At 42.2% G+C, this 60,948-nt stretch overlaps 1 pseudogene; it reads right to left on the reverse strand.

The window, feature by feature from the left end:
* Positions 1-10,252: 10,252 nt before the first annotated feature.
* Positions 10,253-46,883, reverse strand: LOC118617669 (annotated as a pseudogene).
* Positions 46,884-60,948: the final 14,065 nt, after the last annotated feature.

The following is a 60,948-nucleotide window of genomic DNA, read 5'->3' on the forward strand; positions in this document are numbered from 1 at the left end:
GTTTACTGATGGACACTTGGGCTGTTTCCAGATCTTAGCAATTGTAAATAGTACTGCTATAAACATGGGAGTGCATATATTCTTTCTGATTGGTGTTTCAGGCTACTTAGGGTATATTCCTAGAAGTGGGGTCACTGGGTCAAATTTTTAATTTTTTGAGGTAACACCATATTGTTTTCCATACTGGCTGCACCAGTCTGCATTCCCACCAGCAGTGCACTAGAGTCCCCTTTTCTCCACACCCTCGCCAACACTTGTTTGATGATTTGTTGATGGCGGCCATTCTGACAGGTGTGAGGTGATACCTCATTGTTGTTTTAATTTGCATTTCTCTGATGATTAGTGATGTTGAGCATTTCTTCATATGTCTCTTGACCATTTGTATGTCTTGTTTGGAGAGGTGTCTATTCAGCTCCTCTGCCCATTTTTTAATTGGGTTCTTTGTCTTTCTTTTGTGGAGTTGTATGAGCACTCTATATATTTTGGAAATTAACCCCTTATCTGATGTATCACTGGCAATGATGTTCTCCCATACAGTGGGTTGCCTTTCCATTTTGATGGTTGTTTCTTTTGCTGTGCAGAAGCTTTTGAGTTTGATGTAGTCCCTTGTGTTCATTTTTTTCTTTGTTTCTGTTGCCTTAGGTGATGTATCAGTGAAAATTCTGCTGCGTATGAAGTCCGAAATTTTGTTGCCTATATTTTCTTCTAGAATTTTTATGGATTCATGGGTCACATTTAAGTCTTTTATCCATTTTGAGTTTATTTTTGTGTATGGTGTAAGTTGATGGTCTAGTTTCATTTTTTTTGTATGTAGCTGTCCAATTTTCCCAACACCATTTATTAAAGAGGCTGTCTTTACTCCACTGTATGCTCTTGCCACCTTTGTCAAATATTAATTGAGCATATTGCCTTGGGTCCATTTCTGGGTTTTCTAGTCTGTTCCACTAGTCCATGTCTGTAAATGTGCCAGTACCAGGCTGTTTTGATTACAGTTCCTTTGTTGTATAACCTGATATCTGGTATTGTGATCCCACCTACTTTGTCCTTCTTTTTCAAAATTGCTGTGGCTATTCGAGGTCTTTTTTGGTTCCATATGAACTTTTGAAGTATTTGTTCTAGTTCTGTGAAATATGTCATTGATATTTTGATGGGGATTGCATTGAATCTATAGATTTCTTTGGGTAGTATGGACATTTTAATGATGTTAATTCTTCCAATCCATGAACGAGGTATGTGCTTCCACTTTTTTATATCTTCCTCTATTTTTTTTTTCAATGTCCTGTAGTTTCCTGCAAATAGGTCCTTTATTTCTTTGGTTAAGTTTATTCCTAGGTATCTTAATTTTTTTTTTTGCTGCAATTGTAAATGGGATTGTATTTTTAGTTTCCCTTCTGTGAGTTCATCATTGGTGTATACAAATGCCGTCGATTTCTTGACATTAATTTTGTATCCTGCTTCTTTGCCAAATGCATTTATTAAGTCTAGATTTTTTTTGGAATCTTTAGGGTTTTCTATGTATAACATCATGTCGTCTGCGAATAATGACAGTTTCACTTCCTCCTTTCCCATTTGGATCCCTTTTATTTTTTCTTCCTGTCTGATTGCTATGGTAAGACTTCCAGTACTATGTTAAATAAGAATGGCAAAAGTGGACATTCCTGTCCTGTTCCTGTTCTTAAGGGAAATGTTTTTAGTTTCTGCCCATTGAGTATGATGTTGGCTGTACGTCTTTCATATATGGCCTTTATTATGTCGAGATATGATCCCTCTATTCCCACATTGCTGAACGTTTTTATCAGAAATGGATGCTGGATTTTGTCAAATGCTTTTTCGGCATATCTATTGATATTATCATGTGGTTTTTATTCTTCATTGTGTTTATGTGGTGTATCACATTTATTGATTTGCGAATATTGTACCAGCCTTGCATCCCTGGGATGAATCCCATTTGCTCATGGTGAATAATTTTTTTGATGTACTGCTGGATTCGATTTGCTAGTATTTTGTTCAGAATTTTGGCGTTTATGTTCATCAGGGATATTGGCCTGTAGTTTTTTTTCTTTGTAGTGTCTTTTTCTGGTTTTGGAATTAGAATTATGCTGGCCTGTCTGACTCTGATTCTAAGACAAATTATGAAATAATAAATTGATACCTTGGGCCATTAATACTAAAGACCTTGACCCTAGAGACAGAGTATGCTTCATAAAGAAAGTCAACCAATTCTAGGCTGACTCCAAAGAGGCTTCTCAAAAATAGAAGGGGGGGCCCTGGCCAGTTTGGCTCAGCGGTTAGAGAGTCAGCCCATGGACCAGAGAGTCCCAGGTTCGGTTCCCGCTAAGGGCATGTACCTTGGTAGCGGTTTGTCCCCGGCCCGGTTGGGGTCCTGTGGGTGGCAACCACTCGATGTGTCTCTCTCACATCGATGTTTCTCTTTCTCTCTTACCTCCTCTCTCCCTCCCACTCTATCTGAAGATAAAAGTGAAAAAAAAAAGTGTGTCCTCGGGTGGGGATTAAAAGAAAAAAAAAATAGAAGGGGAAAATACAATTGAACTCCAGGATTATTTACACTTGCCACATGGATCTCCGTCCACCGGACTCTCGACATATTTGCTCCTTGTACTAGAGCAGCCCCTTCCTGGGACAGAGCCGCCTTCGGTTGTGATTTCCAGAGTCTGTCTGAATTGTTCAGTCTCGCTCGGGTTCCTCTCGCTCCACCTCCACTAACCAGTGCCCACACCACAACCCTTTCCCTCCCTTCACCAGATGGTGTGTCCTCAGGGGCCACAGAAGCCTTCCCTGAAACCTGATTTTGAGCACAAGGGACCCTGACCTGGAGTGAGCCCAGCCCTCTTAAGTGAGCCACTTTTTAATAACTTCTTCCCCTGCGATCAGGTTCTGTGAGCACAGATGACAGGCCTGCCGCCCGCTAAGGCTCCTGGGATACTGACTCGGGCTTTCTCCCCTGGGCTCAGGCTACAGTGCAAGACGAACAGCCTGCTAGCAGTGTTCTAGGACACCTTTCACCTGAACCCGCTTCGTAGAGGGGGTAGACCGCCAAGAACGGATGGCACTCACTTCTCAGACGGAGCATTCAAAGCTGTTGTCCACGTGCCCACGGAGAGCAGTTTCTGTCCTCTACGCACCGCCTTGGTCAGGTTGTGCTCAGTAACTCGGCTTCACAGCAGCTGTTCTCTGGGGCGTTGTTACCAGGGCTGATTCCTAATGAGCCACTTCTCCTTCCTGCAGCCACTGGCACTCAGACCGGGCCCCTTCCCCAGGCACTGCCCCGTGCGATCTCACATCCACCACGATGCTAATGGAAATTGTGCCTACAAGCAAATTAATTCCTCACGACTCTACTCCATACATATTTAATGCAGTTTTAAAATAGATACTGAATGTCATTTCCATGGCTATTTCGGATTATTGACAGCAAATTTTCTCTTAAATAAAACTTTTATATGCACAAATGATTTATTTAACATGGGGCCCATTTTATTCCCAGGAGGAGGAGTAAGTATTGTTTTGCTGTCTTTTCCTGGCACAGCATTATAGGAAAACACAGAGCTTGGGCTTGGAATAACAGACATCTGAAAAACATTTGATTGCCCTCGCATTTCTTAACATTTTCCTGGTAGCTGAAGACCGTTATCAGTCCATAATCATAAATGGACCGGAACATGGAATAGCTGTGAGAGTTTAGAGAAACACTCTTGCTGGAGCCAGTTTGTTCTTAGAAACCAAGGCCTGTTGTAACTTTGGAGAAAATTGTAATATCGTATATGCAATGGAAAGCATTTTTCATGAAAAGTCACCTTTTTTTCAATTCTCTATCTGAACACTGATCAGGTTAGTTGTTCAAATCTTTATATGGTTTAGAAATGAGTGCATTGTTTTCCAAAAGTGATGTCCAGCCTAAAAGAAAATGCCTTTTCTGGTATATTTTTTAAGCTCATACCCAAGCCCTGGCTGAGAAATGCCCGTATGTTGTGCTGGCCAAGGAGGTGACTGATTCTAGGAGCTTTTCAGCTTTTAACATTTAAATTCATCCCAGCTGGAACTGTGATGTGTAAGTACATATGAAAAGAACTTTGTATAAAAATTACATATTTAGCCTGACCGGTGTGGCTCAGTGGTTGAGCGTCAACCCATGCACCAAGAGGTCAACAGTTCGATTCCCGGTCAGGGCACATGTCCAGGTTGTGGGCCCGATCCCCAGTGGGGGGCATGCAGGAGGCGGCCAATGGATATTCTCTCTCATCAGTGTTTCTCTCTCTCTCCCTCTCCCTCTCTCTAAAATCAATAAAGAAAAAAGTATTTTTTAAATTACATTTCATTATTTATACTGCAATGCTTTATTTTTCAAAATATGTTCATTAATAACAAAGACATGCAAAAGGTAAAAAGTGAAAACATTACCAAAAAACATAGAGTTTCCCTAATTCTCCCCCCAATCCCTGCTGTGGCAAAAACTATTATCAGTTTCTTATATACCCTCCTGAAAATAATATGTATGTGTATATATGTGTTTTCAAAGATGATAGCATATTGAACACAGTTCCTGCACCTTGCTTTTTCTCACTTAATTCATCTTGGAGCTCAACCTCATTCTTTCTAATGATTGTCAAGTTCTCTCATAGGAATGTTCCATAATTTCTTAGCCAATCCCCTAGTGATGAACTTATGTGTTGTTCACAGTCTTTTGCTACTACAAGCTATGCTGTGGCAAATAACCTTATACATACATCTTCAGGCATAAGTGCCATTATTTCTGTAGATTAAATTACTAGAAGCGGGGTTGTTGTGTCTAAGGATAGCACATTTTTATTTATTTTTTATCTTTTAAAAATCCTACCCAAGGATATTTTTTCATTTATTTTCAAACAGAGTAGAAGAGGGAGAGAGAGCGAGAGAAAGAAACATTGACATGAGAGGGACACATCGATTGGTTGCCTCCTGCACCACCACGACCAGGGCTGGGGACCAAACCACAACAGTGGCATGTGCCCTTGACCTACGACTCTTTGGTCTGGGAGCTGTCGCTCTAACCACTGAGCAACAGATATAAGGATAGCACATTTTTATTTTGATAGATATTGCAATGCTAACCTCCTTAGAGATGGAACCAGTTTACCAGCTATCCCTGCATATCTCCTCCTACTCAGAAAAAAAATGGGAGAGGACAGTGCTCTCCTAATCGATCTCTCTGCTCTATTTGAGTTTCTGCCTTTGCGGAATTGCTTTAAAAAGAGAGAAGTATATCTAACTGAACATGACACAATTTGCATAATGTCATCATTCAGGTCTCAACTCAAATGTTACTCCCTCCGCAAAGTTTCTCCGACCACCCAGCACACATCCCCAGTCACTCTGTAAGCCATTATCCTTTGTGTTGTCTTACTAGAACTTGTCACTATTAGAAATTACTTTGCACCCTGGCCGGGGCTCAGTGGTTAGAGCATCGGCCTGTGGACCAATGAGTCTCAGGTTTGTTTGATTCTGGCCAAGGGCATGTACCTCAGTTGTGGTTCGTCCCGGCTCTGGTCGGGGTTATGTAGGAGGCAACCTGTCAATGTGTCCCTCTCACGCTGATGTTTCTTTCTCTTTCTCTCCCTCCCTCCCTCCCTCCCTCCCTCCCACTCTATCTGAAGATAGAAAGAAAAATATCCTGCGGTGAGGATTTAAAAAAAAAGGAATTACCTTGCTTCTTTGTTTATTGTCTGCCTCTTCCCTGCCGCCCCCACTAGAAGGCAAACCATGGGAGAGCAGGGAGCGGGAAGCCTGTGTTCCTGGCCGAGGACCGGGAACAGTATCCACCGTGGAATCAGCACTCAGTACATGTGTGGGTCCAGAGGTACCCTTAGTCTCCATGGATGTGAGTTTGCTCTGGAATAACTTTCCAAGCCCTCCAAGAAAGGCAGAAGGGTGCAGGCTCAGAGAAGTTTCTAACCCATTCTGAGAACGTTTTACAGGCTTTGGAGAGAAAACAAGGCTCATACCAATTTCAAGGAATATCAGTGGGGCTGGCAGAAGCTATCCAGTCCTTTGATCTGGGCCTGCGGAAAACATAAATCGTACAATCCTTGGGCTGGGCGAACTGTGGAATAGAAATGAATATTTGTAGAGTGGTTTGACGAGTGTCAAGCACCGTGGCTATGCTTATGAAGAGAATAGAGAGATATTCTTTAATGAAAAGTAAAGCACAGGTCTTTGACTTTTAGTTTATAAAGCACCCTGTTTTGAGGATGTTCTATCAGACAGTGTCTGCTGTAGATGTGACTCGGTGCATACAGGTAGTAATAAATGAGTGTTTGTCCATGGGGTGTTTCTAAATCCTCTGAGGGTTATTCAGCTGGGTCCCAGTGTGGCTGGCAAGTTCGGCTAAGCCTAATTAATTAGGTTCAGGTGTGTGGGAAACGAACAATGACTGTTGGCATAAACATTTCTTGCCACCCAGTTACTGGCTTGGCACCAGGAAGACATGAAAATGTCATCTGAGCTTTCTAGATGTTATACAAGGTAAGCAGAAGTAGGTTTACAATAGCGAGTATGTGAAACACAGAGTGTATTCTTGTATTATTATTTATTTATTATTGCATCATTTTTCATATGAACAAGTATCAACCTCCTTTCGCTGCGCCCTGTGTGTCCTGGGAGATACAGGGGATAATTTGAATTTCCCCCTGGAAACGATTTCCCGGTCTTGATGTGCACGTTCTCGGTGCTTAGAGAAGTCTGCTACTCCGTTTCTTACAGAGAAATGGCATCTAGTCTCTCCTGCATCAGTGCCATGCCAAGGAGCGGCCTTTGGAATTTAGACCCCTCTTCATCCGTGGTAGTCATCTTCCCTAGTTCTTTAAATGGACAATTAATGTTTTCTCGAGCTTCTAGAGCTATGAAAATGCAGCTTCAAAGACAAATCTTCTAGCTTGCCCCCACTTCCAGAGGGTTGGTTGTCCCTGAGCAACCCCGTAAGGTAATTCTCAAGTCACCCCTCAGTGTGGTCGTCCAGATCGGAAGACACCGGAGGAAACAGCCAGTGCAGGCTCTCTGTCCACAGACAGCCTCACCCGTCTGCTCTCTACTTCCCTGTCGGACACACCACCTGCGGGGAAGTCATTGGCAGGCGTCTTTCATGGGGTTCCCTGCTCTGATCTCAACAAACCCAGGTACGCACGGAACTTCTGACTGTGGAAGAATACGGGGGACTGGGTTATTGTGTGCAGGGCGGAACCAGCAGCACCAGGGGCAAGAGGACTTTTCTGAGTCTGCCAAGTGGTTTCTTCTCAGGCCTGGGATCTACAAGTAGAAGCCTCCACACATAACACTTAGCAAAAGGACCCTCACTCCAAGGGCTGTACAAAGCCCTTACCCCTCTGAGACTAGGCATTTGAGTGGGTGCCCTCTCCACAGCTGGGAAGAAAGTACAATGCTGCATTCGGGGTGACCAGAACATTCAAAGTTTGTTTGAATCATATGATTTCTAAGATTAAAACCCAAAACTGATCTGAAGGGTTCCAGATGTTCCTCCTTTTCCCAGCACGTGTTTTCTAGACCTTTTGTAAAAATACCCTCGAAGAAAAATGAACTACATATTTGTATTAAAGAAATGTACAAGATTTTGAAAAGAAGTAATGCTAGAATTTTGTCCCATGTAAGATTCTCCAATATCTAATTTTCCTTATAGGTTATGAAACATCCATTTACCCGCCTTAGATTTTGTCCAGGAAATAAGAATTTTCCCACAGGTAACTTAAGTTGCCTAAGGGGGAAAGGTACAGAGAAGCACATACTTCCTAGTATGTGGAATGCAGAGTGATGTTATAATTCCCTTTCAGATGATCCACTGAGATTCTTTCTGAAACAAAATGCCCTTTTGCTAAGAGAGCCCTTGGGAAGGCCCACCTTGCCAAGCCTGGCTCAGAGTCTCAACAATGTGTGTCCTTCAGTTGAATACCTAACAAAAACCTGTGTATCAACTCCATTTTCCAGAGCTGAGGGAACAATACTGAGGACATGCCTTTCTCTGTAGTTACTAAATTCTCTACATCCCTGTTCTGTCCAGGACCTGTGGACAGCAATCAAGTATTGCTAAGGCTGTAGCCTAACCCTGAGACCCAGTTGTACTGGAAAAGCCAGTGTCGGGCATTGTATTAGCTTGGGCTGTCAGGACAATACACCGTCGACTGGGCGGCCTAAACAAAAGAAATGTTTTCTCACTGTTCTGGAGGCTGGAAGCCCAAGGTCAGAGCGCCACCATGGCCCTCTTCCTGGTTTGCAGATGGTCATCTTCTCTCATTGTGTCAGAGTGAGAGAGAGTGAGCGAGAGAGAAAACACGAGGGCCCCACCCAAAGTAGCATCGCCCTGGGAATGAGGGCTTAACATATGGAGTGGGGGACACAAGTCAGCTCCCAGCAGGTATCACATCAGGAAAATTGAGGTTTTGCCCCAGCTGAAGGAGCTTGAACCAATCATTTTACCTCAAAATATGTGTGCTTCCTCATCCAGAGCACAGAGGACATTCTAGATATGATCTGTGATTTCTTCAGAGAAGCTCAACCAAAAGCCTATTTAAATGGCCTTTGTCAGTGCGCTGGGTAAAGAGTGCCGGGCTCACAAGGGCACCTGCCAGGCAAGGTCCAGCTGTTAGCACTGACGGCTAACAGTGCAGTCGAGACTCATTCCCCTGGTGTTTATCGAGCCCCTACGATGAGCCAGGCGTAGGTCTAGGCACTGGGGTTACAACGGCCAACAAAAGATCAACCTTCCCTGCCCTTACGAAGCTTCCACTTACATTTTGCACCAATAGGCCGGCCAGAGCCAGCAGCTTTGAAAAGCTAAGGTGTGAGCGCTCAATCTGTCCTGCATTTTAAAAAGTGCATTGTTGAATGTTTTATCCCTTGAGATACCCCAAGAGTACATGCTGTTCAGAGGAAGTGGAGCTGCCCGAGGGGGTGGGGAGGGGGCGAGGAACAGGAGCCTTGCCCACAGGTACTGCCTGGCGGTGCGGCCACCCTGCTCGCTGTGTGGCCCCGGACTGCCTGCCAGCTTCCACCTGGGGCTCATTTCTTCCCTGACGAAGCAGGGCCCGTCTCCCGGGGATGAATGTGAATCACCCACCAGCCAGTATTTGGAAAGTCCACTTAGACATAGGACTGTTAAATGAAGTGAGTTTTGTAACTTGCCTCCACGTGGCTAACTCGCCTTTCGGGAGCTTCGCCCCTGATCGGCTGCTGTCAACCGCAGCTGTGCAAAGGCAGGAGGCTGGGGCCCAGGGGCCCAGGAGACAGACTCTTGGGCAGGATTTGGGCTAGAAGGAGCCCTTTTCTCTGGTTCCTTATTCATATCCCTTCAAAAGAGGAATGACTTACCCAGTGTGGTCAAACAGTTTCCAGGACTGATGAGTTTCATTTACACAGAAGAGAACAAAAAGTTACCCCTGGGAGGCATTTATTTTCTGAGAAGCCATGGGCCGCCAGCGCCTGTGGGCACTTGGCCAGACACTTCAGGTGGAACCTGCCATTACCTGAATTACCCCCAGCAAATGACTTGATGTGGTGCTGTCCGCCGTGCTAAGTGCGGTATGGAAGAGGACTGTGGCCCTGGGGCTGCTGACAGAGTTGGGGGGAGGGTGGAAGTTCATGATTCGACGTCTATCCCCCCCATTTGGTCCCATGTTTTTCTCCACTTTGGGAAATAATAGAGATGGCCATGAGATGATTTATAATGAATAAAGCAACTTTAAAGTGGAAGGCATGAGAGAAAGCTCTGTTGTCATTTTGGGACCAAAAAATGCAAAGGTAAACTCAGTATGTAGTTAAGACACGCAGACCTTTGAAGACTGTCTGAGTGAGAGGTGGCATTGCTGGGGATTCTCTCCGCAAGACTTGCCCACAGGATAAAGGAAAACTCTTTCTTAGCCAGCTTGTTACCTCGGACTGAATGGAAAACTTACCCCAAGGAAAGTACGCTGTACTAGCGAAGGAAATGGTTTTGCTTTAACTGATACAAATTGAGAACTGGACGTCTCGCGAATTGGTGAGTGGTGGCCAAGGGCCCCCTCTTCTTTCCATCCCTCCCCATCTCCTTTCTTTTCTCCCTCTTCCCCTCCCTTCTCTTAACCATGCTGAGCAGGTTTTAGTCCTTTAAGTAAAAAGCGATACCTTTCTGACCTCTCCTCCGAGTGCTCCAATGCGTCAGAAGCCCAGTGTGACTGAAAAGCCAGCAGTGCCGTGGGCATGGGGATGTGGCTCACGCCGCTGTCCCGGGCACTGTCCGGGCTATCAGCATCCCGAGGAGGCCGGCGGGCAGCCAGGGACCCGCAGGAATGCTAGGATGTGCCGGGCAGCCCTCGGGGGTAAGTTCACAGTCAGCCGCGCTTCCTGGGGGAGAGCCAGGGACACCTGCGGAATCAGGGGTGGACGGGTGCTCGGCTGCATTCTTAGGACACGGTGTCCTCGGAGGTTGCCTGGTGAATTCCTGAGGGGAGCAGAGCAAGAACCAAACCAAACCAAACACGGGACCATTACGTGGAGACCTGTGCTCTCTTCCTGAGTCCCAGACTTTGCGACTTCAGTGGGTGCCTCAGAGACACATCTTTTTTTAATATGTTTTCATTGATTTGAGAGAGAGAAAGGGAGAGGGAGAGAGAGAAACATTGATGATTGATCGGCTGCCTCCTGCAGGCCCCCTACTGGGGTTTGAGCCACCAACCCGGGCATGTACCCTGGCCAGAAATCGAACTGGTGACCTCTGAGTGCATGGGACAACCACACTGGCCAGGGCTAGACCCAAGCCCCAAGAGCTGCCTTCTGTCTGGTTTCACAGAAGAGCTAGCGGATGCTGAATTCTGATTTCTACTCTGAACAGTCAGCAGAGCTGAGTGCTAAACTATGTTGTCTTTTTTTTCCCCTCCCTATTTATATTTTGTTTGTTTGGACTAGGGGCAGGCTTTAACAGGCTAATCTGCTTTCCATTCAATGATCAACTTATGAATGAAAAACATTGGGAGCTATGAGTTCTCACTGGGGTTCTGTACATCAGACTGACGATTCAAGAACAGTGAGCCTTAGATGCAGATGACAAGGACCACAGGGCTGTAGGAAGGAAGAAGTCATCCATGTCCTTTGCACTGTTGAGTAGCAGACCTGTCACCTACCCTACCAGGCCCAGGGTTTCAGCCTCATCAGGGCTTACTTTCTTCTTCTTCTTCCTCCCCCTCCCCCTCCCCCCTCCCCTCCCCCTCCCCCTCCCCCCTCCCCTCTCCCCCCCTCCCCCCCTCCCCCTCCTCCCCTCCCCTCCCCCTCCTCCTCTTCTTCTTCTTCTTGTTAATTGTCACCCAAGGATATTTTTTCCCACTGATTTTTAGAGAGAGTGGAAAGGAGGGAGAGAGAGAGAGAGAGAGAGAGGGAGGGAGATATAAGAGAGACAGGTCAATTGGTTGCCTCCTGCACGCACCCCAACTGGGGCTGGTGAGTGAACCTGCAACCCAGGTGCATGCCCTTGACCAAGAATTGAACCTGAGACCCTTGTGTGTGTGGGCCGACACTAACTGCTGAGCCACACTGGCCAGCGCTCATCAGGGCTCTCTTCACCCTGAGGAGCTGCTCTGACAGTTTTCTGCACAAAACCTTCATACAGTCCAGCTGGAGGGATGGGCTGGACATGAATCCACCTTATGGTTCTCCAGTGTCACCCTCTTCCTGTGCTCAGACCAGCAAGTCCCTCCGTGCGCTTTGAAACCACTTCTGTCTTAGCTGGAGTTAACTCTACAGGGCCACCAACAGCACTGCCTGTGGGTTGGGCGGGCAGCTGCCTCGAGGGCCTGGGGCCAGAGTCACGATGATGAAGTTGTAAGGGCAGCATGTCCTCTGTAAGGGGTGCCATAGGGGTGCCGACTGGGTTTTTCAGGGTACTTTTCCCCCTTTCCCAAAAAAGTTAGCATCGGCTTTCAGAAGATTTAAAAAATTTCAAGCGTAGGGATCATCACATGTCTTATCAGTTAAAAAATTGAACAGAATTATAAGGAGGCAGAGCGATAAGTTGATCCTTGTAAAAGGTAATAGGTATAGGAAGCATCATTATACTATTTTCTATACTTTTATATATTGTGAAAGTATATACATGATTTTTTTTTTTTTTTTTGAAAAAAGACTTACTATCCATTTGAAATGACACAGAGACATTTCACATGTGCAAATTCTTACTTAACTATGATTAAGAACTATCAATAGCTTAACCTTGGATCCGAGTATCTAGGTGCCAGGCCTTCACATGCATGATTTCTAAGCCTCATAACAACCCTGCAAAAACAGGACAATTAATCCAATTTACTCATGGAGCCTAAATGATTAGCTCAAGCCACCTGTCAAGTAACAGAGTAAAGAACCAAACACAAATCTTTCCTTAAGAAGCACAACTGTCTGCAACTCCACCCGACCTTCAGCTTTGTGTGGGTGCAGAGTGCATCCCTAGACCAGGGGTTCCCAAGCTCATTGGTCAGCAAAGTGACTTGTGACACATCCAGGCCCCTCTGCTAGAGTGCCAACATCAGGGTTAAGGTGGTGGTGTGTGTGTGTGTGGGGGGGGGGGGGTTGGGGGGTTGGGTTTTACTCCCAGGGTGTTTTACTCTCAGGTGATTTTCATGGGGAGGAGGATTTAGGAAATTCAGTTCTTGATTTGATGGCTCTTGGATTCTCCTCTCAAAACAAACTTGTTCCTCCAAAGTGCTCCTCTCTTTAGAAGTTGTCTTTTAAAACATTGTTTCTGGGCTGGCATAAAATGTTGCAACACATTCCTAGTTCTTTCCATTTTAATTTATTAGTCTATTACATGGCTTTGTTTCTTCCCTGCTGGGAGAGGATGTGCTAACAGCAGGGAAATCTAGGGCCAGGGAATCAGGAAGAGGTGGCGAAATATTGCAAACAGGAAGGCGGGGACATCAGTGTCCTCTCCTTCACAGTTTGTCCAGCACCAGCCGACGCCACACCCTCAAGGGTGTGTGTTTGATCTTCATACATTGCAAAGTCTGAAAATACCTTTGAAAGAGAACATTATGCCCTCAGTTCCTGCAGAGGACTTTAATTTAGTAATCAGTGCTATTTTGATATCTTGATTTTCTTCCTTGATGCCTCCTCCTTGCCCAGTACAGTGTTTGCTGAATGGATGCACAGGCCAGTCCCAGGCCAGAAAGAACAATGGGCGTATGAGAGTTGCTGAGGGTCAGAAACTGAATCATCACATCATAGGTCTGAGTTCCAGGAAACCATGTAATTCCTGAGCCCTTTGGAGACACTGGCATTCAAAGAAGCATGGATGATTGCAGCTCCATGTCAGGCCTCGGGGGATTGCATCGGGTTGTGAAAATTTGCCAGAACAAACACACACATATACACCCTACCTATGAAAACCGCATCATCTCAGTGACTCCCGACAGTGCTGACAGCTGTTTATCCTTCCCAATAGCATGTCCACTCCCAGAGAGAAGGATCCAGAGGGCCTCCTAATATGCCTTGTGAGAGAAGAAAACACACAGGGTCCCCCTGCCCTTTGTTTGCGTGTCAAGGCTAAGAACACATTTAAGCCCATGGCTTCTTTTCTCAACCAGCTGCGCCAAGGGCAGGAGACAGAATGGGAGCAGGAGCCTCAGTGATTCCTGCATCTGACCTCGAGTCCAGAAATGACGACCTTCTGCAAGGAACTCTTTGAATGTGTCTGTACTGTATAATCTTGAGACAGGGGAAGAAGGCAGCTGAGGCCTGTGGGCACCCAAACTAGGGGTGGACCTGTGTACCTCCAGCCAGGATGCCAGGTGGGCCAGGGAAGTACAGCTGTAGGAATCAGACGCCCACGGAAAAGCCGGGGTCCATTATTAGCAGTTGTTCTGAAGGGAGGCTGGCCAACCGCTGGACCCTGCCAGGGGACTCTGAAAGCATGCGATAGGGACCCTGGCAGTTCTGAAAGACAGCCTCCTCAGGACCATTTATAAAGTTCTATGATCATAGAAGCCCAGGCCTCCAAGAATCTCAGGCCTAGAAAGCACGCCAGAGCCGCCTCATTGTGCCTGGTCATGGGATAAGAGACATCTTGTAAGGGAACTTTCCACTGCTCCCTTGCAGCCCTAAGCAGTCTCTGGTAAGCCACTTTTGAAGGAAGCATTTCTAAAAGATGTTATTTGCCCACCTGTTATATTGAACAGGTGTTAATGAACATACAACCCTTTCTTTTTTTATCCTCACCCGAGGACATTTTTTCATTTTTTGTTCAGATAGAGTGGGAGGGAGAGAGAGGAAGAGAGAGAGAAACATCGACGTGAAAGGGACACATCGAGTGGCTGCCACACGCATGACCCAACCAGGGCCGGGGACAAACTGCAACCGAGATACGTGCCCTTAGCGGGAACCGAACCCGGGTCTCTCTGGACCGCAGGCCAACGCTCTAACCGCTGAGCCAAACCGGCCAGGGCCCACCCTTTCTTAATAACTTGACATCACCCTCAAGCTTTAGTTTTCCCATCTACAAAATGGGGAAAAACAGCCCTGACTATATAGGGTTGTCAGGAGTGAATGAGGCATGACGTGTAAAGTGCTTAGCACAGCGCCTGTCAGTGTTAAATAAATAACAGTGAGAACACAGTCTTAGCAACTCAAACCATCAAGTACCTTCTTTGCTGACAACATAGTGACTGTCTCCAACAGGTCCTGCCACACCTCACTCAGTTTGATGTTTATTATCCACTGTGGGCTGGGGAACTAGAAAAATCAAACATGTCCAGAATTATATGCTCAATTGGAATCAATAAATCTCCACATGAATGTTTAAATGTACAACTGTGTGAATGCTTTATCTCATCTGCAGAAACTCCTCCACCCAGGAGTAGAGTCTGTGTTTTGAAAGGTTGACTATATTATAAATCAGCTCTCCAGTGTCTAGGTGAGTGAGCTGTTACTGTATTTATTATTCCCTACATATACTACATCATATTTCTCTTTAATAAAGAAGTTTTAATCACACATCTTTAAGGTCTTGCTGGAAGTTACTCCTCCCACGTCCTGGGAGAGACACAGTGGAGAACACTGGAAGTGATGTATTGTGATCAGTACAAACCAAAACCCCAGTTCCTTAGAGGACCATCCAGATTTAGAAGTTGAGATGCTTGCCAACCTAGGAGAAATCTCTGGTCTTGGCTGTGCAAGACAAATCTCATGAGGAGTGTCCATCTCTGGCTCTGTAAGAAAGGTCATGGAAAAAAAAAACAATGATGTGTTTCTGGGATGGCCGTTTGGCATTGTCAGTCTTCATCCTACGGCGGGGGGAGTGTACTATGATGTAATTTTCTGTTGTGAAAACAGACAGATACAGATGTGCTTTTGTAGTGAACTGTGGTTGATTTTGCCAGCCCAGCACCATTTGTTCTTTTGATAACATCAGTCCAGGGATGGGCCTGTGACTTAAGCTTGGCCAATCAGAGCCCATATCTGAAAGGAGGCAGTAATTCAGATAAATGTTCTAGCCAATAGAAGCCCCTCTGGGATTTTTGTCTCTTCTTTTAAACTAGAGATGTTAGCTTAGCCAGTGTGGCTCAGTGATTGACCATCGACCTAAGAGGTCAATGGTTCAGTTCCCACTCGGGGCACATGCCCAGGTTATGGGTCAAATCCCCTGTGGGGGCATGCAGGAGGTGGCCAATTGATGCTCTCTCTCATCGATGTTTCTCTCTCTCTCTCCCGCTCCCTTCGTCTCTCTCTAAAAAATCAATAAAATAAATAAATAAATAAATAAATAAATAAATAAATAAATAAATAAATAAAAAAAATTAAACTGGAAATGTTAGCCTGGAGCTATTGGTAGCCATCTTGCTACCATAAGAAGAAAGCTGATCTGAGAATGAGACAGAATCCCCCAGGGATATCATTTAAGCACCATATCAAGACTTTTCTGTTGCATGTGTAAGTTGATGCATTTTCTTTTATATGATTTATTTTTTCTTGAGATGATCTGAGTTGTAATTTTGTTACTTGCAACTGTCCGATTTCTGGTAACATGCAGTTGAGGTTCTGTGTGACCTTGTGGTAGCCAGCCTCTAAGGTCACCCCCAATGAACCTTGCCTCCTAGCACTACATCCGTGAGTAGAACTCACTCCTACCCTGAGTTAGGGCAGGTCTGTGTGACTATAGAATACAGCAGACGTACGCCCTGGCCTGTGTGGCTCGGTTGCTTGGATGTCATTCTGTGCACTGAAAGACTGCAGGTCTGATCCCCAGTCAAGGTGTATGCCCAGGATGTGAGCTTGATCCCTGGTAGGGGTCATGCAGGAGGGAGCTGATGGATGTTGCGCTTTTACATCGATGTTTCTCTCTTGCTCTCTCCCTCTCCCTTATTCTCTCTCTAAAAAAATCAATTTCAATACACTTTTTTAAAAATAAAAGAATACCGCAGAAGTAATTGTGTGAGACTTGAAAGGCTAGGTAATAAAAAAAAAAAATGCATTACAGCTTCTGCCTTGGCCCCTTGATTCTCTCTTTCTGGGGGAAGCCAGCCATAGTGTTGTAAGAACACTCAGGGAGCCCATGTGGAGAAGTCCAGGCTGAGAGTACTAAGACCTCCGACTAAGAGCTACCACCAAAGAGCTAAGCCTGTGAGTGAGCCACCTTGAGAGCGGGTGCTTCAGCCCCAGTCAAGCCTTCAGATGACTGCAGCCTCATGGGAGATGCCATACTAGAACCACCCTACCGACTAGATCCCACATTTCTCACCCATGGTGGGGAACTGTGAGAGATAATAAATCACTATTGTGCCGGGCCACTATGTTTTGGAGTAGTTAGTTACATAGCATTAGAAACAAATAAACTTCCTCTGTTACTTCTTTCCTCCTGACCCCGGTGAGAAAAACAGGATGCTGTCATGTGTACATCTCAGGCTCTTGTCCCTCAAAGTCTCACTCAGTTTCTGAGAGTTCCCAGAAGGGAAGTGACTGTCCTAGTGAAATTCCTCCCGGCATGCACTCTCATCTTTCCTGGGTACCACCACCATCTCTGCTGGGCACCTCTGCCGCTTCCCTGGGGGTCGGTGCCCCCGCCAAGTGACTGGGCTGTTCTGGTCCTGAGGTCTTCTTCATAGCAGCCCTTAAGTTCCCAAAGCAGAAGTCAGGTCATATGAACTTTTGTGAACACAGGGCTCACTATCTCTCCTCTATTATGTCACTTTAACCTGTGACTTGCCCATGACGTTTGGAAAGCATAATTTTTTTACATACCACATGATAGCCAGAAGTCCAGTTTGGCCGTTTTCTCTTCCATGATGGGAACAAATTGTTTTTTCTTTAAAGGAAAGCAGCCTAATAGTTGTGTGTGTGTGTGTGTGTTTTGCAAATATGGAGATGTTCTGTATCTTCACTATTAAATACAGTAGTCACAAGCCACATGTGATTACTGAGTAGTTGACATGTGATTAGTGTGACATAAAAATTGAAATTTTTAAAAAATGTTTTTTCTTTATTGATTAAAGACAGAGAGGGAAGGAAAGCCCGTGAGAGAGCTGGAAACATCGATGAGAGAGAACACTGATTGGCCGCCCCTGCATGCCCCCCACTGGGGATCGGGCCCACAACCTGGGCATGTGCCTTGACCGGGAATCGAACTGGCGACCTCTTGGTGCATGGGTCAACTCTCAACCACTGAGCCACACCAACAAGGCCAAGAACTGAATTTTTAATTACATTTAAGTAGTCATATATGACTAGTGGTGTTTGTATCAGACAGCATACCTTCAGTTATAGTGGTTGCCAAGCCAAAAGAAAACCTTTTAATCTTGAGCAGAGTTCGCACTAGCATAAATGTGACTTTGGAGCGATGCCTTGACTCCAGTGTCTTAACAGATTTTAATGGAAGTGGCTTTCATGGTTTACTCCCAGCACCTCCCCCTCCTTCCCTCAGGACTCGGTCTGAATCCCAGTGATGGGCGAGGCCTCTTTCAAATGGATCCCCTGCTGCAATCCAATTGGCTTCTTGGTCTGGGAAAGGATCTAGAGGTTCATCTAGTCCAAGCTGCCATCGACCCCTCACTGCTTATGGTTACACAACTGCTCACTGGGCCGCCCCAACTCAGAGGGGTATTGCCATGAAATGGTTTTCATTTTTCTCATCACTACCTTCAAATATGATTGCTCCTAACCAAACAAATCAAACTAACAAATACACACCGAAAAGCTTTCCCTTCACACATCTTGGGCAGATTCCAGTTCTCCCTTGTCACTTCAGTCCAATTAAAAACCCTATTCTCGTATCTAATTCTCATATCAGAATTCTCTGCTCTCTTCTCTCACTAAGAGTGTCCCGGCTGTTGGGGGGAGGGGTGGGGAAGCAGGGAACACCGTGTTCCCTGATGTGGGAGATCTTGCTCCACGAGTCCCCTTCTGCCACCCGCAGCTCTGCCCTGGTGGCAGACCATGCAGCCTCACTGCTGGGTGTCTTTGCCCCCTGGGGTGGGTCCCAGCGACACAGCTCAGCGCCTGCTCTTGCTCTGGACAGACCCCCTGCCACAGTCCTGCTCTGGGAGGCAAAGGGGTAGATCCGAAGGCCACACTTAAGCAGGTACCCACCTGAGGAGCGAAGGACTACCCTCCCTTGCTGCCCTCTCCCATTTCCTTTGCCTCAGGGCAGTAGCGAACAGTGGGGCACAGGGAGGGAGGGGGTCCCTTCTCCCCTTGAACCTTGCCCAAGGCTGCTCACCTATAGGACTCCTTCACCTCCCCCTATAAAAGGAGCAGTGGTGTGGTGAGGGGTGTGGACTGTGGAAGCCAATTCTGTAGCCTTTTAGAAGGGGCGGGGGTGGGGAGGGGTGTTGCTTCTGGTTTCTAATAACTCTCCTTGGAACGTGAGGCATTTAGCACGTCTTCTTTTCAGCTTGGATTCCAAATGCCAGCTCCAGAATAAGGGTAACTCTCATTCCACCCTCCCCGTCCCTGCTTGGTTTGGTTTAGGTGGCCCTGAGCGGGAAGTGTGGATCCCGATGGGTCCCCATGGATTCTGGTCAGCTTGTTGGTGGTGCTGGGGGAGCTGCTGGCAGAAGGGCTGAGCTGGCCTTGGGGTGTCGTGTCTGACACTCAGAAGCTGCACAGAGAGCCCAGCACTGGGCAGTAGCTCCCTGGCTTTTCGGGTAATGTCACCCCCGTTCTGGTGTCCTTGCAGTGGGCAGGGGCTGCCAGCACAGTGGTCCGGGCTGGAGGGTTAAGCTCTTCGCTGGTCTCTGTGGACTCACAGAGGCGCCGTGGGGAAGTTCCAGCCTCCGTGATCGAGTCCTTTGGGATCAAAATGCCACTCTCAGGGCACAGAGTGGCTCAGGGATCTGTGGCAGTTGAATCTCCCTGGGAAACAAACACTGAAGGGCAGGTCTGTGGGGGCACATCTGAGGCTGGAGCTACTCAGTTCACAGTGTTTTTGGGGTGTGGACGGTCCTCAAGTATCACACTCGGTGTCCTGGCAACCCGAACACATTATCAGGCTGAACACTAAGTGGTGGCCATTCTTAGTGGCCTGCACACAGACACCCGCGGAGCTGAGGCTGGGAGGGATGGCTCAGGACCAATGCCAGCACCTCAAACCCCCATCAGGTCCCAGATCTCGAACCTTGCCCCCACCCTACAGGGAGGAGACAGCTCCTCTGTCTTTCTTTTCAGTTCTCTCTCCTTCCCTTCTTTTTTATTTATTAAAAAAAAAATGTTTTTCTTTATTGATTTTAGAGAGAGAAGAAGGGAGAGGGAGAGAGATAGAAACATCAATGAGAGAGAACATTGATGGGCCGCCTCCTGCATGCCCCCCACTGGGGATTTGGCCCACAACCTGGGCAAGTGCCCTGACCGGGAATTGAACTGGTGACCTCTTGGTGCCTGGGTCGACACTCAATCACTGAGCCACACCGGCCAGGCTCGCCTTCCTTTCTTTTTTTAACACGGGCCAGGAGGGATTCCGCACCTACCATCCTCAAGGAGGCTTGCTGCACTGGTTCCAAGACGGTTTTCTTAGCTGGCCTATCTTTTGAAGTATTGGCACTTCTCTCACTAAAGAACAGAAAAGAGAAAAAGAAATACCAAATGCATCTGCAGGCCAGGGCTCTGACGGAGAGCCTGCTCCCCACGTACACTTGAGTAAGAGAAAGGAAAAGGCACCATCACTCTTAAAGCACCACCTTCAAGCAGCTTTGGCAGCTTTTTTGCAGCCTAAATATGTCCCTGTTCTCAATACCATCTGTTCTCACACACCTGTGACCTTTCAGCAGGCCAAACATTCCAGTGACAGGTAGTAGGAACAATTTCTCTGAGCAACGTACTCAAAAAGGAAATGCGGTTTCTTTAAACTCACTGGATTCTGAAACGTACTTCTACTGGATAGGGAAAACATCCCCCAGGAATTCTTAGTGAAAGATACACAACACGGTTGCCTTGTCTCTTTACTAGAAAGAGGGCACAGAGGTGAAAGTTTGGTCAGCCATTCTTTTCTCTCTTTCAACGGAATTATTTTTCCTCTTGGTTTGGCTAACCCTGGGAAAACGTGTGTGTGTGTGTTTTCTAAAAAGTTTTCCACTGGTTGTTAAATATGAGAAGGTTTCACTCACTGTACTTGAGGTTACATTTTAATTAGAACTATGGTGGCATTTTAGATGGTTCGTGTTCCTCCAACAGAACCACGAAACAGGACCGTCCCATTTCATTTGCAAGAACACCGAGGCTTGGAAAATTTCTCCAAGGTTATCGAGTGACTGGCTGACCTAAGATTTCATGTCCTCACACTGTCCTCGTACTGAGCGGTCCTGCCCCTGCTGACTTGCCCACTGGCTGAGATCTATCCCGTCAGTTCTTGATGCCCGGTCCTTGGCCAATGTGATTTTAACTTCTCTTGTGGTAGGGTTAGAGGAATATGTACATTAACTGGAAGTGGCTTGATTTTTTAAAGTAGTGGCTGAAGGAAATACATAAATAAAATGCGGTCAGAATTCTGTCTTAGTTAATGTGTTATTTCAGTAGATATCTTACTGGCAACTTATGTATCGAATGCTTCTGTTTTAAATAGGAGACTTTACCAGCCTCCTGGAGTAAACACAGGAGGGAATAATCATTTTCAGTTACTCATCACACAGAATCCCTTTCTTTTTGTTTACCTTTTATCTGAATGGGTCTTCTTTTATGTTGTGGTTCCATGTTTATTATTCACCCTTCTTCTTTCTGTGTGTTCTTGAATTCTTTTCTATTTGGTTGTCTTTGTTTCCCAAAGCCACCCAAGGTTTCCGTTTTCCCTCTTTTTCTACAGATGCATAGCCAACTGGCACACAGTATTTTTCTCTCTCCATCTCGGTTTGTTTATTATTATTATCATTTTTATTTTCCCCCCCCCCCCCCTTTAATCTGGAGTGTGATTCTTCTAACGGGATCAGCAGATTTAGGAAACCACATTTTTGTCCTTGGTCAGGGTGGCACTACCACTACACTGCCACAGAGTAATTGTTTGTGCTCCCAGATGCTCCAAGGTCTCAGATATTCTGCCTGCAGTATACGTGGTAGCTTGTCATTCTTGGTCACGGGGGTAGGAAGCCAAGTTAGTCCTAGGCTCCTGTGCGTGAGGCAACTCTAAGCAGCACTGCTGGGCCATCTGCTCCTCTGGAACTGGCAGGAATCCCTTCTTCCAGAAGCCTCCTTGTGTGGCTACCAGGATGTAGCACCTGCGACAATGAGGGCGTCTCCTCGCCTGTTTGCATCCTTTGGCTGGACCTGGGAGGGCTTGCCACCACCTGACTTTTATGGGCCTCCATTTCACCCCTCTAAATTAAGGAGATACTTAAAAAAATCATCAAATTGCCATCTCTTTTAGGCTATGGAAGGTTCTGACTACAGCCTGGAGAGATAGGGAGTGGCCTGAAACCATGTGGACCACCTAGGAGGCGCAGATGCTTTGGCAAGTTAAGTGCAAGCTGGTGGGGGAGGGGGTGAGGAGAGAGACTTGACATGTGGAGGGAGAGAGAGAGAAAACAAATGTTAGGATTGACAAGAATCTAGAACCCATTGTCTAGTAGTCCCAGAAGCTCGTCTCAGCAGGGGGGAGATGCTGCTGTCTTCAGATGACCCGTAGAAGGAGGTGGTGGAAAGGGCCTTGCAAAACAATGTATTTCTGGTCTCCAGCTTTATGAACCACTGGAAACTGAGCCCTCTCCCAACCCCTAGTTTCCAGGTAAAGCCCAGAACAGGGATGTGACTTTTTCCAGTATCTGTGACCATTTTGTGGCAGAACTAGAACACATTTCCTGACCCTATTGGTCCATTGCTCCTTCTAGTACAATGCAGAAAAAATGAACCAGAACTGTGCTTAGGGGAGAAAGCATTCTGCCAACATAATAAGACCTAAAGCTCAAGCAAAAGCTCACTGCAACAGTTAGGGGAGCTAAAAAAAAAAATAATTTTCTCCAAACTTCTAAGTTCTTCTACTTGGGCTAATAATTAAGTTAACAGAGACAGATTGACAGGAGCACATGTCCTAAGTTTGTTACGTGAATGCACATTTGGGAGTGCCATTAGAATGAGACCCGAAATGCACTGAGCAGTTGAGGCTCACATGCCATTATGGGCAAAGGAGAAAAGCGGGCAGGGTCTGGGATTCTGAAGGTGGAATAGGTAATTTACAGGCAGTCAAGACACAGCTGAACAGGTAGTAAACAGATTTCTGCTAGGGACACTGGGGAATCTGCTAACAGGCTTGGATCCTTTCTATCTACTGCTAAGGTGAATATGCTAAGATTCCCTGTGTGGAGCAGGACTTTCCATCCAAAACTCTGAGGTAGAAAAGGGGGTCCATCAAAGGCTCTTTCTGAGTCTTTTTTTTTTTTTAATCTTCACCTGAGAACATTTTTGCATTTATCTTCAGATAGAGCAGGAGGGAGAAAGAGAGGAAGAGAGAGAGAGAAACACCAGGGTCAGGGACAAACTGCAACCGAGGTACATGCCCTTAGCGGAAACCGAACCCGGGCCAAACCAGCCTGGGTGAGTCTTTTGTTTCTTAACAACCATTTTAAAATCCCCAAAGGCAGATTTTTCACTGTAAAAGGGCAGTGGAGATGGAGGTGTGCAAGGAGGGTCACTAGGAACACCGTTTGTATGCAAACTCCAGAGCATACAGAGGTCAGGATAGTCACACAGGCAGGGGTAGCTTGATCCAGATCTGGGAAATTAGTGTCCCAAGTATGTTTGTAGCCTGTGCTTCTTCCTTCCAGGGTTTTGGGCTGGTCCTGATGTGGGGAGGTGAGGTGGATTTGCTGGAAAGATCTAAAGACCCAGAGCCAAGGATATCATTACAACTCTTGTGTTCCCAGCACATATGTGAGAATAGGAATGTATGATGCAATTGTGTTTTGTATTTGGGGGGAGGGAGAAGGGGAGAAGGTCTGGGAGGCCCTGAAGAATAGAACATATTAGTTCAAATATTAGGAAAAACTTGTTAAAACTCAGAGCCATTTCTCTGATGATCCGGGAGCTTCCTCCCCGTCGTATTTTTTTCACAGCCGTGTAGCAAGGCAGAAACTACCATTCTGCGGAACAATTCAGGTCAGTCTTTTGGGTTGTCTGTCTTGTTTCTGTGCTTTAAGAAATTCATTCAGTGGCTGCAGCAGGTCAGCAGCATGATGAGCCTTTTCCCCACTTTGAGTCAGCCCCAGACATCACTGCTAATAAGGAACTGGATCCTTTTTTAACCCTTCTGATGTGCCAAAGTCAATTCCTCTGTGTATTCATGAGTCCAGGGACAGTCTCTCTGGCAGGAGCTGTCTGGCAGGCTGGAATTTCTGGGTGGCTTTTCCCACTGGAAGGATTCAAGCAAACCATTGTCAGTCTTGCCCCTCTAGTGGGAGAAAGGAAAATCCCAGCCCTTAGAGCATTAGTTCTGGCTCAAGGACATGAGTTTTCTTTCCTGGAAACAGGGACTGGCTCAGTGAGACACCCCGGAGCTGTGCTTTGTGTTGCCAAGATGCCTGCCTCAGGCCAGCAATGGGGGAAAGAGGCTGCTTGAGGGAGGAGTCTTGATGCCCCGCAGAATGACACAAAACCTTCATTATTTAATGGTTATTCAGCATCAGAGCAATTTTATCCCAAGAAAAAGGCTTAGACAACTTTACTAATAGGAGCATTTTAAGAATTATAAACAGAAATTAGATCAGTGCATTTCTAAACCCAGTACAACTTAAATTGCCTAACAGGCTGAATGGAGAAACAAAGAAGTTGGTTGTATGTCTGTAACTGGCAGCACTTGGACTGGGGGAGCCCACTTCCTGTGCCCTCCGGCCAAGGCCTCACAGGCACCGCAGCACCTGGACACTCCTGAGACTCCTCTGTCACCGACACCATGCACTGACAGCCACCAAGGCAACAGCGACATTGACCCAAGTGCAGGGGCCGACCATGATGTGACACAGAACTTAACCGCTTCCAGGTCCTTGCAATAATCACTTTGTATCCATAACTTCTCTGGAGAGGTTTCATTCACAGATGATCACCTACTGTCACAGTTCTCCAAGTGTGGTCTGCGGATCCTTGGTGAGCCCCAAATAAGTTTAGTTGCCTCTTGAGGTCAAAACTATTTTCATGATAAAATTAAGATGCTATTAACCTTTTTCAGTGTATTGACATTTCCACCGGTGGCTCGGCACAAATCAAGACTGGCGTACCTGACTCTACTACCACATACTCAGAGCAGCAGAAAAGCCTACCAGTCTCATTCAAGAAAGTCCTTGGTGAAACTGTTAAATTTATTCATTTAATTAAATCTCAACCTTGAAGTACATGTCTTTTTAATATTCTATGTGATAAAATGGGAAATATGCATAAAGAATGTTGCTGTATGCAGAACTATTGTTGTCTCCAAGAAACAGTACCTGTGCCATTGAATCACAAGCTAAATTTGTAATGTAAAAGTGTAAATGGCTTTTGTCATGAAACACCACTTTTACTTGAAAGAATGGCTGAGAGACAAATTACACTTATTCAGACTTGAATATTTGGCAGACATTTACTCAAAAATAAACAAGTAAGGCTGTCACTTCAAAGAAAATAACTGACAGTATTTGTTGCCAGTGGTAAAAATTGAACATTCAAGCAAAAATTAGAATTCTGGAAAATTGTATCAGCTGCCATGAACTTCACAGCTTACCAATATTTAAAGACTTTAATGATGATATTAGTGGCAATATTGATAAGTGCAGTTTTTGATACTGTATAACATAATGCGTCAACATTGGGAATATCTGCATAAGTGGGTGAAAACATTTTCCAAATGATCAATGCCTGATGTTGCAAAATTGTGCACAGGTGCAAAGTACAAGATAGACCAAAGTATTTTAATGCAATAGAGATGAAAAATTCATTCATTTGGTTTCGGATTCCACATTGCAACTAATCTTTAAGAAACTACCACTTATACAGCGTTGGTATAGTATCAAAGCATATACACAATTATATGCAAAGGCTTATAAAATACTCCTCTCTTTTCCAGTGACATGTCTGTATAAAATACTCCTCTCTTTTCCAGTGACATGTCTGTATGAAGTCTGGTTCTACACCTTCAACCAAAACAATACAGCACAGCAGATTGAATGCAGAAGCAGATAGAACTCAGCAATCTTCTATAAGTCAGATGTTAAAAAGATTTGCAAAAAATGTAAAGCAATGTCATTATTTGTTTTGCTTTGAAAAAGAGTTATTTTTTATAAAAATATTTCTTTCATTACCATTACATGAGTTAACCAGTGCTATTTTTAAATAAATTAAATAAACATCTTAAATTTCTTAGTTTTAATTTTAATGTGTTAAATACCAGTAGATAAAGCCTAAATAAATAAAAGCCCTTTTCTCTTTTTTTAGAATGCAAAATACATTTCCTTTTTTTTAATTTTTATTTTTTTCTATTATAGTTTATAGTCAGTATTATAAATAAAAACCTCTTTCAATACTCAATAAGTTTAAAGAATGTAGCATAGTCCTGAGCCTAAATAGTTGAGAACTGTTGATCTACTGAAACCTCACGTAATAACACTGTCCACACTAGGAAGCACTATAGAGTGGACAGATGTGCTTTGGAGTCAGACAAACCTGGGATCAAATTCTGGCTTTACCATTCACTATTTTACTGAATAATTCACTTAATTGCTCTATGCTTCAGTTTCCTCATCTATAAATGAGGATTTTAATACCCAACTTATTGATTGCTTGAGGATTAGAAATAATACTTCCATCAAACTTCTCATAGTACCTCCTAGTAGGTAATCTAATATTTATGGATTAAACAAATATAGTAATATGTTCAGTATATCAATGAGTACCTTTGGTTGAAATGATCAGAAATGGCTTAAATGGTTTAAAAAACAAAAAGAAAGAAAAGAAAAACTTTCCATAACAAGAATTCTAGACACAGAAGAGCCCACAATGTCATAGGACCAGGTCCTTCCCATCCTCCGGTCTGATTCCTCGGTGTTGGCTTCCCTTCTAGGCAACTAGCAAGGGGACAGCAGTCGTTTAAAGGCATCACATCAAAGCAATACAATGTCCCAAAGAAGAGAGACTTTTTTTCTTCATGTGGCTTTGTCTTAGGAAAGAGGAAACCTTTTCTAGATTGCCTCCAGTATACTCACCCTCATATTTCATTGACCTGAATTTGGTCACATGTCTATTCTGAGCCAAACCCTGGCCAGTGGGATGGGATGTCCCTTTGATCGATCAGGCCCACTTCTGGGGCTGGAGTGGCTCAAGATCCCTGAGGCAAAAGCTTGGAAATGAAGGGCTGGTGCCTAAATGAATTCAGAGCGTTATTAGGAATGGAAAAGGGAGGATGGAAGGAAGAGTAGGCAACCACACAGAGTCTACTACGTTCAGTAAATGGAAATCTCAAACAGTGTGCCCCAAATGCTGGTTGGCAGACTGGCTGCATAGGGATCACCTGGGAGCTTATTAAAAAAATTACCTCAAACTGCATAGAAATTACCCAGATATCTTGTTAAAATGAAAAATTCTACGTTTGTAACTTGTTTTCAGGTAATGTAGCCACAGGTGGTCTTTGACCACCTCTTAGAGTAGCAAAGATACAGATCTCCCACCCCCAAATTATTGATTCAGAGTCTGTAAACCAGATCCTGGCTTGAGAATTGGGTTCAATGTGGCAGAACATCAATAATGTACAAGATTGGCACTCATTCATTCATTCATCCATTCATTCATTCATTCAGCATTCATAGCAACCTATATCCTGCTTATGGCTAAAAGCACAGTACCCATTCTGTTGGGGAGGGGGAGCAGGTACCTATAAGCAGATAGCTTTCATGTAATGTGAGAAATACTCTAATAAAGCTATGCACAAAGTGTTCTGTGGTCACAGGGCAAGGACTTACTCACTGGTAAAAATAGGGTGACAGAGAAGATTGCACAGAGGACACTTGAGCTGGGTATTCTCTGGTGCCCAGAGTGAGACAATGTGTGTGCATGAAAGCACAGAAATACAAATGAGCAAAGTACATCCAGGGCACAGTGAGAAGATCTCTGTGACTTATGTACATGCTGAGGTGGAGTAAGAAAAGGTCAAAACGTTTGCTGGGGCTGGATATGAGAGGCCTTGAATGCTGAATTAAATCACTCTACAGTTATTCTCAAGTTTGCACATTAGAATCACTTGGAGAGTTTTTATTATTATTCCTCACCCGAGGATATTTTTCTATTTATCATCAGAGTGAGAAGGAGGGAGGGAGAGAGAAACATTGATGTGATAGAACCGCATTGACTGGTTGCTTCCCACATGACTGGACCAGGGTCGGGGACGAACTGCAACCAAGGTACATGCCCTTGACTGGAATCAAACCCGCGACTCATTGGTCTGAGGGCCAATGCTCCAACCACTGAGCCAAATCAGCCAGGGCAGTTGGAGAGTTTTTTAAAATCCTGAAGTCCAGGCCACAGAAGGGGGCCAAAGTTTGCCACCCCAAAATGTGCCTTTTGGGATATTGATTTTAAGCTGGTTACTAAGAAACAAAAGATTCAGAAAGAATCTTTGCCTCCCCCCTCCCCCCTTTCCTGCCTAAAGGAATTCAGAAGAAAAATCTGCTTCAGGAAGGGGATCCTAGCATATTCACTTTACCATATGGCCTTAGTATGTTCACCCTGGCTTGTGTGAATTCAGCATGGCAGACAGGGAGGTTTCAAGAAAAATCCTGTTTGCTAGTTTCCCCTCGGTGTCCCACTGTTTTAGGGTTGCCCAGAAATAATTTGTTTATTACACGCTTTCCCTTTGAAATTGAACATCCCTGCCCCACTCTCCTTTGCCCCAAATGGCAGATAGACCTCAACTGCCCGATGTGTCTTTGGATCTCATATCTTATAGCACCCCTGAAAGTACATCTGTAATAAATTTTGGACATATTAAAAAACAAAATGCAACCAAGTAAATTTGAAGATTTAATTGGCTTTATTCAGCAATTCATGAATTGGGCAGCATCCATGTAGCAATTAGAAGGGGATCCAAGGGGTGGTACAAAATGGAAGGTTTTTATAGAAAGCAGGGTGGGGCAAGTGAGCTATTAGTGAAAAAGAAGAAAGGATTATTGTTGGGCCCAGACATATTTTCTTTGGGGGAAGAGAAGCAAAAGGTTTTTTATCATGTAGATTGCCTTTACCTTCTGGGGGGAAGGGGGATAGAGAGAGTTTATATGACAGATTACCTTACTGGTGCTTGACCAGAAATTCCAAACTAGTTAATTAAAATTTTGTTTCTGAGAGTGGTTGAAACTGCAGTTAGGTCAGGTATTAAATCTAGGTTTGGTAATGTGTACCCTGAGAAGAAAGATTCATTTGATGTGTACCCTGAAAAGTAATTGAGCCCTGGCCGGTTTGGCTCAGCGGTTAGAGCATCCGCCTGCAGTACGGAGAGACCCGGGTTCGGTTCCCGCTAAGGGCATGTACCTCGGTTGCAGTTTGTCCCCGGCCCTGGTTGGTTGTGCGGTGGCAGCCACTCGATGTGTCCCTTTCACATCGATGTTTCCCTCTCTCTCTCTCTTCCTCTCTCTCCCTCCCACTCTATCTGTGCAAAAAATGGAAAAATGTCCTCGGGTGAGGATAAAATAAAAAAATAAAAATAAATAAAAAAAAAAGAAAAGTAATTGATCTATTCAGGCTGACTCCCCAGGGTCAACCAAGGGTCCAAATTTTATGAATAATAAGAGTCTAGCAGCTATTTGCTGACAGGGATTTCTCACATACTCTGTGTACTGGGAGAAGCCTCAGACTGAACTCTTGGCTTCCCGCTTATCCAAACTGTATGAGTCAACTACTGCAAGGAAGCCCAGGTTTTGTTTTTCTACCGATGGAATGAGAGAGTCTTGCTCCATCCAATCAGAACTGCACATCTGGATACCTCATTTACATAAAATGGACCGCATCAAGAGCCTGGGTGGGAACTTTCACTATTAAAAGGCAGTCTCCCCTTTGCCTCTGTGCAATATCATATAGGTTGCTGAAAGCAAGTTACAAATGTAGATCTGCATACCTGAATCAGTCTCCTGGGCTGCAGCTCCTTTGGCTCAAATAAATGCTTATTATTTTTAAATATAGTCTAAAATTAATTTTGGTTTACAGTATCATGGACTTTCAGCATGAGTGTCACCATTTGGGGCCTATAATTTTTTTCATTAACAATTCCTCCCTTTTGAGCATACCCTCAGTGTACCTGAGAGATGTGATGAAAGTCCAGGTATCAGTGTGTCACTCCCAGCTACCATTTGGTAGCTCTGTTGATCTTTGGTATGGCATGAAGTTTCTGCTTAATGTCTGTGACATTCACAGATTACAGTTCCATGTTCCTGATTTATAATTTGTAAATCATTCATTCTCTTTGTTCCCTCTTTGACGTTCCAGCTTCAGGGAGATCATTTCCTTGGCAGTTAGCAGCTGCGAACATGCATTTAAAGCTTTTGAGAGAATACAACTCCAGGGAGATTATTATGATAACTATAAGTAGGATAATTCCCAATGTTTGGAGCATCTTTCTAGCTGCCAGATGGGATGCTGCCCGATTCATGGATTGCTTAATAAAGCCAATTAGATCCTCTGTTTTACTCAGTTGAATTTTGTTTTTTAACAGACACTTTCTCCTGTCAATCTGTCTCATATTAATTTGATTATTAGCCCAGCTAGAAGAACTCAGGAGGGAGCCGGGGTGGGGGCATCTGTACACTGTAAAGCAGGTGATACAATGTGCTGCGAGTTGAGAACCACAGGCCTGCAGGAGCCAGGGCCTGCCCAACCTGTTTGCATGGAGCATGCTCTTCCATGTGGACAGAGCCCAACCCTCTGAAATGCACTTTTCATTTCAATTTGATATTCAAAATCAGAATTATTAAAAGGCTTTTATGCCACAGAGACCATGTGATGGGCATTGGAATGGAGCTGGCCCCGCACAGGGGCCTGTGAGGTACAGGCTGATAAAGCCTGCCCTTTGTTCTGCTTGCATCTGTGAAAGCTGATCCCTGCGAAGCTGGACTGGGAAGAGGGCACCCTTTTCTCTCACTAGGCCTAGACCACGGGGATCTCTGACGAGGTAAATCTGCAGTGTTTGCTGAAAAGAACATGTCCCCCCCACCCCGACCCCCTTTTACTAACTGAATACCTATTTGGGAATTTGGGCATCTTTTTTCTTGATAAGATGAAAAGATGAACTCCCCACATTGTGAAAGCTGACAGAAGAATGTTTTTGTAGGCGTTTCACAATATGAATTCGGAATGCTTGCTCTTGGTTTTGATCTCTGTACCCAGCTGCTAAAATGTTGTAGTTAATGAAAGTTGTCTCTTCTCATTTATCACCATTAAAGTGCTTGAAATCATTTTTAAAGTGCCCAAATGTTGCTATGAAACTTTTGTAGTTGTTGTCCCCTCAAGTTGCAGAATTTCTGGAGTGTTTTGAATTAAAGAAATATTGAAAACGATTCCATGTATAAAACATAAACAGAACTAAAATACAGCACTCTAGACTTGTTTACTATTCGGCTCAACACCCCTAGTTTTCAGTCAATAAAATAGTCAGCCATCTTTAATGGGATGGAGCAAGCCCTCCCGGGGGAGCCCGGGAGATGGAGGTGCGAGCGCCACCTCCCAGCAGGACCCTGGGCAGGCACACCTGGCTGCGGGTTGACTTCCGTCTAGCCTTATAGACTATTTCTACAATTCCATGTTTAACAATCCTGTTTTACTGTGCCCCACCCAACGCACAGAGGTGAAGTACATCTTTATTTTCAGAATTAAACTGTCTTCCCAGAAGCCTCCTGGGGTCCCCTTTGCTGTTCCTCAGGGCGGTCCCCATGAGAAAGGCGAGCTGTCACTCCTCCACAGAGATCCGCAGGCCTTCGCTGTCCACGTCTCAGCAATTCACCCAGCCTCTTCCCTCCTCGATAGCTCAGGCTTTTCCCACAACCAAACAATGTGTAATCACCTTGAAAAGGAAAATAAAGCAAACATTTATCTGCAGCTCTGACTCAAAGAAGTGGATTCTATGGAAATTACAGGCTTTCATTCCGGCTGTGCAGATGTGACTAGGAATCCACCCCTTAGCTAATGTGGAAAGGGAACTAACTGCCTTCCATGCGCACAGACCTGCCAGTACGTGGGTGGCCCGGGGCGAAGCCAGCCCCTCCTGGGTAGGCCTCAGCTGGGTTTGAATCCCTGGGCGGGAGGCTGCTGCCTGACCAAGTACAGGGAGAATATGTAATTAGTAAACAAAACCCCAACAGCCCCCACCCCTGACCCTGCATTCCCACAGCCGCAGCCGCGCAGTAGCCTCCCACTCCGGTGGCTGTGGCCACTCCGACCGAATGCCTGGCTCTCCCAAGGCCCCACTTGGATACAAACAAGCTGGCTTTTGATGACAAGAAGGGAGTGGATTCTTAATCTTGGTTCGGGGGTACATTACCTCCCTCTTTGTGGGTCAGCAATTGCTTTCAAAACACCAGGAATCATTATTTTACCGTGCAGGGTTGTTGTGTTGCTATGATTAATTTAGCTCGGGCTCTTAGAAAACAGCAAATGCTGAGTGGCCTTATTAGGCCCCATTTTAAAAAGCACTTTAACATCTCCAGGCAGCAGGTCTGATGAGAAGTGCTACTTATTGTGACCTCATGCACAGTCCTGACTGATTCTCACAGGGCCTTTTAGTGATGAAAATGTACTGCGTCCAAATGAATCAAACACAGATTGAACCAGAACATAAATTTTATCTTTAAAGAAATAAATTCCGGTTCCTAATGAAATAAAAAGAGGAAATCATTTTCATGCTCACTAGAAAGGAGACACATGTCCTGTATTTTGGAGAGAGAGAGAAAGGACAAAGGTTTGGGTTTAGAGTTTAATTAGAAAATCTCTGCCTAAAAGGAATACCCCATTTGAAGCTTGCTCACAGCCTAGGGCTTTTGATTCAAGCTGTTCTCATTTCTTCTCTTCCATTCCCCACCCCCACCCCCCTTTCTTGCTCTCTCTGGCACAGGTAAAGGATAAGTCTTTACAAGACCCATTAATACATCTTGGGTGGTGCAAAAAGGCAGGGATTACAAATGGGTTGGCAGCGGGATCCACCTTGCCCAGTTCTGGATTTCACACACCTACCCTCCCACCCTGGGAGTTTGCGTTGCCTGCAGCCATGAGTCAGCAAGTGCCCTGGGAGTTGAAGGGCTTCTGGAAGCTGGTCCCAATTGTACCTGTCACCAAGGGTGTTCCAGGATGTGCCGAGCTCTTATTCCATTTGACAATTTTAATTTTTATTTAATAAATGAATAAATGCTTTGGAATTAAAGACTAGTTGGTAGTTAAAAGAAGTTTATTGATGGCTAACAAATGCAAGTAAAAGCTGATAGGAATCTTTATGAGCTCCGAGAGGCCCGCAGCTGCTTGTCCACAAACATGTTTCCCTGAAAGAGAATGTCTCTCACTTTCCCCCCACTTTGTTTTGGCCTAGTAATTCTAGCCTGCTTTCACAACTGCTCATCCTTTATCCTCCTGTTTTGGATTACCAACTGGTGTTTATTTTAAATGTAGTTACTGGCCAATTAAATAGAAATTAACTCTATTTAGAGACAGGGTTTCCGATTATTGGATTATTGCTTCTTCCTTTGGCAAATAGTCATTCTCTTTTAGGCTGTTCTGAGAGCAGAAATCCCAAAGGCAAAGTCCAGCACCCTTTGCCAAGGGCCCCTTAGGGCAACTACCTGCTACACCCAGAATTGCAGGAAGTAGGCATGGGATGCTCTGTTCACTCATTAGGACACGAGCAAGCTGGGCTGTAACCAGAGCTGTTTCCTGTTGTGATTCGGTTAAACCATTTCTGATTCAAGACAGACTCCCCTACCAGAAGGCCAGGTTTATTTCACTGAAGAAAGGGGAAAGACCCATCTTCTTCTTTTCTTTGTGTTTTAGAACAGCTGGAATGCATCTTCCTTTCCACCCAAACACTGAACACTGTTTGGGGGTCGGGAGCAGAGTCTCCCTGGGGTGTGCCACCCTGGCGTGCAGGTAGATTATTTTTAGATGAAAACCCAACAGACCCAGGAAAAGTTTTTTTACCTCCCCTCTTTTTAAAGAGATTCTGATATACAGACCTGCTTTAGGAAAAGAACCTTAGCATAATCACCTTAGCATATGCACTTTGGCACATAGGAATTAAGTATGGTAGACAAGAAGGATCCATACAAAAATCTGTTCTCTAGAGTCCCCTCTGTCCCATTGTTTCTGAGCTGTGAATCCTCTTTGAAATCCCAGACCTCATCTCCCCTTTTCTCCTTTGTCCAAAATGACATATATACTGTACCTTATTTTGTCTTACTGTCTGGAATTTTCATGCTTATGTGGATTGCCTGTAGGCATGTATTAACATTTTATATTCTCCTGCTAATTTGCTATATGTTGTTTGAAATGTTTGACCAGCCAAAAGAACTAAAAGGGTAACGAGATTGTCTTCCTGGCCCTGGCAACTACTTGCTTGTGTGAAGGAGAGGCTGGTTCCCTTTCTGGACTGGGTGGAGCGCGTGAGCTCAATCAGCGGGCTTCAGGGGAACAGCCAAACTATAGGCTTCCTACTTTCAAATCAAACCCTTTGGGCTAATCCCCTAGATAATCTGATACAGGTGTCATTTATTCTAAACAAGGACAGGAAATACATCTATGACAGAATTCATTAGTTCAAGCCTTTTTCAGTCTCAACACATGCTTCTGTAGATTGCGTAGATGTATATATATTCTATATGCATATGTCTCAGTGTACATCACTTCCTCATCAGAAAATGTCTTCTGTTTTTGCCTAACATAAAGCTACTCATCCTTCAAGGTTCAACTCAGGTCCATCCTCCTTTATGAAGACTTGATATCCCTAAGATACCAAGTCAAGTCCTAACTCTATCGCTTAACAGCTCTGTAGCCTTCGGTTGACCCCCTAAAGTCCTCTAGTTCTCGTTTTCCTAATAGGGACAATGGAAATTATTAAGATCAAAAGGTTTAATAAGCATGAAAAATATTGTTAACTTCTATACAGATGTAAGGCACCAGTATAATTCTAAAATGTCATTATTGCATCCTAGAATGCTATTTTGGGTAGTCATTTTATTCTGCCTTACATCTTTAACTGTTTCTGATATGCCTTCTTGTTCTTGCTCATTAGGTTGTAAATGACTAGAAAGTATATAATCAAAGATAAATTTACCTGTAAGGGTCATTCAACCTTGTTTATCACAGCAAAAACAAAAAAGAAAAGAAAAATATTGCCTAAAAATGCAATAATAAGGGATTGAATTGGTTTAAGAAAGTAGATTACACAGTCATTTAACAGAATTCAGTTTTTTCATTAAAATGAAAGGAAGGATGTAAAGAGCTAGAAGGAGCATCACTCTCACACTTACAATGATAGTAACTAGATTAAGTTCAAATTTGCAAGAATTTTTTTTACACCAATTGGAGAACTGAATTTGCAGAATGAAAACAGGCCCCAAATCTAAGAAGATATAATGTCTGCAGAGAGAAAGGGAATGCAAAGTATTCACTTGGGATAGATGCTACCAGACACCATTAAGAAGAATTCAACTAAAATAGTTGCTACATTGATAAAGACTGAATACAGGCTGACAGGCAAGTGTGAAACCCCTGGGGCCACAGAATTTGAGGGAGTCTATACTTCTTTCAGGCTTTTTCTCTACAACCCCAACAGGGCTTACAGAAAATAATCGAAAGAGTCCTAAGTTGGGTCCATAATGTTGCAGATCTAGGAGAAGTTTTATGGGAGGGACAAGACACACGAGCTAGATCCATCCAGCTAATTTCCAGTAGAAAAATAAAAGTCTTAATCTGTAGAGGGTAAGTGCACCAAGTACTGCTGCCCTTAGGGCATTGGTGAAAACTCCATGCAACTGGGTGAAAGAAACCAAGAAGAAAAAAATCAAGGAGGGCCCTGGCCGGTTTGGCTCAGCGGTTAGAGCGTCGGCCTTCGGTCCAGAGAGACCCGGGTTCGGTTCCCGCTAAGGGCGCGTACCTCGGTTGCAGTTTGTCCCCGGCCCTGGTTGGTCGTGCGGGTGGCAGCCAGTCGATGTGTTCCTTTCACATCGATGTTTCCCTCTCTCTCTCTTCCTCTCTCTCCCTCCCACTCTGTCTGTACAAAAAATGGAAAAATGTCCTCGGATGAGGATTAAAAAAACAAAAACAAAAACAAAAATCAAGGAGGGATAGGGTTACACACTGAGCCCACAAATCCAGCTGGAGTAGGGGTAGAACCAAAAGGCCATATCCCATATGCCTAAACCTGAGACTTATTCAAAAGACAGAATAGACTCCCTCACCACCACTTTCCCACTACAAGCTTCAAATAACAAATAACAATAGAATTCTACTGAGAGAAACAAGAACAAGCAAAAAATCTCTTTCTGAGGTACAATGCAAAGAGAACACCTAAAATTCAGACTCAAACATTGTTTTGATAAATTTATACCCTAAAAACAAAGTATCTTTATAGGAATTTGAAGCCTATAATACATAAAGGATAAGCACAACACTCCAAACTAGATTAATTATAGCCACTGCATTAAAGCCTTAACAGAAAGGAAGGTGCCCCCATATTAAGGCTAAAAAACTACTCCATTGTCTACTAACCTACACAAGATGACAAGCTCTCAACATAAAATCACAAGGCATATAAAAAGGCAAGGGAAAAACATACGATCCTAAGAAACAAGGCAATCATCAGAATCAGATACAGATATAATACAGATTTTGGAACTATCTGATGTAGAGTTTTAAATAACTATGATTAATATGTTAATGTCCCTAATGAAAAAGGTGGACAACATACAAGATAAGATGGTTAAATTTAGCAGTGAGAAAGAAACTATAAGATCAAAATGCTGGAAATGAAAAGCATAATAATAGAGTTGAAGAATGCCTTAGACAGTTTCTTCAAAAGACACAGGCAGATGAGGTAAGAATTAGTGAACTTGAAGGTAGGTCAATATAAATTACCAAAATTGAAACACAAAATCTAGGAGTTGCAGGACATTATTAAGCATTCTAACATATGCATAATTTGAATCCTAGAAATAGAGGGAGAGAGAGGGACACAAATATTTGAAGAAATAATAACCAAGAGGTATCTAAATTTAATGTTAGACACTTAAACCACAGATACAAGAAGCTAAGAAAACACAAAGTAGGATGATAACAAAACACAGACACACACACACACCTAAGCCTATCATAATATTCAAACTACTGAAAACATATGACAAAGAAAAAAAATTAAAGGTGGGGTGGGGGTGGGGCAGAGGATTATCTACAGAGGAACGACGAGAGTAATTGCAACAGACTTCTCAGAAATAATGTAATTCAGAAGATAGTGAAGTGACATCTTTAAAGTGCTGGGGGGGAAAACCCTGCCAACTCAAATCCTATACCCAGCAAACTACCTTTTAAAAAGGAAAAATAAAGACTTTTTGAGATTTACAAAAATGGAACAAATTTATTACCAGAATACATACTGTATAAGAAATGTTACAGAAAGTTCTTTATGCAGAAAGAATATGCTATCTTACTGAGACTTGGATCTACACAGAGGATGAAGTCTTTGAAAATGAAACAAATGACAATAAAGTTAAAATAAAATTAATTTCTTTTCTTGTTTTTGATTGCTCTAAAAGATAACTTTTCGCCATTGAAAACAGTAATAGTAGCAATGTATTCTGTGTTCATAACATATGTAACAGTGAAAGGTATGAAAACAATAGTACAAAGGGAGGAAATGATACAACACTGCTGCTAAGTCATTAACATATGAAGTCATATAATACTTGAAGGCAGATTCATTAATTAAAGGGTATATTGTAAACCCTATAGAAACCTCTTAAAATATTTTTAGAAGAGAAATTAATAATAAGTCATAAGGGAGATAAAATGGAATAATAAAAAATTCTCAACACAAGAAAAGGCAGAAAAAAACAAAATAAAACTAAGGACAGATGAAACAAGTGAACTCACCTTAATTACAAAGAGAGATTGGTTACAAGAAAAGGGATAGAGAAAAATATGTCATGCAAGTACTAATGAAAATCTGAAGTAGCCATGCTATCCAAGTAAACTACTGAACAAGGGATATTATTAGAGAAAGGTATAATACATAATGATAAAGGATTTAGTTTTCTAAGAAAACATAACTAAACAAAATATAAATGCACCTCACAGCAGAGTTTCAATAGACATGAGTCATAAAGAGATGGAACTGTAGGAAGAAATATACAATTGTCTCTCAGTAATTAATAAAAGAAGCACACAGATAATTATTATAGAAATAGAATCTCTGAACAACACTATCAACAACTAAACCTAATTGATGTAATATAACACTTCACCCAATAGCAGCAGAATACACTTTCTTGTCATACACATGGAACATTAACCAATAGATACCATATTCTGTGAAAAAATGAACTTAAAGGATAGAAATCATTTCAGTATGTTCTCATACCATAATAAAATTAAACTATAAATCAATAACAGAACTATATCTGGAAAATCCCCAAATATTAGAAATTAAACAGCCTCCTTCTAATAATTTATGGACCAAAGAGAAAGTCTCAAAGGCAATTTTAACAGACATTTAATTGAAAGAAAGTGAAAGTACATTTCAAGATTTGTGCAATGCAACTAAAGTAGTTCTAAGAGAGAGACTGAGGCATTAAATGTTTAGATGAGAGATCACCAATGATCTAAGCTTCCATGTTTAGAAACTAAAAAAGGAAGAGCAAAATACACTTAAGTTGCACATAAGCTGAGGAAAGAGAAATAATAAAACAGAAAACAATAAAATTAAAAACAGAAAACAATAGAGAAATATTAATAAAACTAAAAGCTGATTTTTTGAGATTAATAAAATTGATAAACCTCTAGCTAGACTGCCAAAAACAGAAAGAAGAAAGAAAGAGAAAGAAGAAAGAAAGAGAAAGAAGAAAGAAAGAAAGAAAGAAAGAAAGAAAGAAAGAAAGAAAGAAAGAAAGAAAGAAAGAAAGAAAGAAAGAAGAGGGAGGGAGGGAGGGAGGGAGGGAGGAAGGAAGGAAGGAAGGAAGGAAGGAAGGAAGGAAGGAAGGAAGGAAGGAAGGAGGAGAGAGAGAGAGCGAGAGAGAGCGAGGGAGGGAGGGAGGGAGGGAGGGAGGAAGAAAGAAAAAAGATATAAATTACTGATGTCAGGGACAAAAGAGGGGATATCACTAAAAACCCCCAAAGCAGTAACAACATTTTAAAGGTATATTATGAACAACTATATGCCCAGAAATTGATCAATTTATCTGAAATGGACTCCATGAAAGACAAATTACTACGGCTGACTCAAGAAGAAATAGATAAACTGATAGTCTTATATCTATTAAATAAATTAAATTAGTACTTTCCAAACTTTCCAAAAGGAAATATTCAAGCCCAAATGGTATCCCCTGTTGAATTCAAACATATAAGGAAAAAAATCAATTCAACACAACTTTTTTATAGTAAATAGAAGAAGAAACACTTCCCAACTCATTTTATGACACCAGCATTACCTTAATGCCAAAGGTATAAAAAACATCTTGAGGGAAGATATATTCCTTATTAACATAGCTTAAAATATCTTTACCAAAATATTTGCAAATTTAATTCAGAGTATACTAAAGGATAATACATGCCATTGATCTCAGTAACTGACTTGGTTAGCTATTTGAAGAAAATAGATGCAAAAAAAAAAAAGAAAGCATTTAATGAAATTCTACTCCCATTCGTGAATCAAACTGTCAGAAAACTAGTAATGGAAAGTTCCTTTATAATAAAAGACATCTACAAAAATCTTATAGCGAAAATCATACTTAATGGCAAAAGACTGAATTCTTATCCTCTAAGACAGGGAAGAAGGCGTCTTTCACTACTCCTACCTAGCATGGCACTAGAAAGCCCAGTCATTACAATAAGACAAGGCATGGAAATAAAGGCATGTCACCACTATTCACAGATGACATAATTTTTTAATGTAGGTATTCCTAGAGAATCTACGTAAAAACTTTAGAACAAATAAGTGAATTTAATAAAGTCTCAAGATACAAAGTCAGTGCACATAAATCAATGGTATTTCTATATACTAGCACTGAACAGTTAAAATTTAAAATAAAAATGAAAATGCCATTTACAATAACAACCCCCCCAAAAAGCCCAACTAGTTATAAATCTCTTTTAAAATTATGCAAATACTAAAACACTAAAAATAAAGTCAAAGGAGATCGAAATAAATGGAGAAATAGATCATGTTTATAAATTACAAGATGCAGTATGACTAAAGTGGTAAGTCTCCCCAATTCACTATGTAGATTCAATGCAAATCCAATCAAAATTGCAGCAGGCCTGTATATAGATATTGACATGCTGGTTAAAATATTTATATAGCGAGGCAAAGGAACTAAAATTGTAAAAAATTTTTTGGAAAAAAAAGTTCAAAAAGTCCCACTACCTGATTTCAGGTGTTATTATAATGCTGTAGTAATCAAGACAGTGTGGTAATGGAGAAGGGGTAGACACATATATCAATGAAACAGAAGAAAGAGGCCAGAAATAAACCCACAGGGCTACAGTCAAACTGATATTTTTAATAGTGATGTGAATACAGTGTGGGGCAAAGGTAATTAATGAATAATAATACAAGAATGAACTATGTGTTTCGTGTGCTTACAACTGTAAACCTACTTTTGTCCCATCCTGTACTAGTCAATAGAGAAAAGATAGTCTGTTCAAACAAATGGTGCTAGAACACCTGAATGGGCATATGCCTAAAAAAGGATCTCAGCCTGCATCTCATACCTCATTCAAAAATATACTCAAAGGGTCATAGACCTAAAAAATAAAAGACATAAAACTTCTCAAAGAAATCACAAGAGAAAATTATGTGTATGACCTTGGATTAGGCCAATGATTCTAAAAGAAGTCATCTTTTTAACCCCAGGGGACATTTGGCAATGTCTGGAACATTTTTCTTTTTTTTGGTACATGCTCCTAGTGGGAACCAAACCCGGGACTCTCTGGTCCGCAGGCCGATGCTCCGACCGCTGAGCCAAACCGGCCAGGGCAGGAATATTTTTTGATTGTCATAAATGGGAAGTGGGGCTGGGGAGGGAGTGGGGAATGTTATAGGCATCTAGTGCGGAAAGGCCAGGGATGCTGCTAGACACTCTATAATGCACAGGACAGACCCCACAACAAAGAATTATGCAATCCAAAATGTCAGTAGTGCCACCATCTGCTCCTGAGTTAGACAAAGACTTCTTAGACATGATAACAAAATCATAGTCCATGACAGAAAAAAATTGATAAATTGGACTGTATTAAAATAAAATTTTTTGCTCTGTGTAAACTTTTGCTTATTGATTAAAAGAATGAAAAGACAAACCACAAACTAGGAGAAATATTTTAATATCATATCTGACAAAGGACTTGTGCCTGGATGTATAAAGAACTCATAACACAACAATCAGAAGACGATCCAATTTTTTAAGATGGGCAAAAAATCTGAACAGATGCTTTACCAAAGGACATATTCAAATGCAAAATAAGCATAAGAAAAAGGTTCAACATTATTAATTATGAGAAAAATATAAATTGAAACCACAATAAGATACTATAAATGCCTATTTGAATATTTAAACGGTAAAAGCCTGCAATACCAAGTGCTGGTGAGGATGTGGAGACAGGGGACTCTCATTCATTGCTTGCTTGTGGGAATGAGACATGATGAAAATACAAAGTGGTACAGCCACTTTGGGAAACAGTTTGGCTGTTTTTTATAAAGGTAAACATATATCTACCATGAGACCGACCCAGCCAGCAATCCTGCACCTAGGAATGGATCCTAAAGAAAACATGTTTGCACAAAATCCTGTAAGTTAAATGCTCATAGCTGCTTCAAAAATTGGAAACAACCTAGATGTACTATCAATTGTAGTCCATCTATATAATAGAAAGCTACCAGCAATAAAATAGAATGAATCATTGATTCATAAAGCTACAAGCATGAATCTTACCTGCATTTTGCAAAGTGAAAGAATCCAGAGCCAGATGGTTTGATTCTGTTCACATGCCACTCTGAGAAGGGCAGATCGTAGGGAAGAGAACAGATGAGTAGTTGAGGGATCAAGGGTTGAGGGTGGGTTGTCTATAGAGGAGCAGTGGGGAGAACTCTGGGGCGATGGAATGATTGTGTATAGAACTATGGTTCATAATACTGCTTTGTTCATTTGCTAAAATTAATAGACCTGTACACCACAAAAAGTAAATTTTACTACATGTAAAAAAAAAAGCTACCAGGATATGAAAGAAAATGTGGAATGCAGATTGTGACACATGCATTTAATTTATTGCAAATTAATCACATAAGCACACTGAAGGGGATGGGGAAGAAGGGAGTGGACCTAAGTTTTGATTTGCTACAAGGCTAAAGGTAAACACTGCCCTTCGGTTGTTTCTCACAGGGAGATGGGTGAGGAATTCTGACACTTCTTATTTTGTATAGTTGGGTTAAACAAATATCTAAATATATTATAGAAAATGAAAGCTATGTTTTTCACTGTTAGAGAAAGAAGTTACAAATAACAAAACAGGGAAGGCTAAAATGACTTCTCTGGTGCTCAACTGTGTTCAGAGGTGTCAATATGGATTCAGGTTTTAAATGTTAAATTTTAAAAAATTTAAATATATACAGATAAATTAATACAGAAATATAGATATATGTATATGCATGAGTTCATGTACACACACACACACACAGACGCATCCTAGCTCTGTTCACTGAGAGGGGTTAGAAGTGGTGACAAGGAGAATCCCTAACTCCCAATGGTATTGGTTTCTAAATACCATCCTCCAATAAAAGGAATTAGGAATTTCTGGAGAACTGTTTTATTCCAGGAATAGGAAAGTAGGAATAAACACGAGCTTGGAAAATTCTGTGGTGTTTGAATGTAAGGCAAAAAAAAAAAGAAAAAAATGTTTTTAAATGGGAATAAAAAATGCACAGGAATTTGAAAGAGCTCCCAATAATCAAAGCTGAAACAAGTTGAGTAACAAAATAAAAAGCAATAGTACAATATTAGATTATAACAAAAAGAATAAAATCAATGTTCATGATCCTAAATGGCCATAAATAAATGATTAAATAACTAAGTGGAAGAGAAGGAACAGATTGTCCTTAGAGAATACCAATTAATAAATGCAGAAAGCATGAGGGAAATGGAAAATCACCATTAAAACACCACAGTAATCATTGCTGTAGTCAAGATCTACCAATGTGTGCTAAAAAGAATGGGCAAATGTTTAAGTAGAAATAGGATGTTTGCATAGTCTCCAAGTAGCTCTGTACTATTTTTTGCAACTGTTCTTTAAGTCTAAAAGTATTTTTAAAAATTTTAAATAATAATAAGAGATAAAAATATTTAGTAACATGGAAATATATCTATGACCTATTAAATTTTAAAAAGCAGTACAATTCTAATTTTGTGTGAATTCACACACAAAATCAAAATAATTTAAATAAAAATGTGAGGCGTGGCAGTGGCAATATAGATATTTTCAGTTTTATGTTATTGTTATCATTACTATTATCTCTTATTAGTATTTTCTAAAATTTTCTCAATGACCATGCATTAATATTAGAATAATAAAAACATATTTAAAACACTCCTTGAAGGGTGTATTACGTATTTTTGTATCTTACATTGTGTTGAAAGTAATAGTGGGTGCTATCAAAGTGAATTATTAAATTGAAGCATGGCCGTGCTATTCCCTTTTGCGAAATAGATAACATCTACTCTACTTTATATTGTATATAGCACCTTAGTGCTTTGCACAACATACTCAATTTAATCATAAATATAGGTTCTGCTGTATTTAAATTAGTATAAAGTGAAATATACCTGAAAAAAAATAGAAAACATATGTATGTGATGAGATAACTAGAAATAGCAGAAAACAGAGCCAAGTACACAGTAGCATGCTGTATGCCAGGCACTATTCTAAGCACTTCACATATATTAATTAACTTATGCAGTCCTCACCACAATTCACAGAGAGGGGTAGGACTATTATCCCCATTTTACAGGTGAAAAAATGGAGATTAAGTAACTTGCACAAAGTCACACAGCCAGCAAGTAGCAGGCAGCAATATAAAGCACCTCTATATTCATGACCATTTTAGTTCTCACAGCAACTCATTGAGTTAGGTACCATCACTCCAATAATCAGACGCAGAACCTGACACTCAGAGAAGTAAGTGACTAGCCTAGCTGGAAGTCGCAGCACTTGGACACTTGACCCCGACACCCATGCTTTTACAGCTGTAGCATGCTGCCTCATGCATTAACAGGAAGTGGGCAAACCGAACCAGGAAATTACCAGAGAATTGTCAAAACACATATCCAGTGGAGAATTCCAAAAGATTCGTTCTTTCCCAAGTCTGCTTAAATTTCACACCATCCACCTGCATGGTTTTTTCTTCCCCACCAGCTGAGAATGGTGACATTCCTTGTTCTCTGGTTTAAATCAGAGAAGCTCACAGGACTATAATCACCAATGAGGCTATATATTAGCTTACAGAGATTTTTCTTCTTTCTTTCTTTTTTTTGGGTCTCTTTTAAATTAAAGAGGCAGTGAAAGGTACAATCTTGCTTCTATTCCTAGGTCCCTGAGAAAGTCATTGTGGGCATTCTCAGGCAAACAGAAAGTAACTTCATTTTTAGAGAGTAGTACCCTGTTGACAAGTTGGCAAGCCTGCCTTGCTTGGAAAAGAATGTGCAGAAAACCTGAAAGATAATTGGTGTGTGGGAACCTAACAGCACGCAGCAGGGCTGCAGCATGCTTGGCAGAGGCAGATGTGGCCACACAGTTCATTAACACTGCATAGTGAGTTTAATTCCAGTGGGGCAATTAGAGAAGGCTCTAGAACTTGGATAGAACTCCAAAATAGACTATCTGAGCTCAGCAGCAACGGAGTCGATCTAAGCCACCACTTAGGGTCCTAGGAGATTAGACTAGAATTCCTCATACACCTATTTTCTTGTCTTTGACAAATCATCTCTACATTGCTCATCATGATGGAGAGCAATAGCATAGGTGGTCAAAATATAGGAGAATTTATTTATTTATTTATTTTAAATGTTAGTTTTGAAAGCGTATATTTTATCACTTTTATTATTTATTTATTTATTTATTTATTTATTTATTTATTTTTAATCCTCACCTGAGGATATTTTTACATTTATCTTTAGACAGAGTGGGAGGGAGGGAGGGAGAGAGAGAGAGAAAAACATCAATGTGAGACACATCGATTGGTTGCTACCTGCACTGCCTCAAAGGGGTGGAGGACAAACTGCAACTGAAGTATGTGCCCCTGGTTGGAATTGAACCTGGGACTCTTTGGTCCACAGGCTGATGTTCTAACTGCTGAGCCAAACCTGCCAGGGCAATATACAGGAGAATTGCACTATACAATAATTCTATTATTAGCTTACCTTTTTACTTATATTTTGTTTACATGTCCATTAAAATCACCGGTGTTTCCAGTTTTCCAGAGTGAATAAATTTTAGTAAAATTGTTTATGAAGTCATATTCTATTAATGTAATTCTGTTCTTAAAATAAAAATGATTTATTTTAAGAAAATTAAAAATATGTTTCACTGGAAGAAAAAATTAGCTATGTAGTATTGCTATTTTTGTATTTTGAAATGCTTTATAACACTTTGAGAATGTTCATTCCTTTCCTGATCTAAGATTTCTCCTATCCCTATTTCTTTTTTTCTTCCTTCCCATTCTCAGGCCATGGAAATCCTTACCTGTGCCCGAAGATCTTCTGCCTTCCCATTTGCAACTTTTGAACTTCCGCTCTGGCGCATCTTTTTCTACCTGTGCATATATGGTGTCCAACAGAGCTAGAATGCAGTATTACATACAGTCAGTAGGTGTTGCTTCAAAATATGAGGGGCCCAACCTCACATATTCACTTACTAATCTTCTCATGCACATTGGTGCCGCATTCAACAAATTCATTGACCTTGAAAATCTGTCAGATAAATTTGCTTATTTTTTTCCAAATATTTATTGATATATTGAAACATATCGCAATTCTCTTATACAAAGAAAGGATTCTCAAAGTTCAAATATTTTAAAAGAGCATTATGATCCTGTAATGTGACTTTAAGACAATGAACCCACCTTCCACAGAGATTACACCCACGTGTCGCCTGCGACTATTCATTTCTGGTCCAAAGAACCAACTGTTTTTGTTGACAGAATAGCATTTAATACTGCAAAAAGGGTCACCAGATCCACCTTGACCACCTACACAAAACAGCACACCAGCAGTATGCTTCCTTGGTGTAGTCCAAACAGAGTATTCAAAGTCAGGTACTGCTCTGCTAATCAAGTGAAGGTGGTAATTTCTTGCTTCATCCAGTAAGTCTCTACATTTTAGATTTTGCTTGACAATCTGTTTTTTTTGCCACAACACCCATAAGAAAATCCACTGGCAACAACGGCAAACGCACCTGTGCAAGTGTTTCATCCAACCGTTTGGAATGATGCTGAGGATTGGCAAGAAGCCACTCGATGGCTGCATTGTAAACCTGTTTTTCATTCTCAATATTTAGATCACTGGAGGACAAAAGCTTATGGAGATGCTAGGGTGACACACTTACAAAGTCTTCACACTCCACTATTTCAGTAAAGTGTTCACAGGCATACTGATCTGCCACGTCCATTAAGTCTATTCGATTGTGACTTTCCGCAAAGGCTCTTACTGCCAAGCAGTTGAAGGATGACAATGTAACTTCATGTATTCACAACAAGCTCTAGCCACCAGTTCAACCTGTAGAATACAGGCTGCGTATAACAGAGGCTGGACGTTGTCAACAGTCAGAGTGAGCCGTGAAGAGTAGACAAACTTGACCAGGTCTTCTATTGCACCACCGTCAAAATCTCTGATCTCAATCACTGACTGCTTGGCTTCAGCCATTTCAGAGAGAAACATGGCTCTGAAGTAGGGAATCACACAAGCCAACACCAGTTTGTGACAAGAGATTAACTTTGAGCCAACCTTTAGTGTGACATCACAGAGTTTTCTCCACTTTCATAAAATCGAGTAAGAGACCCATGAAAATCTTTCCAAGCTTCCTGTGCTTCAAAGACAAAGGAGTCCTCTCCATCGTCCACTGACTGAAGAACTATTCTTTACTTGCTGGTGCTGCTGCCTTTTCCCCTTTGTGAAGTGATTACTAGCTTGCTCTGCATTCACAGAATCTGAAGCCATTTGCAACACTCTTCTTTTTACAGAACTGTCTTCTCAAACATCCCATTTATTCCTTTGTAAACGGTAGGGGAAAGCAGAAGGTCGATGCAGTCCACTAAATTTCACGCATTTTCAAAATGCATTCAACTGCCATTGTCCAATTTGCTGACCCTGTCCTTACTTCTCTGCACACAAACACCTCCCTCAAGCTCCTCATTTCAGTCCTCTCTCCTCTGGTGGCGCCCATTCCCACCCTGTCAGTCTGGTGCCGGCAGAAGACTCCTGGTACCACATTTGCTTATAATGCTACATTTGTAGTATGTATTCTCTGATCCTAGCAACTTACAGTGAGGTAAGAATCCAGTATTATGCCGAGCAAACAGGGCCAGTCAAGCTGCCACTAATATTTTCCAAAAGTCTGCCTCTGTGTGGTTAATTGGGCAATAGAGAAACAAGAGACTTTGAGTCTTTTTGTTGTTGTTGTCAATCCTCACCTGAGGATATTTTTCCATTGGTTTTTGGATAGAGTGAAAGGGAGGGAAGGAGGGAGAGAGAGAGATAGAGAGAATGAAATATTGATTTGAGAGAGACACATTGATTGGTTGCCTCTTGAATGGCCCCCATGAGGACCGAGGATCGAACCTGCAACCCAGGTACGTGCCCTTGACTAGGAATTAAACCTGTGACCCTTCAGTCAGCAGGCATTTGCTCTAACCACTGAGAAAACTGGCTAGGGCAACTTTGAGTCCTTTTAAAAAATTAAATAAGAACAGAATTTTTTCTAGTCCACATGTCTAGACTGTCAGAACAACACAGAACTACTTGCCAAATGCCTGAGCCCTGTCTGTAGCAGAAGGAGAACATGTGGGACTTTTGTTTATGGCTGTGGGTCCGTGTTGGGTGTTGCTGATCTGATCAATGCCACCAGGTGTTCTGAGCACAACTCCAGTGTCCCAGCAAATGCCTGTTGTGTCTTGCCAGGATTTTCTGTTGAGCTGCTATGTCTGCCCTCTTTTTCCCAGGAGGGAGTAAGCTAGCTTCAACAACTCCTTTACATCCCACATCTATTTTCTGTGGAATATCATTGTGAGGCCTCTCTCCTACCTCTTCAGAGGAGGGGGACCAACATCCCTGACATAGAGCTTATTGCTGGTACCATGCCCAGTGTAGCTTCTTGCTTCTGGTGAACCTGAGCAGCTCTTTGAGAAGGAGACATTACCCAAAGCCAGCTCCATTCAGCAAATGGTGTAGGCTTCCTGGCTTCATTTCTTCAGCTCTGGAGCTCATCACGCCATAAACCACAGGGGCTTTGTAGGCATGTTATTGTATTAGCACCATATGGAGAATACTCATGGAACTCACATGCAGAACGTGTGATGTCAGACCGGTTTACATGAGTCCAAATTTTGTGCAGCTGTTAGACTCAGATGTTTCATTTCATTTTTTATGTCAGCACCATCCCAATAAATCCACTGATCCTGAGACTGAAAAGTTAAGGAGAGTTACGTGTGCTCACACGTGTTTTGCAGCCGGGAAACTGCACCACATCTGTGTGGACCTGCTCTCACTACCAGGGGTCACATCAGGACCTCAGCTCCTGCACTCCTCATAAGGGCAAGCATGGCCGGAGAAACCAACAGAAGAGCAATTTACAAAAGGACAGCAGCCTTCACACAAATGGGAGAATATCACCTAAGATCAAATGTGCTCTTAGAAACAGATTTTTGCAAAGAACTATTTCGGGAAAGAAATTGTAGTTTCTTTAGAAGGCGTTTGATTAAAAACTATGCATCAAACTGATTAGCTTCTGACAAGGAAAAGTGTTTGCTAACATGTGTCCCGGACTACCTCTGAGAGACCCTAGTCAGGGCAAGATGAATCACGGTCTTTTACCAGTAAAGGAAAACCTTCAAAGGTTGCCACCCAAATAATGCTGATCTTCAAAAATAAATACTGTCAACAGTTCAAAAAATTTCTTCCCCAAAATAAATGAATAAAATAGCCCTCAAGTTTTCCTTGGAATTACACATAGAAAGCAACATATACTTCTTTAATGCCTAGAGTTTTCGATTTATATATGCTATTTATGACTCTCTATAATATGACATGTGTTATTTAAAAATAAATGCTGAGAAGTGGGTTTCATATGATTCATTTTGGATAGGTTGTGGTTTTACATGGTTTGGTCAAAAAACAGAACTTTAGAGATTTTTTTTAAGGAGGACAAGAATCCTCTGCTTTTCTGGACTGGTGTAGGCACAGTTTTCTGGGCCTAAGTTAAGACTTGAAATGAGATCTATTACTCCCCGTTGCCAATTCTCATTACTCTGCCTTGGGGTCTTCACAGGCTTCGAGCCTTGTGATGTGGCGGAGGAGAGCTTTGCAAACGCGGCGTGGCCTGCTGCTAAGGCTCCTGCATAAGAAACACTGTGGAATTGCTCGCTTGCTTTGTCTCCCCCCTCCACCATGTTTTATTGTGTGGATTTTTGAAATTCAGAGGAAACAGATCAAAACTACTCCAGTGTATCTTCTGAAGAAGAGAGAAAAACATTCATCTGCAACACGCCGTGTACATTTCAGGGCTTGCTTCTATTCCAGATGCACGGCATGCCTAGTAGGAAGTCCCCCGCCGCGCGCCCGAAGCAGGCACACAGAGCAGATTTCATGAACTCTTTAGTGCAGTTTCGACTCTGGCTCTTTAATTCCCAGTCAGTAAAATTGCCATAGGAGATACAACTCTAGGGTATTATTTGGGGAGTCCTCACTGAGTGGTGTCTTCCCAAATAAGGTGGGAGAAGGAATGGAACTCGATTTAGCGACAAGGGAAGGGTGTGCTTGGAATGAGGCTTCATCATTTTGTTTTAGAAGATGCTGCTCTTAGACCAGAAAGATTTGCTTCATGACATTGTCAGCTTCAAAGGTTCCAGAAACTGTGGACCTGGGGAGAGATGCTAAAGGGCTCTTGGTCCTTCAGGCTAGGTGAGTCATGTAGTAGTACATGGTTGACAAGAAACTGCCTGAAATTCTCATCTAGGAAAAGCAGAAGATTTGCATGGAGCCCTGGTGGTAATCATAGCAATTATACAAACCACTCAAGTGTGAAAGTTAAAAGGTTCAGCTCTTGGTGAATGAGACCCTTGTGAAATATTTTTTTCATGAGTCACCCCACATAAGACTAAACTATCATCATTCTCTTAACAGTCATATTGTTTTCTTTGTGATAAATATATTTTTGTTTAATGAGGACATACAGGAATTTGCATCATAATATTAATCTTATAGTGAAAATATTCTGTACTGTATGCCTGACTTCTGGAGGTGGATTTATTCTTATATTATTGCTGTTTTCTCTATTTCTTATTCTCAACTTTTCATGCCCTTAAAATATTCAACATTGAGTTGACTTAATTCCTTAACTCTTTCACTGCAGAATATTTTCCAGGCTATTCCTACGAAGGGAGTGAGAAACTTAATGATCAGAGATATTCAAACACATGTGATGAGAATACATTAATGAATAGAATAGAAGGCCCCAAAATAATTTGTCATAAAAAGATAGAGAAAGATCGGTTTTTAAAAGAGTATCATTTAGCCTGGCCAGTGTGGCTTAGTGGTTGAGCATCAACCCATGCACCAAGAGGTTACCGGTTCGATTCCTGGTCAGGGCACATGCCCAGGTTGTGGGCCAGATCCCCAGTGGGAGCCACGCAGGAGGCGGCCAATCGATGTTCTCTCTCATCGATGTTTCCATCTTTCTCCCCTTCTCCCTTCCTCTCTCTCTAAACAATAAAGAAAAACAATTTTTTAAAGTATCATTTAATAATAAAGGTGGCATTTTATGAAGAAAAAAGTAGACTATTTCCTAATTGGTATTAGAACATTGCTATTCATTAGAAAAAAGTAAAGTATATCTTTACCTCATACTTTATACAATAATGAATTCCATATACATTAAACATCCAAACATCAATTATAAAAAGTATTCAAAGTAGAAAAAAAAGAATGTTTTTATTACTTGGAGAAGTTGAAGAGCATCTCTAAGCAACATATAAAAACTAGAAATCAATAAAGAAAAAGGTTGATAACATTGATCACAAACATTTGTACTGTTTTTAATTCTAGACATTTTAATTTTTTTAAAAAATTTTTAATTCTAGACATTTCAATTGAACTACCTTTGAATTCGCTAATTCCTTCCTCAACGTCCTGTAGATGAACCCATTAAAGACATTCTTTATTTCCATTACAGTTTTTCATTTCTAGTATTTCTTTTGATTTGTATCGTTTCCACCTCTCTGCTGACATTACCCACTTGGCCTTGCATGCTGTTTTTCTCTGGACCACAGGCCGACGCTCCAACCGCTGAGCCAAACCGGCCAGCCATGCTGTTTTTCTATGAGAGCTTTTAATATATGGACTATAGTTATTTTAAATTCCTTGTCTGATAATTCCAACATGTGTGTCATATCTGAATCTGGTTCTGATGCTTGCTTTGTCCCTTCATAGTGTTTTGTCTTGTCTTTTAGGATGCCTTGTAATTTTCTATTGAAAGTCAGATATGTTGTACCAGTAATTAGTACTGAAGTGAATAGGCCTCTAGTGTGAAAATTTATGTTAATCTGGCTTGGAGTTGGGCTATGTTTAGTGTTTGTTGTAGTTATAAGTTCTAGAGGTCTCGAATTCTGCTACGTCTTGGCTTTGGCACTTTCCTTGGTACTTACTGCCACTTGAAGAGAGTCTTGCAGTTCTTCCAGCTGTGACCTCTCGGAGGTTTGTCGGCATGGCAGTCAGGTGTCGGAGGGGACGTGTTCTATAGTCTGATTACGTCTCAGCCTTTTGATGGGCCTATGTCTTGGAAGTGTGGCTTTCACAAGTGTTTCTATCTCTCCTTCCTGAGCATAGGACCCTCCATCCCCAAACTCCATTGCCAGTGCTCTATTAACTCTGTTTTGGGGGTTTGTTTTAGTGAGAGAGGAAAGCTACAGGCTGGAATGGGGTGGAAATCCCCTCCTCTGAGTGGGATCAGGTTTCAGTATTGCCCCTGGAGAATAGGCCTTTGTTATGGAGAAGAATCTGGGGGGGTCAGGGGTGGGGTGGGGGTGGGGGTATGTACTACTGCTGCTCTTCCCATCCTCCTGCCAGGGCCAAGAGGAGATTTTTTTTTTTCTTAGCTCTTTGCCAGGAGAACCAGGTGTGGCTCCTGGGGAGGAAGGATATCAAAATCGTGGGGGCCCCCTGTGATTGAGGCCCCAGGTGTTTCTCACTCTCACAATAGTACACACCCAGCCTCCAGCAAACTGTTACAATTACTAGTGAATTTAAGTGGTTCCACCCTTATGGCTCCAGTGGCTTCTGTTGTGTCTCTCTGGAGGCACCTGTCTCTCTAGATTTCAGGGTGTGGTTTGCTTTGAAACTTCAATTTTCTGGTAGAGTCAAGAAAAGCCATTGATTTCTAGCTTTTCCAGCTTTTTCTTGCAAGGATAAGAATGGTGACTCAAGCTTTTCACATGTCAGAGTGGCAACCAGAGTCTGGAAACTGAAAGAAAATCTCATAATTGCCTATCAGATTGGCAAATTAAGCATAATAATAGCCAGTATTAGAGAGAAAGGGAGGAAGTGAGCATTCTCATATGGTGTTGGCAAGAACCTAAATTGGGTGTCATCTTTCTTGAAGGCAATTTTATTTTATGAAAGTTTAAAATGAACTTCCACTTCAAGGGGTCTGTTCTTCAGATAAGCTCATATAAATGTGAAAATATATATGTAAGAAAATTTCCTAAATTATTATCTCTAATAACAATAAATTGGAAATAACCTAAAGTTCTGTCAATAGAAAATGGTTAAAAAACAACAACTATGATCTACTTATTCTGTTGCTTTTGTGTAGCCTATTAAAAACGTAGGTGGATTAATATACGAAAATGATAACATCCATGACATAGTGCTATATGGGAAAAAAATCAAGTTACAGAACAATATGTGAATATATTATCTTTGTAAAAACAAAACAAGTAAAGCATTGTGTGTGCATGGGCATAGGGGTGGACAGGCACAAATATGTATTTATATCTGCTCAGAAAAATGTCTGGAAGTGTAGACACCAGATTCTCACAGTCAATAGCTTTTCCTCTAGGAAGGAGGTGAAGCTTCTCGTTTTAGGGGAGAGTGACATATCTTAAAGCATGCATGTGTTATTTTTATCATTAAAAACACACACAAAGATAGCAGATCCCATTTCTTAATTAAAGAGATAGCTTTCTGGGAAAAGAGAGCAATAACCTTTAGTTCATATTTCTAAGCAATTCCAGGAATCTTAAACAAGTTGCAATTTTTGTCTAAGCAAAGACTTCTTGGGACTGTCGCAGGGAAGGAAAGCCACTCCTCTGCCAGGGGAGCGGTTGGTTAACCTTGGCCTGTGCAGGGCAAATGCAGAACTGTGTCCCTCTTACTCATCACGGCCATTCCAGGGTTGACACCATGGCCACCGCTTCGCAGGGCCTCCGGATATATTGGTTGAATTAATAAGTGACATTTGTTTTAAATGGCAATGATTCTGTGACAAATAACTGTACCATGTACAACAGGGATATCTGGCAAGCAGTTGATTGAAAGTTGCTCTGTTGTACTGAATTTGGATACTTGACTCAAATTCTAGAATTTAAATAGGAAGTTACTAGCACCATAGCAATGTTGAGAAAATTAACCAGACTGAGACAGAAGGCTGCTCATTGACTGGGAATCTTTCTCACATCGAAATAGCAATAGAAGTTGCCTAGGCAATTCTCGTCCTGCCAGCTCACAGAAAGGATCACTGAATCCGAAGTGACCTAAAAATATAACGTTTTGGTTTAAGTTTTTACATTTTAAAAGCAATGAAGCAGATGGGGCCAGAATCAAGATTACCGGGGGCTTTGGTGGGTTAGAGTGTGTTACTACAATCCACCAGGAGGAAGAGAGGAGGGGGGACTGAGGGTTATTGGGCAGCTCCTAAGTACTCATGGAGACACTGGATTCGTCACGTAGCTCATGGTGTATCATTACATCTCACCGCAAGCGTGTGTAGCATTGTCATTATTTTATAGATGAGGAAACTGGGACTCGGAGAGCTTGGGTAGCTTTTCTCAGGACACAAAGCCAGAATGGGACAGACCTGGGATTTGAACACAGAGAGGCCTGGTTCCAAATCCCTTGGTTACCTCTTGGGCCAGCGGACTCTGTCCTGGTTGGTGTTGGCATACCTCACTTATCCTATTAACATGAGAGCTGTCCTTGTAGAAGACACCTAAGGGCTTAGTTACTAAGAACTGACTAGAGTGGGCCATCACATCTGTAGAACCCATTCAGAGATTTTAAACACACGTCCGATCCCCACCCCTCTCTGACTTAAAGAAGCTCTGGGGAAATGACTCAGTATAACTGAATAGGACTCTCCGAATCTTGAATAAATACAGGTGTGCTGTATACTCCCCCAGACTTGTCCCAGGATGTAGAGCACCCTCATGCTGAGACAAATCACAGTTTCCGAAGAACTGCTTAGCTGGGTGTCAGTGATGCGGAGACAGTTGCTTGTTATGAATACCCTCATGGAATAAAGATCTTCATTTACTTTTCCATTACATTTGCTAACTCAGATAGTTTTCATCCTTATTTTCACCACAGCAGACAGTTAACCTACAGGAGTACTGCAGTCTTCAGCATTTTTATGTCACCTTTCATTCACATGTATGCTGTGCTCAGTGTTGGGTGTCCATTCACAATATGTTAGGTACTGTACTTATGCCTTGACACACCGTCCTGGACCTGTAACGTTAGGGTGTGTCGAACCTGGTCCTAAGCTTCCTACTTTGCTGTCCTCCCATAGCTTTACAGACCTTTCTATTTTTTTGGAACAATTTTTTTCCCATCATGTTCCCCAGGTCCCCAAACCAGTGTGCTAATAGGTAGCCTGGGCATAGGGTTGGATCACTTGGGGCGTTTCCTTGAGATAGCATACATGTTAACAAAGGAGAGATATTAGCAGTTTCGTCTGGTATAAAAAACACAGCATTCAGTTTGGATGACGGGAGAGGTGCCTCCCTGTAACTGGATGCCACAGGAGCAGTAGAAGTCTGAGGTCAGAAAGACAAATATTGATAGGGACTTGAATTGGGAGATCATAGTCTGATCTTTGGATGTGAATGTAGCTGCAGCCCTGGGTTGTGCCTCCAAAACATCTCCAATCCATCCACTTTATTTCATGTCACTGCCAGAATTAAGCCACCAATCTCTTGCCTCAACTATTCCAAGCTGGTCTTGCTCTATCTGTGTCCTATAAAGCAGCCAGAATGATAACTTTAAAACAAATAATATTGATATCCTGCTTGAAATCTTCCCATGTTTTCTGGTTGTACTTTATCATGGTCTACAGGACTCGCATTATCCGGCCCCTCCTACGTCTATGACCTCATCTGCATCTTGTTTAATCCCAGCCCTGCAGCCCTGTTGTCCTTCTTCCCACTCCCCGAATACACCAAGCTTACCTTTTGGGTTTTGCTGAATGTTCCCCGTTTCAGATTTTCCATGGCTGGGGCCTTTCTCATTATTCAGGTCTAAGCTCGCATTGATTATTTATTTACCTGTTTATTTTCTGCTTCTCCCACTAGACAAACATCTTCACCTGAGCAGGGATCTTTTCTCTCTAGTTCAGTGCTGTATTTCCAGAGCTAAGACTCTGTTACTAAAATAGTAGTAGAAATGGCCTGGGCAATTTGCTCTCTAATAGCCTACAGAATAATAGATCACTGACTTAGGAAATAACCTAACAGTATAACATTTTCGTTTTAAATTTTGCATGTAAAAAAAGGTAGTGAATGGGGCCAGAATTAGGATTCTAAATCAGAATCAGACTAGCACATAGTAACTGTTCAATAAAAGTTTATTGACTATTGAATGCACAACTGCATGATTATGATTACAAAGGAGTGAAATGCTACTCTTTACTAACCTGAGGCTATAATTATGATAAAAGAACACCGTACTCATTTTAAGCAGCATTCTAATTGAATGACAAATTCTGGCTTGTATTTAAAATATACATTGCATTGAGTCAGGACTTTCTGGATCATTTATCACCTTGGTTGGACATTGAGAAACTTTCACCACTTGAATTCATCCAAAGAAGAACAGTGTGGTGAAATCTGCTTTTCTAACAGTGACCAGCTGCCCTTACTGAACATTCCTGTTTGATTTTCAACACTTTGGAAGTCTAACATCACTTCAAAACGCTGAGATAAGGGCTTCCCTGATTAGTGACCTCCATCTCCCCTTGAAAACAGTCCCTCCCACTTAGTTAAACTGGACTGAGGCAGTCCTGGCTCCCAGCCAATGAGCTGGCAGTAAAGAGGGCTGGTTGTCTTTGAACACCACCTTTCCTAAGCATCAGGCCATGGTGAGGACTCTGATCCCTCTTGGCAGGGGCGGTGGCATTGTTATTGTTCCTTCTTTTCCCCTTTACAAACAGTTATATATTACTTATTCTCATCATCACTCATAAAACATGATCTGAAAGCAGATGCAGAAAGCTGAAACACACGAGAAGCCTGAGGTGTCCTTTTGCCTCCTAAAGAGGACTTCTAAATAGAGGCATTCTATAAACAGCTGCATGTTCTTTTGGAGAGGAAATTGGAGGAACCGGCTGGCTGAAAAAAGAAAAGAAAGAAACGTGGAGCTGTATGAATGCCTTTTCTTCTTATGAATTGTGGGTAAACCTGAAGGAGCAGAGGGGACCGCAGTCCTTTTATCTCCAAACTAAGCCCAGGGCATGTGGTATGGCCCTGTGCAACTTCTCTGAATTGAAGTGGACATCCTTTAACTCTAGGTTAAACAACAACAACAGGAACATAGAATTAGAAACAGTCTTGATATGTTGTAAGGAGGAGCCACTCAGTATTTACTTCAGATGTATTAGATTTTGTGGCTCAGCTGAGTAAAGTAGTCCTTTGCAGGCTCTAAGAGATATATTTCGGCATTCTGTTTGTTTTTATCCTCACCTGAGGACATTTTTCCATTTTTTGTTCAGATAGAGTGGGAGGGAGGGAGAGCGAGAGAAACATTGATGTGAAAGGGACACATCGAGTGGCTGCCACCCGCACGACCAACCAGGGCCGGGGACAAACTGCAACTGAGGTACGTGCCCTTGCGGGAACCGAACCCGGGTCTCTCTGGACCGCAGGCCGACGCTCTAACCGCTGAGCCAAACTGGCCAGGACTATTTCAGCATTCTGTGTCAACAGAGTGCAAGATGGGTTCAAGTCAGATTTGCATAGATTTGAGGGAGGGAGAACATACAAATCATAATGACTGTACTAGAGAAAGATTTCCTGAGGAGTCACAGCAGTTAAATTCTTTGGGCTATTTTTTTTTTTTATCTGAAAGGGGGATGCAAGATGACTTACACCTGCAAGGGAGTTAGACTGCTCTGTTTGTTCTTAAGACTCAAGGAAGCCAAATGTTAATTGGAGTTTAGTTGTGGTTTCTGCACACATTGAAACAGCACACAAATCACACTGATCAGCTTAAAACTGCTCCCTTAAAACACATTGGCGATTAATGCATATTTTGAGTTATTTTACAGTGACAGCACTGCACATGTACCACCCCTGTCCTCAAGATGACCCCAGAACCAAGAATCTTCAGTCTGTGGAACTCAAGAAATGGAAACGTGGCCACCTGGAGCCTTTTGGGAAGTGAGAGGTCCCTCAATAAGGAAGATCCGGTGCCTAGACCAAATATGGACACATTTAGAATTGACCAATCAAACCCTGACAGATTAGAATTCCTTTGTTTTTTCGCTTGCCCCTTGATCCTATACCATAATTGGCCAAGTTCCAAAACTCTCCAATCAAACTCACCCTGCCAGCATTACCTCATGCCCCTCTGTTCTCCCCAACGCTTAAATTTGTCCAGACCCCAGATCAGGGAGACAGATTTAAGCCGTGTCTCCTGTCTTCCTGCTAGTCGACTTAGCACTAAGTACATCCATCTTTCTTTTCTCAAAACCAGTGTCATAGTTTTAGCCTCTATGAGCATTGGACTGCAGACTCTTGTTTGGTGACAGTATCAGGACCATAAGGTCATGGGAATTTAGAGTTAGAGCTTTGGGAATCTTCAGACACGAACAAGCATTTCGGGAAGAAGGTTGGTAGGGACATAGGCCTAGACATGTGTGTTCTGGGAGTTGTAAGCCATTCAGTGTGGCTGGGAAAACGGGGCTGGGAGGGAGATGGAGCTGGAGAGGCAGGCAGGGCCAGATTGAGGGGGGCCTTGGGATTTATTCTGTAGATAAAGAAGTGTCATTGTATGCTTTAGCAGGATAAAACATATGACTATTATAGTTATGTTTTCATTCATTCATTTGATGGTTAATTCAAGGATCACTTATAGAGTATGTATTCATTGTGATAGGCACAGGTACTATAAAAATGAATGAAACATGATCTCCACTTCTGAGAGGTTAACAACTCAGTGTTGGGACACTATTATATAAAAAAATAATTGTAACACACTGTGATAAGCACTTCAAAGGAGCCTTCTATAAGGTGCTATGGAAACACAAAAACAAATAGGGGAGGTAGTAGATGGAATAGGTCAGATAGTCCTAGGTAGGGGAGAAAAACTGTTTTCTCTACCTATCTTAGGTTAATTGGCTGGGGCTCTGCCATTTAGACTGACAAAAGACAGGTTAATAAGAGAAAAACAAGCAGACATTTAAGAATGCCTGCATTACACATATACACAGAGTAGGGAGTACTCAGTGATGAACAACTCAAAAGGGTGATTAGAATTTAGACTTCATAGAATCTTAACAAAAACACAGTTTTTAAAGGAAGTGACAAGACAAAGAAGAAGGACTTTGAGTTTCTAGGGCAGCAAATTGTGGGAAGTTAAATATATAGGGGAACTAACGGAAGATAAGGGCTAGTTAGTAAAGTTTGTTATGTAGATTTCTTTGGGTTCATTAACTTCTGTTCTTCCTGGCAGAGAGGGGAGGGAAGACACCTTAAGAAACTTAGGTCCTGTTTTTAGGCAAATGGGGGGTGGGGGAGAGAGCTCTTCTTGTATCTGTTTCCTTTCCATTGCCTTCAGCTCAAAATAATTCTTGTCAAAATGTCATACTTAAGGGTGACATATTCTGCTACCTTTCACTTAACAGGGGACAAATATCAGTCAGGAAAACAAACACATTAAGAATTTCAACAGCGGAAATGTAATGGAGGGAATTAGTTAATCAGGTCTTGGAGAACTGAACATGCAAAAAGGGAACACAGGTTTCATAGAGATAGTCATTTTAGGAAGCAACTCCCACCTCCTATGTCTGAGCAAACAAAGGAAAGAGATTGGGGTTATCAGGATTTAGGAGCGTGGACAGGTACCTCCCAGAGAAGTGACTCAGACATATTGGCTGGTGCTGGTGCTTTTGAGAAAGGTGGGATGAAACCAGTCCTAGGGGTACCAAAGAAACGGAGACTAGAAACAACTGCTGTTGTCGGGATGAATGGTCATTGCTTGGTGACAATTCAGGAAAAGGGAACAAGACCCTTGAACTTCCTCCTGCCTTCGGGTTTCTGTTTAGCGCCCCCTATCGACAGAAACCAAATGGAATTCTGCTGATGAAAGATGGTTTGCCTAGTTCCAACCCCAAGGTCACAAAAGAGGGAAGAAAGGTGGGTTTGGAGCTAACAGAAAATAGCTTAAGAGCTTAAATATAAAGTGAGGAGGATGACTTAAAGGGAGGGCATTTCAGGCAGAAGGAAACTGCACGTGCAAAGGCAAGATGCCATCACAGTGTTTGGTTCTCTTGGGAATTACAAGTACTGAAATCAGTTATAACAGAAATGCAGAATGCATTGGGAAAGTACTGAGCTGGGCACTTGAAACGATCGAAGTGGGCCATGTGGCATGCAGGGCAGGGAAGCCCATACTAAAGAGCAAAGCAGGGTAACATTTTTAAATATCGCTAGTTGTATTTTTCTCTTTCTGTATTTCAGGTTTTTGTTTTAGTTTTTCATCCTCGTAGTCAGTCAGAATAGACCTTGAGCCTGAGGCTTATTGTCCTAGGGAAGGAGAGTATTTGATACAGCATAGAACAAAGAGGTTAGTGCCTAGATTTTTGAATTTCAAAATTGTTTTTTCACTCCCTAGGGAAACAAAATAGCCTGAGGGCAAGCTGTTTAGATTTGCAAATGCCTGGAGTTTTGAGACAGAAAAAGATTGACTCAGAACGCCAAAAGTTTTATCAAGAGCCAAGAAAAACCATAGTTTATTCTAAGGAGCCATAAAGTAATAATACACAGGATAGGATATAAGGCAAGTTCCTGTTCCACAAGACAAAAGAAAGGCCTTCAGCAGCTGAGAAACCAGTGTCAGATTCAAGTGTTCTCACTGTGTTCAGTCCTCACCTCCCACCTCTGGGTCAGACCTGGGCAGGATGGGAAGTGTGTGTGTGTCTATGAACTTCCTGAGACATTTAGCCAGAAGTTCCAGAACAAAAAGTTTATTCCTCCATTCCCCAGCTGCAGCCTGTTTAAACTGCCTGCTCCTCGTGTTGGCATGGGGTCACCTGAAACCGTGCTCGGCCCTTAGGGGGAGTTCAATAAATATTTACTGAATGGATATAAGCTTCTCCCAGAGGAGTGTGTGGTGCGATAAGGGAAGAGGACAGATGCCTGAGGCTTATAGAACATCTTACTTGTTTTCTAACCACATGCAAAAATGGGCAGGCAAATGGACTTGGTGTACAGAAAGGAGCAAAGGAAAATGGAAACACTGATGTGTTAGTGTTTGAGTGTTAATGGCATTTCCTTCCTTCTATTACTGTAGTTACGCTATTTGTGTAATAAATTCAAATTAGTAGAGAAAATTAACTTCTTTGAGTTCATATATGCTCATAATGAAATGAGCCATAGAGAGGTTATGAAAACAGTTAATCCTTATGATTTTGGAATAAGCAATGAAACCTATAAGAAAATGTTCATCTGTGTATTCTTTTTTCCCTTGTCTGACAATCTAATTTATGCCCCGAATACTGAACTTACACCTTTTGTTTTAA

The sequence above is a fragment of the Molossus molossus genome, unplaced genomic scaffold, assembly GCF_014108415.1.
Source record: "Molossus molossus isolate mMolMol1 unplaced genomic scaffold, mMolMol1.p scaffold_m16_p_5, whole genome shotgun sequence".
NCBI classification, from domain to species: domain Eukaryota; kingdom Metazoa; phylum Chordata; class Mammalia; order Chiroptera; family Molossidae; genus Molossus; species Molossus molossus.